Source organism: Globicephala melas, chromosome 8, assembly GCF_963455315.2.
Source record: "Globicephala melas chromosome 8, mGloMel1.2, whole genome shotgun sequence".
NCBI lineage: Eukaryota > Metazoa > Chordata > Mammalia > Artiodactyla > Delphinidae > Globicephala > Globicephala melas.
The window spans coordinates 62606021-62678109 of NC_083321.1; the positions used below are offsets into that span (position 1 = coordinate 62606021).

General features: G+C 37.0%; 2 protein-coding genes across 4 annotated transcripts in view; both read left to right on the top strand.

The window, feature by feature from the left end:
• The first annotated feature begins 15150 nt into the window (after positions 1-15150).
• HIKESHI (heat shock protein nuclear import factor hikeshi) lies at positions 15151-43174 on the top strand. Of its 3 annotated transcripts, none has more exons than XM_060303868.1 (5): positions 15151-15397; positions 17563-17800; positions 35937-36088; positions 41839-41897; positions 42833-43174. In XM_060303868.1, exons 1-5 carry the CDS (start codon positions 15368-15370, stop codon positions 42885-42887), a joined length of 534 nt encoding a protein of 177 aa, XP_060159851.1. In that variant the 5' UTR covers positions 15151-15367; the 3' UTR covers positions 42888-43174. The 3 variants fall into 3 exon arrangements, with proteins under 3 accessions (XP_060159851.1, XP_030691733.1, XP_060159852.1); XM_030835873.3 differs by having other exon boundaries at positions 41779-41897; positions 42833-43173; XM_060303869.1 differs by lacking the exon at positions 15151-15397 and adding an exon at positions 26513-26648 and having other exon boundaries at positions 17613-17800; positions 41779-41897.
• Positions 43175-69379: 26205 nt separating this feature from the next.
• CCDC81 (coiled-coil domain containing 81) overlaps positions 69380-72089 on the top strand; it is a 38028-nt gene continuing 35318 nt past the window's right edge. The window contains exons 1-2 of the mRNA XM_060304343.1: positions 69380-69473; positions 70325-70510. Of these exons, the coding sequence (XP_060160326.1) occupies positions 70477-70510 (34 nt within the window). The 5' untranslated portion in view covers positions 69380-69473; positions 70325-70476. The remainder of the gene's footprint in view (positions 69474-70324; positions 70511-72089) is intronic.

Below are 72089 nucleotides of genomic sequence, written 5' to 3' on the forward strand. Positions count from 1 at the left end.
ACACACTGGCTCACAGTAGGCACTCAGTGGGATGTTGAATGAATGAAAAATGAGCTAAGAAATCTTTTCTTAAATGAATTTCTGATGGGTTTCGGGCATATGGACTACAAACACACACACACAGTGAATAGAGAGATGAACACCACTAAGCCTTACGTAAAGCTGTCCTGGGAAAAGGGAAGATTTGTGCCTTATTGGCCTTGATATTCTTAACCCCTAGCACATACAGTTCCTGGCTTCTTATAATATTTTCTTTAGTAGTGTTTTCCAAATTCTAACATGCATCAGAATCATCTGGAAGGTTTGTTAAATCACGCCTCGCTGTGCCCCATCCCAGAGTATCTGATTCAGTAGGTTTGGGGTGGGGCACAGAGAATCTGCATTTTTAACAAGTTCATGGGTCTGATGACACTGGCCCAAGGACCATACTTTGAAGACCACTGAATTTTCAATAGTAGTAGCTATACTAGTAGTTGAGTACTGACCATTTTATTCCCTACCAAGGAACTATGCTAAGTTCCTTATATGAGTGATTTTATTTACCATTCAACAACTCATGAAGTATAAATTATTGTCCCAATTTTACAGAGGAGGAATCTGAGGACTAAAGCTGTTAAATACCTTGCCCAGTGTCGTAAGTGGCAGGGCTGAGATTTGAACTAATTTCTAACTGCAGGGTCCCTGTTTATAGCCATGGTGATAGTCGAAATAGTTTATGTGTCTTAAGTAAATACCTGACAATGTGCAGGGCAGTAACTTCTCAGATGGATGACCAGTCATATCTACCCCCAGACAGCCACTAAACATAAGCTCTGAGAGCAAGGGGCCTGATCATCCTTATTTCTTGTTTTATCTCTAGAGCCTAGAAACAAGCTCTCACATAGTAAGTGCACAATAAATGGATAATTGTCAAAAAAAATAGTGCATATTTAAAGTATCTAGTTTCGGCAAAAAACCCTTTTGTGAATGAAGGAGGAACATGTTCACATGTACAGACTGAGTGTTCAGATTCTTGAGTTGAGCTGGCGGGTATTCTTTCCAGCTTAAGACCTCTGCAGAGCTCCAGTATGTAAGAGATTATACAGGTCAGTGTTTCTCAAAGTGGTTCCTGGACCAGCAGCATCAGCATCTCTTGGCAACTTGCCTAAGGGCTGTCAGACTTAAAGTACAGGATACCAAATTAAATTTGAATTTCAGATAATAATGCAATACTTGGGACATACTTAAAACTAAAAATTATTCACCATTTAACTGAAATTCACATTTAAGATATACGGGGCATCGTGTATTTTATTTGGCAACCCTAACTTCTTAGAAATTAAAATTCTCAGCCCTACTCCAGACCTACTGAAAAACTCAGGTGAGGCCCAGCCATAAGTGTTTTAACGTACCCTACAGGTGATTCTGACAAAGTTTGAAAACCACTGCCTTAGGTAGTGCCTGTTTACCTAAAGCAGGGCTCAGCCAAATCTGGCCAGCTGTCTGTTCTTGTGGGTTTTTTTTTTTTTTTTTTTTGGCTGCGTTGGGTCTTAGTTGTGGCACGTGGGATCTTCACTGCAGGATCTTTCGTTGCAGCACGCGGGCTCTTTGTTGCAGTGCGCGGGCTTCTCTAGTTGTGGCGCACGGGCTCCAGAGCACATGGGCTCAGTAGTTGCAGTGCACGGGGTCAGTGGTTGTGGTGTGTGGGCTCTCTAGCTGCGGCACATGGGCTCAGTAGTTGTGACACACGGGCTCTCTAGTTGTGGCTCATGGGCTCTAGAGCACGTGGGCTCAGTAATTGTGGCACGTGGGCTTAGTTGCCCAGCAGCATGTGGGATCTTAGTTTCCTGACCAGGGATTGAACCCATGTCCCCTGTATTGGAAGGTGGATTCTTAACCACTGGACTACCAGGGAAGTCCCCGTCTGTTCTTGTTAATAAAGTTTTTAGGACAGAGCCACAGCCATTCCTTTTACTTATTTTACTTATTCTTTTATGTATGTACTTATTAAGTTTCCTGCCCTCTTGGAATTTTTATTCTAGTTGTGGGTGGTTAATTATATCTTCAGCTATAATTAACAATGAAGCCAGCTAAAACTGGCTTAAACAATAAAGGAATATATTATCTTGCATAACCAGAAGTACAGAAGTAGGGCAGTCTCCCAGGGTGGTTGGTTCCACAATTCTTGGTGTTATAAAGGCATGTCAGCACAGAGACCTTACGGCTTAGGAAGCCCAAAACATGTACTATCTGGCCTTTTACAGAAAACATTTGCTTGACCCTGACCTAAAGAGAACTTTCTCTGTTTATAGAACATGTTCTCAGCTTTCTCTAACAGGTGCTGGAAGCTGGGACAGGACAGACACAGAGGTTCTGAATGTGGAAAAGCCCCTTCTCCTGGGCTTCCCCATAGGCATTGCTGTGGTCTTTAGCTCCTTGTGGGGAAGGTGGAGGGGAAGGTGGCAGAGGAGAGACTGATGAGCTGATAAAGGAGAGTGCCTAGCGCCCAGAACACCTAGTTGTGTGCACCCCCTGCTGGAAAGTTGGCAGAATTCAGTATCATAGAACATTTATTCAACAAACGTGTAGAGAGGATCTACTGTATGCCAGGTACTTGGGAGCAAACAGAGTCCCGTTCTTGAAGGGCTCACAATCAAGAAGAGTCAGGCTCCATAATTAGATGTTTATACTATCTAGTCAAGTGTCAACCGCAGATGTATTTAATGATTATTGATATACTTTCATTCATTCAGTAAATAACTATGAAATGCTTACTAGCGGGTAGATGCTGGGCTTGGCACTGGAGATGCAGTAGCAAACAAAACAGACATGGTCCCTGCCCTCTCGGAGCTTATATTCTAGTAAGAGTTGTGTTAATTATAACATCAGCCATAAGTAACAACAAAGTCAATTAAAATTGGCTTAAGCAATAGAAAAAAATATGTTATTTTGCATGACCGTAAGTACAGAGGTAGGACATTGGCTCCAGGGCTGGTTGGTTTAACAGCATAAGACATTAATAAAGACTCAGGTTATTTTCATCTCTTTGCTCTTCCTGAGTGTGCTTTTTTTCTTAGGTTGTTCTCAGGTTGTTTCAAGATGATTGCTACAACTCTAGGTGTCACTTTCAGATATATCAATGTAGAGGGAGAAAGTGACCATCTTTTCGTGTGACTTTCTTAAGACCAAGAAACCTTTCTCAGAAGCCCCCAGCAGACTTCCTCCCAAGTGCCACTGACCAGAATTGGGTTATGGGACTGATCCTAAACCAATCACTACCAAGGGAATGGAAATTTGTTGATTAGATTAAGCAGGGTCTTCTTCTGGGGCTCCTGAGTCTCATGGAGGAGGGGTGCCTTCCTGAACAAAATTGGGGTTAACAAGGAAGAAGGGGGGAAATGGATATTAAATAGATAACTACAGGTATTTGTTACAGGGAAGGAAAATTAATAAATAAAATGTAATCACAGACAGTGAAAGAACTACACAGAAGTTAGCTTTTGCTGCATAACAAAACATCTCAAATTTATTTATCTCATGATTCTATTTGGGCTGAGCTCAGCTGAGTGGTTCTTCTGGTCTTGACTGGGTTCATTCATGTGTCTGGTAGTCAGGTAGCTCCGCTCCGGGGGTTTGACTGGTTGTTGGCTGAGGCAATGGGGCCAGGTGTCTCTCATTATCCAGCAAGCTATCCTTGGCTTGTTCCTGTGGTAGATTGGCAAAGTTCCAAGGACTAGAGAAGCCACTTGCAAATATTTTTGAGCCCTGGGCATGGAAATGGCACAACATCACTTCTGTTGCATTCTTTTGGTCAAATCAAGTAAGAAGGCCAAGAGGGTAAAGAAACAGAGTCCGTCTGGAAAGTCACACTGCAAGGTCATGGACACAGGGAGAGGAAGGATTTGTGCTATTTCTGCAATCTACCACAGATGATAAGATGAGTGACAGGAGAAAGCCATTCAGATCTCCCTTCAGGACAGAACTATCATTTGGAAAGTTTCAAATCACCAATATGTCTTTTTCTGAGCTGAAATTCTTGTACCGTATGATTGTTATTGATGACTTTCTGACAGCATTGGTTAGAAGAGGATTTTAGCTATCTACACTTCCTTTTTTCCCATCTTCCTCTTTTTAAATTTATTTTATTGAAGTATAGTTGATTTACAATGTTGTGTTAATTTCTGCTGTACAGCAAAGTGATTAAGTTATACATACATGCATACATATATATGTATATTCTTTTTCATACTCTTTTCCATTGTTCTTCCATCTTCTTAATGTAGTTAAATAATTTCTAGTTAACCCACATTTGGAGTTTTTATTAAGATAGTGTTGGGAGGCTAAATAATGCCCTCCCCAAATAGTCAGGACCTGTGAATGTTACTTCATATGGCAAAAGAGATTTTACCAATATGATTAAGCTAAGGATCTTGAGATATGGAGATTATTTTTAATTATTTCATTAGACTTTAAATGCAATTACAGATATCCTTATAAAAGGGAAGGAGAGTGATATCTGACAGAGAAGAAGGCAAAGAGAGGACTGAAGCAAGATGCTACACTGCTGACTTTGAAGATGGAATAAGCCAAGAACTCAGCTCTAGAATCTGGAAGAGGCAAGAAAACAGATTCTCCCCTAGAGCATCTGGAAGAAGTGCAGCCCTCATGGCAACTTGTTTGCAGCCAGGTGAAACTGATTTCAGACTTCTGAATGTGTGCTCTTTTAAACCACCAAATTTGTGGCATTTTGTTACAGCAGCCATACGGAACAAATACATTCATGTAAATATTGTTCTGTACTAAGTCATTTTATTGGCACTGGCCTAAATAATGGCCCCTTTTTCGGCTTTAGTTTGAATATCTGACTTAGGCTAAGTCTTCATCCATCCACCAGCTCCATGAAACACCTCTCTGTATAACTTTGCATGTTGTCATACGTGTCAAATAATCTATTCATTTTTTTTGAGGATTCCTGAATTGGGTGCTCTTTGCATTATTTCCTGGGACTTCTTTTTGCCATTACCTTTGAAATTCTATCACTCTCCTTAGTGGAATCTCTTGTGTTCTGAATCTTGTCTCATGTCGCCTCTTTATTGGTTTATTCCCTTGTTTGGAAGGAGCACATCCAGTAACTTACTGAGAAAGGACATATGGAAGGTAATTTTTTTTTCTTAGACTTTGCAGGTCTGAAAATATCTTTAGTTTGCCCTTTACTTGATTGTAATTTTGGCTGGATATTGAATTCGATATAGGAAATAATTTACACTCAGAATTTTGAAGGCACCTTTCCTTTGTCTTTCAGTGTTCAGTGTTGCTACACAGAGGTCAATTCACTTTGGCCTGCAATCATTGTACATAATTTTTTCTTTTAGCTTCATGGAATCTCTATTTAGTTCCATATTCTGAAATTGCATGAGGATGAGCCTTGGTGTGGGTTTTTTATTCATATTGCTGGGTAGTCCGTGAGCCTCTTCTTTCTGGAGACTCATGTTCTACAGTTCTGGGATTTTTTTTTTAAAGAAAATAGTATTTATTTGACAATTTATTGTCCAGTGTTTTCTTTCTTCTCTCAGGAATTCCCACTAGGTCATATATTGAACCTCTTGTATTGATCTTCTAATTTTATCCTTTTTCTCTTCATTTCCCTCTCTTTCTTTCCCTCACTTCTCTGGGAGAGTTCCTTGACCTTATCTTACAACACTTCTAAACTCTAAAAACTGTCTTTTCAGCCCTCATATTTTCAAGTTCCATGGGTTCTTTCTTGTTCTCTGATTTTCCTTTTATAGCATTCAATTTTTGTTTCAATGACACACTCTATTTCTCTCTCTGGATAATACCTACAGCGTTTTATTTTTTTTGCTCCTTGTACTGTTTTGTTTCTGCTGAATTCATTCCCCTGCCCCTGCTGCCCCGACTATTTATTTGCCTTGGTCTTTCTCTTTCATGATAGTGACTTTCCTCAAATGTGTGTTGATCCTTAGTAGCATGTTCCATTTACAAGCAAAAAATGTGGGGAATTCCATGATGGTCCAGTGGTTAGGACTCTGCACCCCCATTGCAGGGGACGTGGGTTCGATCCCTGGGCGGGGATCTAAGATCCCATAAGCTGCACAGCACGGCCAAAAAAAAAGAGCAAAAAACTGTGAGGAGGCTGTTACTTGTGAATAGCATGTTTCACTATTATTAGGCAGCCTGTCAGTTTTGTCACTGGAGATTTCAAGATATCTGTAGCTCTGGGGTGTTCACTTTTTCCTGAGAAGGATGCTTCAGTCTCCTACCTGGCAAATATGAGCCTTGATGTCATTGTTGTGGAGGAGGCGGAAGACTTTCATGTAATCCCCCTGTTCCCACTCCAGCACTACCCACTTGCTCATAGGTACTTTTGCATGAGTTTTTTTTTTTTTTTGATACTATTGTAAATGGTACTGATTTTAATTAATTAATTAATTAATTTCTTTTAAAGTGAAAGAAGGTTTATTCAGGGAGATACATACTCCACAGACAGAGTGTGGGCCATCTCAGAAGGTGAGAGGCCAAATGGTACTGATTTTAAAAATAGTTTTCTTGAAATATAATTCACATACCATACAATTCATTCAAGATGTATAATTCAATGGTTTTTAGTATATTCACAGATATGTGCAAACATCACTAGTGTCAATTTCAGATCATTTTCATCACCTCAAAAAGTCTAGGGGAGGGGGAATAGGGCAATTGTTCAACAGGCATAGAGTTTCAGTTTTACAAGATGAGAAAATCCTAGAGATCTGCTGCACAACAAGGTGATATAGTTAATACTACTGTACTGTACACTTAAAAAATAGTTAAGATGGTTAAAAAAAAACCATACTCTTTAGCTATCTATCACCCCCATCTCCACATCCTCACCTACCCCAGCCCTAAGCAATCACTAATCTACTTTCCATCTCTATAGATTTCTCTATTCTAAATATTTCATATGGGTGGAATCATATATAATAACATATGAATAATTTTCCATTGTACGATATACCACATTTTGTTTATCCATTCATCCATTGATGGACATTTGTCTCCACCTTTCGGTATTATGAATAATGTTGCTATAATCATTCATATACAAGTTTTTGTGTGAACATCTGTTTTCATTTCTCTTGAGTATATACCTAGGAGTAGAATCACAGGGTCATATGGTGGCTTTATGTTTATTTTATTTATTTTTTTATAATCTTTATTGGAGTATAATTGCTTCACAATGCTGTGTTAGTTTCTGTTGTTCTGGATACAAGTCCCTTATCAGATCTATGGTTTGCAAATATTTTCTCCCATTCTGTGGTTGTCTCTTCGCTTTTTTGACGGTTTCCTTGGAAGCACTAGAGTTTTTAATTTTTATGAAGTTCAGATGATCTATTTTTTTCTCTTTTTTGCTTATGTTTTTGGTGTCATATCTAAGAATCCTTTGCCAAATCCAAAGTCATGAAGATTTATCCCTATGTTTTCTTCAAAGAGTTTTATAGTTTTAGTTTTTACATTTAGACCTTTGATCAATTTTGAGTTAATTTTTATATATGGCATGAGGCTTTTCTTTTGCACGTGGCTATCCAGTTGTCTCGGAATCTTTGTTGAAAAGACTCTTCTTTCCCCCATTGAATGGTCTTGGCACCCGTGTTGAAAAATCAGCGGACCGTAGATGATATAATTTATTTCTGGACTCTCAATTCTATTCCATTGATTTACATATTTATTTCTGTCTCAATACTACACTGTCTTCATTATCATTGCTTTGCAATAACTTTTGAAATTGAGAAGTGTTAATCATCTTAGTTTGTTCTTTTCTTTTTTTTCCCAAGATTGTTTTGGCTATTCTGGGTCTCCCTTCTTATACATTTTAGAATCAAGTTGTCAATTTCTACAAAAAGTCAGCTGAGATTCTGATAGTGCATTGAATTGATAGACCAATTTAGGGAATACTGCCATCTTAACAATGTTAAGTCTGCAGACCCATGAACATGGGATGTTTTTCCATTTACTCAGATCTTTAATTTCTTATTTTTATAGTTTCCAGAGTATGAGTTTTATGCTTTCCTTCTTAAATGTATTCCTAAGTATTTATTTTTTGGTGCTATTATTAATGGAATTGTCTTCATATTTTTATTTTTGGATTGTTCATTCTAAGTGTTTAGAAATACAACTGAATTTTGTATATTGATCTGGTATCTTACAACCTTGCTGAATTGTTTATTACTTCTAATAGTTTTTAGTGGATTCCCTAGGATTTTCTATATGCAAGCTCATATCACAAATAGAGATAGTTTTATTTCTTAATTTCCAATCTGGATGCCTTTTCTTTTTCTTGCCTCATTGCTTTGGCTGGAACCGCCAGTACAATGTTGAATAGAAGTGCCTGGAGAAGACATCTTTGTTTTGTTACTGATCTTAGGAGGAAAGCATACAACTTTCACCATTAAGTATGATGTTAGCTGTGGGATTTTTATAGATGCTCTTTATCAGGTTGAGGAAGTTCCCTTCTATTCTTGGTTAATTGAATTTTTTTTTTAATCATGAAAGGGTTTTGTATTATTACATGAGTTTTTAAAAAGTGACCCTCATCCCTTATGGATGACTTAATAAGAGATATCCCTCTCTGCATGGATGATATAGAAAAAGGCACCCCCATCCTCCAAGTGGATGTTTTAGAAAAGCCACCCCCACTTTGGGTGGCACAGTACTACGTTAGTGTGTTTGAGTAGGTGAGCAAAATACTCCTCTCTCACCTGGGCACTCTTATTCAGGACCTAATCTGTACATGGTGGCCTTGCCCCACGACCATTTTTTTTTCAGTATCTGGTTTCCTAGTGCCTGGGGCCTCTCTGATTCACTTTTTTTCCAGAGATTTCATACCAATGGCTGAGGTGTTGATGAGAGTCAGACACAAAATCTTACATCAGTTTTAAGCAATCTACATGTTTCAGTCTACTGCCTTACCCCTGCCTTCTGTGGCTCCTGGTGTCTCCAATTCCTGAACTTCTCTGGTACTTATTATCTTTCTCTATAGGTACTTGAGTTTGACCTTCCTCTGCTCTGCTAAGTCACTTGTCTTTCTTCTATCCACTTTCCACTGATATCTTTGTGATTTGGAGTTATAGATATCACTTAGGTCAAAGAAGATAGAGTTTGTGCTCTTATTTCTTTCTTCTTTTTCTTAATTGTATTTTTAAATTTTTTAAAATTTAATTTTATACAGCAGGTTCTTGTTAGTTATCATTTTATACACATCAGTGTATACATGTCAACCCCAATTGCCCAATTCATCACACCCCCACTCCCCCCCACCATGGCTTTCCCCGCTTGGTGTCCATATGTTTGTACTCTACATCTGTGTCTCAATTTCCACCCTGCAAACTGGTTCATCTGTACGATTTTTCTAGGTTCCACATATATGCGTTAATATATGATATTTGTTTTTCTCTTTCTGACTTACTTCACTCTTCATGACAGTCTCTAGATCCATCCACGTCTCAACAAATGACCCAATTTCGTTCCTTTTTATGGCTGAATAATATTCCATTGTATATATGTACCACATTTTCCTTATCCATTTGTCTGTCGATGGGCATTTAGGTTGCTTCCATGACCTGGTTATGGTAAATAGTGCTGCAATGAACATTGGGGTGCATGTGTCTTTTTGAATTATGGTTTTCTCTGGGTATATGCCCAGTAGTGGGATTGCTGGATCATATGGTAATTCTATTTTTAGTTTTTTAAGGAACCTCCACACTGTTCTCCATAGTGACTATATCAATTTAAATTCCCACCAACAGTGCAAGAGGGTTCCCTTTTCTTCACACCCTCTCCAGCATTTGTTGTTTTTCTGATGATGCCCATTCTAACTGGTGTGAGGTGATACCTCATTGTAGTTTTGATTTGCATTTCTCTAATAATTAGTGATGTTGAGTAGTCTTTCATGTACTTCTTGGCCATCTGTATGTCTTTTTTTTTTTTTTTTTTTGTGGTACGTGGGCCTCTCACTGTTGTGGCCTCTCCCATTGTGGAGCACAGGCTCCAGATGTGCAGGCTCAGCGGCCATGGCTCACAGGCCCAGCCACTCCACGGCATGTGGGATCTTCCCAGACAGGGGCATGAACCCATGTCCCCTTCATCAGCAGGCGGACTCTCAACCACTGTGCCACTGAAGCCCCTGTATGTCTTCTTTGTAGAAATGTCTATTTAGGTCTTCTGCCCATTTTTGGATTGGGTTGTTTGTTTTTTTAATATTGAGCTGCATGAGCTGTTTTTATATTTTGGAGATTAATTCTTTGTTTGTTGATTTGTTTGCAAATATCCTCTTCCGTTCTGAGGGCTGTCTTTTCATTTTGTTTATGGTTTCCTTTGCTGTGCAAAAGCTTTTAAGTTTCATTAGGTCCCATTTGTTTATTTTTGTTTTTATTTCCATTACTCTAGGAGGTGGATCAAAAAAGATCTTGCTGTGATTTATGTCAAAGAATATTCTTCCTATGTTTTCCTCTAAAAGTTCTGTAGTGTCTGGTCTTACATTTAGGTCCCTAATCCATTTTGAGTTTATTTTTGTGTATGATGTTAGGGAGTGTTCTAATTTCATTCTTTTACATGTAGCTGTCCATTTTTCCCAGCACCACTTATTGAAGAGACTGTCTTTTCTCCATTGTATATCCTTGCCTCCTTTGTCATAGATTAGTTGACCATAGGTGCGTGGGTTTATCTCTGGGCTTTCTATCTTGTTCCATTGATCTGTGTTTCTGTTTTTGTGCCAGTACCTTATTGTCTTGATTACTGTGGCTTTGTAGTATAGTCTGAAGTCAGGGAATCTGATTCCTCCAGCTCCGTTTTTCTCCCTCAAGACTGCTTTGGCTATTTGGGGTCTTTTGTGTATCCATACAAATTGTAAGATTTTTTTGTTCTAGTTCTGCAAAAAATGCCATTGGTAATTTGACGGGGATTGCATTGAATCTGTAGATTGCTTTGGGTAGTATAGTCATTTTCACAATATTTATTCTTCCAATCCAAGAACATGGTATATCTCTCCATCTGTTGGTATCATCTTTTACTTCTTTCATCAGTGTCTTATAGTTTTCTGCATACAGGTCTTTTGTCTCCCTAGGTAGATTTATTCCTAGGTATTTTATTCTTTTGGTTGCAATGGTAAATGGGAGTGTTTCCTTAATTTCTCTTTCAGATTTTTCATCATTAGTGTATAGGAATGCAAGAGATTCCTGTGCATTAATTTTGTATCCTGCTACTTTACCAAATTCATTGATTAGCTCTAGTAGTTTTCTGGTGGCATCTTTAGGATTCTCTATATATAGTATCATGTCATCTGCAAACAGTGCCAGTTTTACTTCTTCTTTTCCAATTTGTATTCCTTTTATTTCTTTTTCTTCTCTGATTGCCATGGCTAGGACTTCCAAAACTATGTTGAATAATAGTGGTGAGAGTGGACATCCTTGTCTTGTTCCTGATCTTAGAGGAAATGCTTTCAGTTTTTCACCATTGAGCATGATGTTTGCTGTGCGTTTGTCATACATGGCCTTTATTATGTTGAGGTAGGTTCCCTCTATGCCCACTTTCCGGAGAGTTTTTATCGTAAATGGTGTTGAATTTTGTCAAAAGCTTTTTCTGCATCTATTGAGATGCTCATATGGTTTTTATTCTTCAATTTGTTAATATGGTGTATCACATTGATTGATTTGCGTATATTGAAGAATCCTTGCATCCCTGGGATAAACCCCACTTGATCATAGGGTATGATCCTTTTAATGTGTTGTTGGATTCTGTTTGCTAGTATTTTGTTGAGGATTTTTGCATGTGTATTCATGAGTGATATTGGTCTGTAATTTTCTTTTTTTATAGTATCTTTGTCTGGTTTTGGTATCTTTTTAATTGAATTTGTCTCACCTTTTAAAAAATTATTTATTTATTTGTTTATTTATTTATTGGCTGTGTTGGGTCTTTGTTGCTGTACGTGGACTTTTCTCTAGTTTGGAGAGTGGGGGCTACTCTTTGTCGCAGTGCACAGGCTTCTCATTGCAGTGGCTTCTCTTGTTGCTGAACATGGGCTCTGGGTGCGCGGGCTTCAGTAGTTGTGGCGCGCAGGCTCTAGACTACAGGCTCAGTCGTTGTGGCTCACGGGCTTAGTTACTCTGAGGCATGTGGGATCTTCCTGGACCAGGGATAGGAACTTTGTCCCCTGCATTGGCAGGTGGATTCTTAACCACTGCACCACCAGGGATGTCCCTGTGCTTTTATTTCTTGTTCTCCTTGTTTTGGAGAGGAAACTTTCCTTAGGTGAAGAGAAAAAATATTTTTGCTCTTGAAATCAGAATTCAATGCCCTCATTCTAGAAGTGTGAAAACCTAATGCCTAAAAGGATAAAACAAATTACTTCATCCCTAGGCTAGTTAATGGAAGAGTTAAAACCAGTATTCAGTTCGTGATTCCCTGGCCAAAACTGAACTATGATTTGTTCTTTCTCCACAGAAGCAAATGTAGTCTGAGAGCTGGTAGGTACCTTTGAGGTCCTAGGTAAATTTTCCCAAGTTTTCCATGAATCTCCTTAACAATATAAGTGGATTTCAGCTTTGGTTAAAATATCAGTGTGAATGGGAGAATTCACTATTCTATATCTACCTATTCTTATTTCAGAGAGCTCTGATTATTGGAGACATATTTTCCTCTGAAACGCTTTTCTTCACTTCCATACATTGTATCTATTTCTGCTCTCTTTAGTTACAAAGAACTTTTGTATTTAAAAATAATATAGTTTGGTGAATAGAAGTCTGGCTTTCATAGTCTGGAGAAAGGATACTAAACTCACTGCCTCCAATTCTTTGTCCAACCTGAAGAAAATATTTGAGCCAGTTGGGAGGATGTAAAAAGTTTCCCGGTGAATATTACAGGCAGATAAAACAAGTTGCATAAGCACAGAAAGGTGGAAAAATACAAGTTGCTCAGAGAATACAAATACATAGAATACATAGTTACAGTATGTAAAGGAAAAATCCCTGTCTTCTTCCCATGTTTCTCCTTTACTCTCACACTACTACTGTACTCACAATACTTCTAAAACCAGATGTGTGTGGGTTTTCCCTACACTGAGCAATTCTGTGACACCAGCTTGGTGTCCTACAATTGAACTCAATCCTGACACTGTCAACCTGGAGACAGCACCTGGAGATAGCATCAGATCCCACAGGTTAAGGGCTCAGTCCCACAAGACTGCCCCTACTTCAGATGCCAACTGCAAGTAGTTAAGTGCCCAGGTTACCTACAACTTCTGTCCAACACAGCTATAATTGGAGGTTCCCATGACCTCCCCCCCTTAGATTTGATTATTGGCTAGAACAACTCACAGAACTCAGGGAAACATGTTTACCAATTTATTAAAGGATATGATAAAGGATACAGATGAACAATCAGATGAACAGATACATAGGCAAGGTCTGGGAGTGCAGGAGCTTCTCTCCTGGTGGAGGTGGGGTGTATCACCCTTCTGGTACGTGGATGTGTTCATCAAGCTGGAAGCTCTCCAGACCTCATACTCTTGGGATTTTATGGATGCTTCCTCATGTAGTCGTGATCAATTAACTCCATCTCTAGCCCCTCTCTCCTCTCTATAGAATGTGGGGAGGGGCGGAAAATCCCAAGCTTCTAATCAGGCTTTATCTTTCTGGTGACCAGCCCCCATCTAGGAGCCACCCAGAAGCCCACCAGCGTCCCCTCATTAGAACAAAAGATGCTCTTAGAGCTCTTATCACTTGGGAATGTACAGGGGTTTCAGGAGCCCTGTGTCAGGTACATGAGGCAGAGACCAATATATTTATTTACTATTTCATAGTAAGGTGGGTATGAAGACATGAAAAGTTAGTCAGGAAAAGTAATAATGCTAAATGCTAACAGTTTATTAAGCTATATTCTGGCTACTACTTAGTACTTTACATGTAATAACCTTCATTACAACCTTATTATTATCCTGTTTTACAGAGGGGGAAAAGGAGGCATGGTAGTGTTAGGGTAACTGGCCTAATATTATACAGCTAATAAATGACGGAGATGGGCTCTGAATCCAGGCAGTTTGTCTGCCCCTCATGAAATGGTCTCATAATGAGTGGCCTTTTTATTTTGAAGATTCTGGGACTTCGTAGGGAGAAAGTTGGAGACATTGGTAGGAAGATCCTCTTCTATCTATTCATCTTTGGCTTTCTCAAAGAAGTATCTGAGACAAGATAGGTGGTCCGAGTTTATGGAGCCAGAGTGGAGACCAGAGGACTGTTCCAACATTCTGATCTTCCACATATAACCTGGGGTTAGGAGGACAGACTTGCTGGTGGCTGGTGGACTAAGCTCAGATATTTCAAGTTGGGCAGAGACCTTCAGGGAGGAGATATCTTACCTTCCTATCAAGAGGAAAGGGAACTGAAGCTGTGAAAGGGAGAATGAGTACTGTTGGCAGTCAGTATTTGATGCCAGTTCTTCTTTTCTGCAAATGCATAGAGGAAAAAAAGACATTTTACAATTAAAAAGCCATTAGTTAAGTACTGCCAGGTTCTAAGTGGTTGTTTATAAATTCATCTGAGCCTCACAGCAACCCTAGGGGACAGGCACAATTATTATTCTTATTTTACAAATGGCGCAATTAAAGCACGAAGATATTATATAACTTGCTTAGTGTTGTTTGTTTTCGGCAAATAAATGGAGGTGTGAGGCTGGAAAGAACTACAATAAAGTTGTCATTAAGTACAAAACAGCTGATTAAAAAATCAGTACATTTCAGCTACTGTGTAGCAGAAAGAACCCTGGATTTGAATCAGGATTTGGATTCAAGCCCCATCCCTGAGTGCTGTGTAAAGATTTGGGGCTGGGCAATTTTCTCGCCTACAAAATGCAGATAATAATACCTACCTCCTAGAGTTTTTGTAAGGATCTAGCGAAATGACTGTAAAAGTGCACTGTAATCTCTAAAATGTTAGACAAACGTGAGAAACTTTTCCTCCCGGCTCTGGATTCGTAAATTTGGGGATACGGACTACCAATCCCAACAGGCAAATCCTCCGCGTTCCCTTCCCGGAAACCGGCGCAGGCCCTTCTGGGACTTGTAGTTTTATCGGGATCTGGCCCGCCTTTCCCGTTTAGTAAGGGCGGTGCGGTGTGAGCCCCGGAAGTACTCGTCGCCTGAGAGGCGTTCTGGTTAGGAAGGCGAGGTTAGAGGTCGCGGGTGCAGAAAGCGTTCCTGCCGCTGGCCTATTCGCTATGTAGCGGAGGGGTAGGCACCCTCCGCCACGTTCTGGAAGGTTCTTGGGCTCGACTAGGGCAGTAGACCCAGGATTTCTAGTCCCCGGCTTCGGGTCCTTGCCGGCTGAGCGGAGCCGCCGCCGCCATGTTTGGCTGCTTGGTGGCGGGGAGGCTGGTGAGGATGGGGCCGGGTGGTCTCAGGGAGGGGGCAGGACGCCGAGGGCGAGGCCCCGGGAAGGGGAGGGTGCGTCGGTGCGCGGGATGCGGGGAAGCCCCCTCAACGTCTAGTTGACTGCTGAGAGTGTGAGGGTGGGCAGTGGGACGCTGGGATGTTCGCTCTCCTTTCCCCACAGCTCTTTTCAGAGTAGCAGTCACACCATTAGCTGCCATTTATCGAGTGTGCATTATCCTAGGCAATGCGCGCCTTTTGTCTGTTCCTAGTCATCTCAGCCATCCATGTAGCGCTTATTTGGCACTGCAAACTTAACCGTCACTCGTGAGATGGTGGTTCTCATTCTCATTTTGCAGTTGAGGAACTAAAGCTCAGTTGGCAGTATAAATACTCGCCTGAGCTCATAAAGTGAATTCGAGGTAAATGTGGTGTTTGAATCTAGTCTGTAGCGTCCTGTTTGTCGAAGATGAAGGTACTCGGGCAAAGTATAACTGCTGGGTCCTTTTGGAAGGGCCCTAATAAAAATATGCTTAACGTAATTGGAAATGGGCTGATAGAAACGCCTGGAACTTAAAGCGTGAGCGATATCTGTGATGACCCCAGAAGGAGCGTGAGCAGTGAATTTCCTTATTGGTAAAAAGAGGTAACCTTCCGAATTGTTAGGTAAATGAATTAAGTACCTGGGATTGTTCCGGAAGAATCTGGAGGGTGAATCTTGCTTGCCTCCGTAGAAGCCACTCAGAAATCCATTTCAGACCTGATTCCTTTCACCTAGAATTCTTTCTCTTTATTTTTTTCCTCCCTGCTTTATTAAATGTTGCAGCCCCTTTGTTGATTTTTTTCATCAATTTTTGATAATGTAGTGTGTACACAGTTCTAAGGAACCACAGAGATAAATTGGAGATGGCTATCCTCAGAAGATTTATTGTCTGTCCCTTGAATGACTGGGAGGCCCCTTTTGGTGATGGTGGTGATTGATAATATTGGTGGGATAACTTTGTATTGCTTCTGCTCCGGATAGGAAGAATGAAAGGACCAGCCTGGGATTGAGTGTGGGACGAATTTCGTTAACGAATAACATTTAAAATGTGTGTGTTTTTCTAAAGAATAGAAAGGCCCTATGGAATCCGTGTTGTCTACTAATTTGGAAGGAATTTAGTTATAGCAGTGCCTGTGTCTATTTACCTAACACCTAACCTACATAATGGATATACAGTAGGGGTTCCTTCATGACAAGATTTTCTTTGACGGTGTTTGACTTTTTAATTCTGGAGTATTTGAACATGTTAATCAAAATGAAGGGCAAATAGACCTAGTGATGCCTCAACGTTTAACTACATTATTCTTTGACTAGAAAAATTCACCAAATCTAAAGTTATGGACTCAGTAAAAGATGTACCCTTTTTCCTAAGGTCGAGGATTAGAGTGTCATAATACAGATTAACAGAATGTCTGGTGCCTTTGACAGAGTTGACATTTAAGAAATATTTATTTTACCTGATGGTTATTTCAAGACTTGTAGATACCATGATTTTATGTGCCTTTTAAGATTATGCATGCCAAAAACTGGTAAAATTGAATTTAATACTAATAGGCATTTTGGTTTATATTTATGTTCTTTCTTCCTTTGTTTTATTCTCTGTATTTAAACTGGAGGGTTTAATAATTTGGGGGTTACAAATATTTTTCAGTGAGTAGGCAAAATGACAAATAATGAATCTGCAAATAATGAGGATTGACTGTAATAACTTCTGAATTGCTTACCCATTTTAATTACCCGAGGTTCTTTACCTTCAAACTAGAAGATAAAGCTTTGGTGCATGGTGTTTTGAACAACCTTTCATTTTTATAACATTCTGAAGCTGTAGTGATTTATTTATGTAAGTAAAATCCTTTCAGGGCACTTCTGAAATAATTTAGTTATGTTTTTGAAAGATTACATTCATTAAGTCATTTTAAGGCTAAATGTATATTTTTAGATTTTTCTATTAAAATAAGCACTCTTTTTGGTGTATTTGGTAATTCCATAGATTATCAGATTGATCCAATGTTATACTTGATATAATGACTATAATTGACTATATTTGGTAACAGAGCTTACAGCAATACTAAAAGGGCTATAGAAACTTATCAAACTATTTCACTAAGGCGAGTTTCTTATATTCTAGGTGCAAACAGCTGCACAGCAAGTGGCAGAGGATAAGTTTGTTTTTGACTTGCCTGATTATGAAAATATCAACCATGTTGTGGTTTTTATGCTGGGAACAGTCCCATTTCCTGAGGGAATGGGAGGATCTGTCTACTTTTCCTATCCTGATTCAAATGGAATGCCAGTATGGCAACTCCTAGGATTTGTCACAAATGGGAAACCAAGTGCCATCTTCAAAATTTCAGGTCTTAAATCTGGTAAGAATAATATATTAAAACAGTTTCATAATTAAACTTTTTTCTTAAATAGCATAACACAGAATGTGGCTTTTTTTACTTTTTATTATATTTTTCTGATTGCTGAAGTAATATGTAACATTATTTAAAAAAAAAAAAAAATCAGGGACTTCCCTGGCAGTCCAGTAGTTAAGACTCCATGCTTCCACTGCAGAGGGCACAGGTTCCATCCCTGGTCAGGGAACTAAGATCCTGCATGCTGTGAGTATGGCACGGCCGGAAAAAAAAAAATCAGATGGTACTGACACATTTGAAAAATGGTAAGTGAAGAGACCTTACACTTACACTCCCATCCATCCTCTGCCTCTGGAGAGAACCACTCACTGTGGTTTTCTTTGTATGCTATATACCTTTGTAAAGGGATTTTTCTGAATTAGTGGGTGTTTTAATAAAAATGAGAGGAATCTTCTCATAATTTGTAATATGCACATCAGTGTTTAAATAAACAGATAAACCAAGGAGACTTGTATAGGAAATACAATGAGAGTCCTTTTTTTCTACGAAGATCTTTTGAGCTCTTAGATTTGATTACCCCTTCAGTGTTCTTCTGTTGGTTGTATTGACATTGCAGGTGTTAGATCTTACAGGAACAATCCTTGCTTTGATGCTTGAAAGTATTTTGTTTAGAAATTGAGAATGATACTAGGTAGCATTTACTCCCATTGAATATCTGGTTCCTTTGAAAGTCTAGATAAAAACAGACATGAAAAGTCTTAGATTATAAATATGTGTTCTCCTGGAAATAGTCTGTAACGTCCAAGGCAAAGTTATATTTAGGTAACATGTTTATATATTTAACAAACATTTTGATATCTACTATAATGATTAAGTTCTTGCCTGAGATCACTCATATTCTTACAAAGGAAGATAGTTCTATGGACCAATATTTAGAAGGGTGAAAAGTAATTGCAGATGTTTGTACAAAGTGCTGAGAGAGAATAGGTAAGGGACAATTAACTCTTAAGTAGGTTGGGGAAAATTTCTGGGAGGAGATGATATTGGACCTTTTGAGAAGATAAGTAGGAGTCTGTCAGGCCTGTGAGAGGCCTATTGGGCATTCTTTTCTAGGTAGAGGTAATATGGGTATAATGATGAAAGTTTGAAATCGTGGTATGCTCAGAACGGCACAAGTTATGGTGTATAGGATAGGCAGGCACGGATCATGAAAAGCTGAAAAGCTTATGTATCCCACTGACTCATTTGAATTTAATAGGCTAGCAATTTTTAACATGCTTAGATCACAGACCTATTTGATAGTGTCATAAAAAGTATGTGTAATATAATATAAATATAATGTAAATACTAAAAAGTTTGCATGTACTCTGAAGCCCATCCATGTGTCCCTCCCCATAAAGAACTGTCCCTGTATGTGTAGAGGAGGCAGTGAACAATTTCAAGTAAGGGAATGATATGATCAAATTTAATTTTTATCCTGAGGACTGTGAAGAATGAACTGGAGCAGTTCTGGCCAGATGATGAACTGTTAGCTGCTGTTATTTATGTAGTTGGAATTCTACAAGAAGAAATGGGAAAGAATAATATTTAAAGCTAAAAATTGTTGAGATTGATGATAAATACTAATCTCTAGATTTAAGAACCAGGACAGATTCTTACAGTCCTTCTCAGTGGGGGTTCACTGAGAGAATTATCCCTAATCCCTAAGGCAGTGGTTCTTAAAGCATGAATCCCTGACCAGCAGCATCAGCATTAACTGGAAACTTGTTAGAAATGCAAATTTGTGGTAGGACCCCAGACCTACTGAATCAGAAAACTTGGATGGAATCCAAGTATTTAAATAGGTTCCCTAGGTGTTTTTGTTGCCTTCTGAAGTTTGAGAATCATTGTCCTAGGGCATCCACCGTATGTAATGAATTAATACTTGTACATATAGCATGGTATTCTGAATAGTCTTTGGGAGAATTAAGAAAATAGTCATTATCAAATCACTTTTTCTCTTTTCTGTAGCTGTGCCTAAATAGAAAAAATAAGTAGAAAAAAAATGTGGACAACTCAATACACTTTAGTGAAGTTAAATATATAGAGAAAGTAATAAAGACACCAGAGAGAGAAAACAAGTCATTAATAACTGAACAGCAATGAGTCAGTTTAGCATATTTATCAACAGCATGAATAGAGGTCAAAAGTCAATAGATGAGTATCTTCAAAGTGCCAAGGAAAAATAAAATAACCCTCAAAGCTATCATTGTAAAGTGAAGGAGAAATAAATGTGTTTTCATGTGGAGATGTAGAGTTTACTACTAATAGACCATTACTGAAAGAACTACTGAAGGTGGTTGTACTTTAATAGGAAGGAACTGAATCCCTGAATGTAGAAGGGTATGCCAGACTCAAAGTTAGCAAAGAAATTGGTAAACATATAGACAAATCAGGACAACTTGATTACATAAAACAATACAATAAATAAATGCACAGGAATTAAATACTGTACTGGAAAACAGTGCATATGACAGGAGGGGTAGTGATCTGAGTAAGCTTTCTGAGGTCCTGTGGTTTAGAAAGAGTAATAAAATTGATTCTACTTTCAAGTAATCCTGTTAAAATTTTAAGGAAAACTTAAAAAAAAAAGAAAGAAAAAGACAGAAAAATACATGGTATGTGAAAAACAAAATGAGATGGTAGAAATAATTTCACATATATCAGTTATCAAAATAAATCTAAACCTACTAAACTTACCAGAGAAAGCATGGAGACTCCAGGATGGGATTTTTTTTTTAAGGCAGCAAACTAATAATTATAGTGATGTTTATCAGTAACATGTCTAACACAAGGAACCTCCCAAAAAGCTGTCATAGGTGTGTTTTAGAAAAATGGGACTAAGGCAAAAGCATTATCAAGGATTAAGAGGTTCATTCCCTAGGAATGAAATAATTCACTAGGAAGACTTAAATATTTCTCGGAAAAAGTGAATGTCATGAATTTGTGTGTATATAAAACATAACTTCAAATATATAAAAAAATTGACTTTACAATGATAAGTGGACAACCTTACAATCAATTTTTTTTTTTTTTGCGATACGCGGGCCTCTCACTGTTGTGGCCTCTCCCGTTGCGGAGCACAGGCTCCGGACGCGCAGGCTCAGCGGCCATGGCTCACGGGCCCAGCCACTCCATAGCATGTGGGATCTTCCCGGACCGGGGCACGAACCCGTGTCCCCTGCATCGGCAGGTGGACTCTCAACCACTGCGCCACCAGGGAAGCCCTCTATGTATTCTTGATACAAGTTATTTATAAGATATGTGATTTGACATGTTTTTCTAGTTTTTGGATTGTCTTTTCTCTTTATGGTGTCTTTTATAGAGCATATGTTTTTGTGTGTTTTTTTGTTTTGTTTTTCTGCAGACATCTTGTTTATTGATTTGTTCCCTTGCATCTTTTTAAAAATTATTTTATTGAAGTATAGTTGATTTACTTAGAGCATGTTTTTAATTTCAGTGAAGTTCAGTTTTTCAGTTTGTTCTTCTCTGGATTGTGCTTTTAGTGTTGTGTCTAAGAAATCTTTGCCTAACCCAAGGTTACAAAAGTGTTCTCCTAGATGGTTTTAGTTTTAGATTTTACATTTGTATCTGGGATCCAATTTGAATGAATTTTCGTATTTAGTGCGAGGTATGGATTGAACTTCGAATTTTTTTTTTTCGCAAGTGGATATCAAACTGTTCCAACACCATTTGTTGAAAAGAGAAAGTAATGTATAGATGTTTATATGAATATATATTGATTTAAAAATGAAAGAGAAATGGAAATAGATACTGTTATACAGTTTTTTAATCAAATTACTAGTTGGAAAGCATGCTAGAAAATTAAATGGATACTGGTAGATATTAATAGTCATAAGCGATATAGGCAGAGGAGCAACTAACTTGGGACGAGAGAGAGATTTTTGGTTTGGGTGTGAGGAACCTTTGGAACATGATAGCGATGCCTTAAACATAAAGTGGTGAGTTTTGTTTGTACAGCAGTAGGCTAGTAGCCAGCCAACTATTAACCTTTGCATAGTGGGACAGTGCAGGCTTATTTTGTACCCAGACTCATAGGCATTGATTAAGGTTAATATTGGCCACCATCTAGTATACCAGGACCCACTGGTTGTTTTTGGAGACATACTAATTAAATTGTCAATTTAATTGTCCTTACCTTACCTTACCTTCTCTTCTCTTTGCTCTAGCTTTGCCAACATTTTGAGTAGGGAAAGGGGTGCAACATCTCTTTTTCATTTATGATCATCACTATATTCCGTGAAGGAGATGCCTTGGAAATAGTGAAAAGTGCTTTCTTCTGTCATTTTTGCACTGCCTTCGGCTGTCTTTTCCCTTTTCTCTGTGACACCCAAAACGTTGGGGGCAGTGGGCATAACATTCTGAGATCATAAAAACCCAGACATTTCCTTATTGTGTTATCTCATCCAATCTGGAGAAAATTCAGCAATCAAAAATGAGTTAATACAGTTGCTCTAACCAAAACTTTAACAATAATAATTACTCAGTGACATATTTTCTGTGGAGTTAGCTAAAACAGTCCAAAATCCAGTCCCAGAGTAATACTTAATCCATTATGGGAAAATGGATTTATTTCCATTATGATAAAAGTAATTCTTTTATTCTCCTGCCTTTTAAAAAATAAATTATTTCTCATCATTTCCATTATAACATGGTTTTTGATAGCTTTTATCTATGAAAACAAAATGAAATTTCAAGGCAGTATTTTTAATGAGTAAAGCACAATGCTTTATTAAAGGAAAAACAGCTTAAAATATTTAGAGACTTATTGATTATCAACATTAAACAAATGATAAAATGCTGTTAAAATGTTTTGGGTGGTCCTTTCCTAGTGTGTTTGGAAAATGCGCTTTTCGGATGTTTAAAGTATTAGAATTCTTAATTTATACAGAGAAGATTAGACTTTTTATTCATATTAGGGAATTTTGTATTATTGAAATATAAGAATAGGTGGACTTGTAATGGATTTATATTTCTGAACCTTTGAGATGCCCTTTATAAGTTTTATTACATTGAGCAAACCTAGCTAACTAGCATATCAGGGTGGAAGAGAGACTTGCTGAAGTAACTTTAGGCAGTTGTGATTGAACTGAGAATTTATTAAGTAAGAAATCTAGAAGAATTTTATGGGAGTAGGGAGGGTAGACGCTTAGTTGAAGTGAAGCAAATTTCATGTTAAACTTTGGCAGTGTTTGGTTCTCTGCTGGTTGATGAACAGATTTCTTAATTTTGCACAGAAAGGTTTTGGTCAGAGAGAGAGAATTGCTCTCTTGAGAGAATTGCAGTTAGTAGGACATCTTAAAACAAGTTACTGTGAGTTTTATTTTGTTTGAGAGAAGATTCTTTGTGGCTCTTGGGTTCTGAAAAGGAGTTATACAATGAATATACTTTTCGGCTGATGATGGAACAATCTGGGGTGATGGTTGAGAATTAGGATGGGACTAAACTTGAAAATATAGAAGGGAGGGTTTGATGTTAAGAAACAAGAAGAAACTTCCCTTCTTCCTTCCTCCCTCCATGGGATCTAGAAATCCTAAAAAAAAGTAAATAAATAAAAGGCACAAGCTTAGATACAGTTTGGTGGTTAGAGACTTGGGGAAGTTTAAATGAGTCTCTTGCAATTTTTATCTTTAGATGCTGTGCTTGGTGTTTAGTGCGGAAGAGACATTTAATCAAAAACTTAGTAAAAATCATGAAATACTGGGAGTATTATATAAAGAGATTTTTTGCTTTACAGAAATTGTATGCAAACTCAAATTAGCACATAAAAGGGAATATTAACAAAATTAAAATTTGTTTGTATGGAACTTGTATTTTAAAAAGTGGGTAATTATATGTCTTTTGCTATATCATGATTTTTAAGTTGTCTGTTTACATTGTGAATGCTTGGGAAATATACTAGAAATTACTCTAGACATTTCCATTAAACAAGTTACAGAAGAAAAAAATACTTGCTTATGTAAAGACTTTGTTGTATATCAACTTCATTCTTAGCACATACATTTCAAATTGATGACTGCTTTCATTTAGGGTCTCCGTATCTGTGGATGAATATTAAGATCACTCCAAGACAGTATTCAAAGGAAGCAGGTTACTGAGCTAATTGAAAGTGGCTCTATAGAAGATTAGACTAGAGCATGCACCTGAAGTATGAATAGGTTTGGATGGGATGGAAGTGGGAGGATGGGAATTGCATTTGGAAATCATCAGTCATGAAAGTAGTAGTATACACTGCACCTTCAAGTGACAGTGAGGAGGAGACTTTTAAAGGTAGCTTGATAGACTTCTATTTGGGACGTGTGGGGCGAGGGGTAAGGTTTAAAGGTAAAGTGGAGCTGTTGTGTGCTGGTTATGCTGTGGGGGGTTTACTTTTTTTTCTGGTAGGCAAGTGTTTGAGCAAGAGAATGATACTTTAAAAAAATGATGTTTTAGTAAAATCATTGTCTAGGATGGGTTGGAGAATCTTGTTGAGATTAGAGCCAGAGCAGCCAATTAGGAAGATTTTATAATGTTTGAAGGATGAAGGAAAGGGTAACATTGAATATCTGCTCATGCAATGCATTGTACTAGGCTTTCATGTGTATTATATATTTAATCTTTATTATTAGCTTCTGGTTTTCAAGAGACTGGATGTCAGAGAAATTAAATATTTTGCTAGCATTTGGTGTTGTCATACAATTGATTTTTGTATATTGACTTTGTATCCTGGAGGATGAAGGAAGGGGTAACACATTGAATATCTTGCTAAACTCCCTTATTAATAGTTCTAGTTGCATCCTAGAATTTTCTATATAGATGATCGTAACATCTATGAAAAAGACTTTCATAGATTTGAAAGACTTTCTTTCCAATTTTTTGCCAAATTTTATGTCTTTTATTTCTTTTTATTGCTTTATTGCATTGCCCAGCCCTTTGAGCATCATGTTGAATAGAAGTAGTAAGGGTGCAGTGAGGCAAGAAAAAGAAAAGAAACATAACAGTTGTTCTCTCTTCCTCTGTTTTATGAGTGTCTATGATTGAAAATGAATTGCCCCTTTCATCAATATGAAATACCGAAAAGAAACATAACAGTTGTTCTCTCTTCCTCTGTTTTATGAGTGTCTAAGATTGAAAATGAATTGCCCCTTTCATCAATATGAAATACCATTTATTATGGTAATGCTTCTGTCTTGAAGTCTACTTTGTCTAAAATTTATGTAGCTTCTCCAGTGTTCTTTCTCTCCAGTGACATGCTGTATTTTTCCTGTATTTTTACTTTGAGATAAATCTATGTATCTCTTATAAACAGTATATAGTTAGGTGCTGCCTTTTTTTTTGACCTCTGTCTCTGCCTTTTAAATTAGGTGGTTAGACCATTAATATTCAATGTTACTGATATGGTTAGGTTTAAGTTTTTATCTTGGGTTTTTTTTTTCCACCTTCTTTTGGATCGAGTATTTTTAAAATCCATATTTCTTCTATTGGGTTTTTACTTTTACCTTTGCATTTTTTTAGTGGTTCCTCTATGGATTATTATATGAATCGTTAACTTTTTACACTGTACCATGAATTAATATTAACAAAATAAACATCTGTATTTGACAACTATGAACCTGGATTTGGTCATTTTTATTGCGTGTCATCTCCACTTTTCCTTGCTATGTCAGCCCACTTAGTGAAATTCTGAATATAAATGAAAACTTTAGGGCAAAAATCACATTTTGGTAATTTATTTTGAATTAAAAATATTTATCTCCATTCTCATCATCTTCATACTGAAGTTAAACATTGCATCTCTTAGTAGCATGTGGGAGAATCAGATATGTGTAATAGGAAGCCAAAAGATCTCTTATAAATACTCTACGTTTTTTCCCCAAAGTTCAGAATTTTCACATCCTTCAGAGTTGAATAGCAGAGGCAAAAGGATTATTTGCTCACCTTTGCTTTGTCTTAATCTCATCCAGAGAAACATTTCATGGTTTGTACTGGGAATTTTCTCAGTGGACTGCATCTTTCATTTTCTTAATGAAGTCTTTTGGGAGATAGGCTGCTTTTTTGATGTATGTCCATTTTTGATGTATGTCCATCTCATTAACACAAAAGGTATCTGTAATTAGAATTAGAAACTCATTTTCCACATAATTTTAGTATTTCTTTCTAGTTCTATGATATTAAGTATTATCAGGTCTCACAGTACTTTTTGAATTTTTTTCACAGTAATTTTGGAAAGTTTTTCTTAAAATTTCTTACCTGAGTTCTGAAGTTGATATCTAGCCTTAGTAGCATTATTAAACTGTAAGATGCACAAAAAAACTCAGCATTCATATAGTAGGTCAGCTGAATGCTGGTGTTCACTTATAACAACTTAAGCATCTGTTAAAACCTGTTATATATGAATAATGAGATGCCAGGTAATGTTAACATGAGCACACTATCTTTTAAATTAAGGTTTAAATTTTTAATTCTGAACTCGGAAGGTGGAAGCAGTTTCTTTTACCAAAAATATGTAACTGAAAGAATTTATATTATTCATATTTATACATGTTTATATGCATATGTCTGTCAAAAGTAATTATTTGTAGAGTTCATATCCTATTTGAAGAGTTTGTTTAAGCCACATCCACATATTCTTTCATACACATACTTAAGTTCAACTTAAAACCTTCCTTTTCTCTGTAGGTTAACTATTTTAAAGTGTTTCAAGATACAATGAGGAAATGGCTCAGTGCCTCAGTCAGGGAGAATTCCAGTGACATCTACAGTGGAGAATTATGTGGAGAATGGGCAACGGAAGAGGCCAAGATTGGAATAGCAGGTGGGGGAGTAGGACATTAGGTCAGATATAATGAAAACACTTATGTGGAACTTAAATACTTTTTTGTGTGTCTTTAGCACTTTAGTATGTGATTGTACTTAATAGAAGAATAAGAAATAGTTGATTAAATTACCTGTGCTATAAAGAGGGATTATATATTTATATGAATAAAATAGAGTAATGAATGCGGTAGAGCTTTGTAGAATACTCTTGTTATGAGAAAAGGCTGATACTTTGTGTTTTAGGCACCTGAACTATGCACCTTATATTGGGGTTTTACCTTTTTTTTGTTTTTTATTTTTTTGGCCAGGGCCCTACTGTGAGGTAGTGTTAGTTTGGAATGAAATTCTAAAAGTATCACTTTTGATACTTAAAAAAATTTTTGCATTAGGGAATTAGAGCAACTTTATTTTGAAATAATTTTAAAATTAGAGAAAAATTACGACAATAGTGTAAAGAATTTTTTATATTCTCCCATATTCATTAATTTCGTTACTCTTTATCATTCTCTGGATATTTTTTTTTCCTGAAACTTTTGAGAGTAAGTTGTAGATATCATACCCCCTTACTCCTAAATAAATCAGCATACATTTCCTAGAACAAGGATATTCTTTTATAATCACAGTATAATGATCAAATTCAACAAATTTAACATTAATACAATACCTTGTCTGATATACATTCTACATTAAAGTTTTGCCAGTTTTCCCAATAATGCCTTTTATAGCAGTTTCCTGCTCCCTCCATCTAGGGTCCAGTCAGTATTGTACATTGCATTTAATTGTCACACTTCTTTAGTCTTTAATCTGACACATTGCTCAGCCTTTCTTTGTCTTTCATGGCAGTGACATTAAAAATATCTATGAAAAGAAGGCTTAGCACCAAAAAGGAATTTTTAAGAAATGTTAAAATTAGAGTTTGTCATAAATCATCACTTAACTTTCTTCTTTATAGTTCTGCTCTTTTCTTTTTGGGTTTGCTGCCATATTTTAATGTCATTGCTTTGGCTTCTACACATGACATATACAGTCTCTCATTTTATCTAGCTCAGTTGCCAAGAAGAAACTTTTAAACTTATTCTAGTTTTCATTTTAAGATTGGGTTGAGCTTGTCAAGGGGATTAGAAAGGACAAAACAACACCTCAAGATACTACTATTAGTCTGTTTGCATGCGGTGGAACTAGAGCCAGAATGGGAACCTTTTACTTCCTGATGTTTCTTGATTTCCTTTCTTGAATGGCTTATTGTGAAGTAAGTAATGAATAAAAAGCAGTTAAGAGTTCATACTACAGAATTTGTTGTAAACAGGTAGGATAATGGACGGGAATGAGCATCAACCTTGGAGTTTGCTAGACCCGTTTGAATCCCAGTGATACTCATGACTAGCTGGGTAGTCTTGACCAAGTTCTTTAAGCCTTAGAAGAGAATCCAGGTAAAACGGGGATAATAATACCTACAGTGCATGTGTTTTGCGGAGCATTAGAGATAATGCAAAATGCATAATAGTGCCTGGCACGTAGTTGGTGCTCAAGGAATGGTTATTACGTTTTTATAAAATCATAGAAAGACAGCTCTAGGAGGGAATCTTAAAAATCACCCGGATAATGAAATCTATTCAGAAAGGTTAAGTAATTGTTACTGACTTATTAGAGTGTAAGCTCCTTGAGAGTAGGGACTGTTTGTGTATCTTTTACCTTGTGTTCTTTAGCGTGTATAGAGCACAGTGATGGACTTTAGATACTTGGTAAATATTGATAGTTTAAATACATTTCAGACAAACAAATTCTAGACATATTACAATGTCAGGTAAGTTATTTTTGTCTGGTTTAAAGTACTTATTATTGATAGACCTTTGGAAGTCACATAGCTCTTAGAATACGCATGAGTAAAAAATGTAATTTCAGGCTTGTCAGGCTATCAATAGAAATAAAGCAGAGGTTTTAAGGATATATATATATATATATATACACACACACACACATATATGATTTCTAAATATTTATATTCAATACTAAGAGGATTTTCAGCAGGCATAATTAAGTTGTTTTTCTGTAGCTTTTTAGCATATGTCATGTTCAAATGCCACTTCATAGTGAATTGCTTATTTTTGGCATAACAGTTTTCTTTAGTCTTCATCCCAGCTGCTATGCACACCAAAAGTATCTTAACCAGTGGACTCACTTTTAGTTTTTTGGTTTCTTTTTGGGGGCACTTATAACTCTTAGAAAGATTGATATTTCATGAGTTTTATTCTTCTGTAGAGGTCTTCCAGAGAAAACATTTACTTATATATTTTTTAAACTCATTCTATCTTGCAGTTACCATATGGGTCCACTGGACCATTTTATAAATTTAATGTGCATTTGAGGATATTAGTGATCTTATTTTGTCTATATCTTGAAACATTTTGCTGTTTCATCCAAGGAATTATTTCATCATTTCTCATTAATTCTCAACTATGGAAGAAAAGAAAGGCTGAAACAATAAGAAAAAGGAAAAATGATGGAATTACTTGAAGCAGAGGTTGGCAAACATTTTTGTAAAGCTTAAGATAGTAAATATTCTAGGCTTTGTGTACTACATATGGCCTCTGTGACATATTCTTCTTTAAACAACCTTAAAAATGTGAAAACTATTGTATGACCTATCCTAGGTCATACAAAAACAGGTTATGGGCCAGATTTAGCATGTGCACCTTAGTTTGCTATTGCCTTATCCTATGGTTTTCATATTGCATTGTCCAAAGGATTATGTCATGTTTCAAGAAGTATAAAAGGAGACTGGAGACACCATCTTCATTGTCTGCTTTTTGCTTTTATTGGACAGAATTAGGAATTAATAATTTTTCATATTTTGTTCATGATGGCAAAGAGAAGAAAATTGACAGGGGAACAAGTTTCACAATTTTGTGTGAATCAGAAAATGAATACAGGGACTTCCCTGGTGGCACAGTGGTTAAGAATCTGCCTGCCAATTCAGGGGACACGGGTTGGAGCCCTGGTCTGGGAAGATCCCACATGCTGCGGAGCAACTAAGCCCGTGAGCCACAACTACTGAGCCTGTGCTCTAGAGCCCGCGAGCCACAACTACTGAGCCCGTGTGCCACAAGTACTGAAGCCTGCGTGCCTAGAGCCCATGCTCTGCAACAAGAGAAGCCACTGCAGTGAGAAACCTGCACACCACAACGAAGAGTAGTACCCACTTGCCGCAACTAGAGAAAGCCCGTGCGCAGCAACGAAGACCCAACACAGCCAAAAATAAATAAATAAATTTATTAAAGAAAATGAATACAATGAGGCAGATAGCAGCATTCTAGACTCATGATGGTGGTGAAGTTGATCATATAAGCAAAATCTCAAGATTGAATCTTCAGATGATGGTCTCTTAGGTGAATTTTCTCAAATAAAAAAATGGATGATTGAACAGTATATTTCTAAGGGCCAAAAGAAAATATGGTATTCTTATCCATTTAGTCATTCAGCAAGGAGGAATTAATCACGTAGTATTTTGTGACAAAATCTTGGACATGTGGTAAAAGGATGTGTGCTGGTATTCTTTCATCTCTTACGTTTGGTCTCCAAATTTGACTGGATACAGTTTGTAAGTGGGCATTGCTGAAAGTGGGTGTGTATACAAAGGTGATGAGAAGATAATGTAGAAATGAATGAAACTAATTGGATTGATTATTCTAAATAATGTTTATAAGTCTGAAAATGACAATGTTTTGCAAATTACAGATCAAAGAGGGTAGCCATTCTTTCTTCAATAAATTATGAGCCATTAAAATTTTCAAAATTTCAAGGTTTCAAGTATTGCACTTTGACAATGCAACTGCCAGAAGAAAGACCAGAAGTGATGATAAGCTCAAATCTATTAGAGATCCACATTTATTAGTGACATTTGAGGAACAGTTGTATTCAGAGAACGTGGCCCATTTTGGCTATTTATAACTTAAAAACCAGGCAAATGTGGGAAATCTGGAATGGATGTTTGAGTTTGCTGTACTTTAGTACTTACGAAAATTCTAATAAAGTTTTTTAATATCTCTTCATTCTTTTGAACATTTTTTTGTGAAATGAAGTGTATATAGTTTTAAAAAGAGTCACACCCAGATAGTAAATGATGATGACTGCTTTTCCTTGTATACTGACAGTAAAGCACTAGTTTCCTATAGGATTTTCTCCTCTGAGTTGTGTTAGGCTAGTGAAGAGGGATACTTTGAGAAACAACCTTAAAAGATTTGCTGCTGCTTTTACTATTGGAATGTTACTGAGAACTTTTTGTAATGTATGTTTTTTTTTAAAGACCAGGTCAGATGTTTTACTTTCCCTGCTGTTTTTGTTTTTTAATTTTTTGGTTATAAGACTCAGTGTAACTGATCATGTTTATCTTTTTACTTTGGCTGTCAAGAATTCATATCCAAAATTAAACACTCACTGTAAGTTTGTACATTATGTTCCAATGTTTCTTTCCAATATTATATGGTTTGCAAACAAGAACCTATGTACTTGGAGGGTACCAATTACTCTGTCAAGCCCGTTTTGAGAATAAGATTGACTAAAGGAATGGTTTAACTGCACAGTGGATTTCTTTGAAAATATAGATTAAAGATTACTGAAGACTGAGGGTTTTTTTGTTTTTCCCATCTTAAGTTGTCTTAGTCCCAGAGAGCTTTAAAATGAAAGAGAATATTTCCTTAGCCCCAGTTTTTGCAACAGATCTTAGAGAGTTTTCCTTAGGGCTTCACTTATTTGCCAAGAGCTTGTGTGTGATAAAGGATGGAGGTTAGAGATGACAGGGCTTTCTGCTTGGGCCGATCACTCTCTGGGTAGTTACAACTAAGGCAGTAGTAGGTTGTATTGAACTACTTTCCTTGATTGAGATCATTGGAGCCTGTTATACAGGCAAATAGCAGTACATTTTCTGGACTTAGCATAATTCTAGGTTTAAAACAATTAAAAGGATGGCGTAAGGAACTCCAGAAGTTCATCCCTCCATAAAAGCAACAACAGCAAAAACTGGCAAAAACTCTCAGAATCAACTTTTTCAGGACTCTGGAAACTAACCAAAGGCTTGTCGCAACCAGAGGGACATTTAATCAAGAAAAAACACTGAATCTCTGTAAGAATGGTGAGCTTTGTGGTAGTTAATCTACCCTGCTCCCAACTCTTGTTCCTCAGCTCAGTGGTAGCCTTGAAAATAACAGACCATGTTCTTGGTACTGGTACTGATACCAGAGGGAGCAGAATGGACCTTATTCACAATTAATTGTAATTAACTTGTTTTGTTCTGTGGTTCCCTGGAAGACTGATTTAAGAGGCTCACCTTTATCTCTTTTAACTTGGAACTCTTCCACTGCTAAAATGACTTTCTGCATATGTTTGTCAAAAATGTTTACAGGTAAATGTATTAGTCACTGCTGCCTGAGGCAGTGACAACAGTTGGGGCAAATAACAGACTAACCAAAAAGCTTGGAAGGAAAGGCTGGGAATAAGATACTTTGGGGAACAAGGGTTTTGAAATTCTCCTGGGGATTCCTGGGAATCTAAAAGACCACATGGGTGTCCAGGGCTGTACACATGCTTGGGAAAGACCTAAGAAGGTTCTAAGCTCTTCCTGCTGGCTGACCTTGAAGGCATGAGTATTTTTTAAAATAAATTTTATTTATTTATTTATTTATTTATTTATTTATGACTGCATTGGGTCTTTGTTGCTGTGCAGGGGCTTTCTCTAGTTGTGGTGAGCGGGGGCTACTCCTTGTAGTGGTGTGCGGGCTTCTCATTGCAGTGGCTTCTCTTGTTGCAGAGCACAGGCTCTAGGCGTGCAGCCTTCAGTAGTTGTGGCATGTGGGCTTCAGTAGTTGTGGCACACGGGCTTAGTTGCTCCGCGGCATGCGGGATCTTCCTGGACCAGGGCTCGAACCCGTGTCCCCTGCACTGGCAGGCGGATTCTTAACCACTGTACAACAAGGGAAGCCCAAAGGCGTGAGCATTGAAGGCATGTCTCAACACATAAAGCCTACCTGCAAACACTGGGAGAATTTTTTGGTTCCAGGCTTCTAAGGAAATCTCTTTCCATTCACTAGCTAACCACTAACCTAATAGAACAGAGACTTCAGTGGTCACAAATGACAAAAAATACAGACTTTATAGTATTAGTTCAGAAAAATCATTAAACAAGGAAACAGCCACAATAAACAGTATCAATAAACCCTAAGGAGAGGTGAAATATCTGATTGCTGGAGTTGCCACATTATTCAATATCCAGTTTTCAACAAAATGCTATGAAGCATGCAAGAAACAAGGCCCTTTCACAGAATAAATGAATAGAACTGTTCCTAAGAAGTATAGACATTGGACTTAATAGTCAAAGACTTTAAGGAAGCTGTCTCAAATATTCTTGAAGAGCTAAAGGAAATCAGGAGAATGATGTATCATCAAATAGAAGATACCAATAGAAAAAAATTTTTAAGGAAATAAGTTATGGAGTGGAAAAGTACAGTAACTGAAATGAAAATTTGACTAGAGGGTTTCAGAAGCAGATTTGAGTAGGTGCAAAAAAGAATCAGTGAATTTGAAGATAGGTAAAATACCTAATTTGAAGAGCAGAAAGGAAAAAGAATGAAAAATGAACAGAGCCTTAGAGACCTGTGAGACACCATCAGGCATGCCAACATATGCATAATGGGAGTCCCAGAAGAAGAGGAGAGAAGAGGTAGAAAGAATATTTGAAAAAATAATTGCCCTAAAACTCTAAATTTGATGAAAAACATTAATCTACACACTTAAGTAGCTCAAACTCAAGTAGGATAAACTTCACTCCAAGACATGATAAACTGCCAAAGACAGAGCATCTTGAAAGTGGCAGGAGAAGCAGCTCATCACATACAAGGGTCCTTACTAGATTATGGCTGATTTCTCATCAGAAACATTTAGACCAGAGGCAGTGGGATGACATATTTAAAGTACTGAAAGAAAAAAGGTCAATCAAGAATTATCTAGCCATCAGAAATGGAGAAATGAAGACATTCCCAGATAAACAGAAATTGGAATAGTGGCTAGAGGACTTACCCTATTGGAAATGCTAAAGGGAGTCCTTCAGGCTGAAATGAGAGGACCTGGGATAGTAATTCGAATTCATGTTAAGTAAAAAAGAACACAGCTAAAGGTGACTATACAGGTAATTATGAAAGCCTTAATACATACTTTGTAACTTTGCTTCTTTTCCTATCTGATATAAAAGACAATGGCATAAAACAAAAACTCTTAAGTCTGCTTATGGGCATACTAGGTATAAAGATGTAATTAGTGACAACAATATAAGGGAGAGAAGCAGTTACATAGGAGCAAAAGTTTTTGTATACTATTGAAATTAAATTGGTATTAATCCAAACTAGAGTTGTTCTATTTTAAGATGTTAATTGTAATCACCAGTGCAACCATTTAAAGATTATAATAAAAAATATATATAATAAAGGAAATGATAAGGGAATTAAAATGGTACACTGGCAAGTATCTATTTAACATGAAATTCAGCCCTTCAATTAAAAGGTAGAGATTTTCAGAATAGATTAAAAAACATGGTACAGCTATTGATTCAAAGATACAAATTGGTTGAAAGTAAAGGATGAAAAAAATTATGCAAACCGAAACCAAAGGGTCAGTCTATCAAAAAGATACAATTACAAACTTTTGTGTACCTAATAGAGCCTCATGAAGCAGAAGTAGAGTTGAAAGGAGAAATAATCAGTTCAACAGTAATAGTTGGAAACTTCAATACCTTACTTTCAGTATGGACAGAACAACTAGACAGAGGATCATCAAGGAAACAGAAGACTTGAAAAACACTATAAACCAACTAGACCTAATAGACTTATGTAGAACATTCTATGCAACAAAAGCAGAATATACATTCTTCTCAAGTGCCTATGGAACATTTCCTTGAATAGCTGTATGTTAGGCCACAAAACAAGTCTTAGTATATTTTAAAAGATTGAAATCATGCAAAGTATCTTCTCCGACCACATTGATAGAAATTAGAAGTAACAGAAGTAAACCTGGAAAATTCACAAATATGTGGAAATTAAGTAAAACAAATAATTTCAAAATACCAAAAATATCTTAAACCAGTCATGTTTAGTGAAGTGTGTGTATTTTTAAAGCACAGAAAAATACAGTTATGTTTGTATTCATATGCTTGAAAATTTAATGAGTCTTGATACTTGCAGTAAGTGTTCTAGTTATTAGGGATGTGTGTTGTCCTAGAGTTCTGTAGTATTTGTTTAGACATAGTCATATAAAAAGCAGATAAATCAAAAATCTATTCATTGTATGATTTTTTTTTCTTAGACTAACTTTTCTGATTATGTCTTATGTGGATTAATAAAACTGGTCTATTTTTTCATGTATAAGTTAGCTAACACTTAGAGGCTCAGATATATCAAATACACATTTGATATATTTTATATATTTATGATGTATTATATATTTTACTTGTAAATATATTGTAAAGGCGAAAATTACTATTTTCCGAATAAGCTGCAAATTCCTTTATTGCTTATTTGATAACAGATCATCAGGTGTTGAGTGGGGTGATTTATGACATTTAGTAAAATATGCCATGTCGTTATCAGTATTAATGGCAATGAAATCTCTTTCTTTAGTGGAATAATCAGAAAATATTAAAACTAATTCTAAAAATTTTTTTAAATATCCTTCCCTCAGAGTTAGCATTGAGAATCTGTTATCTAGTTAATGCTCATTTATTTTTCTCTTATTCTCTTAATTTCCATTTCTAGCTGCAATAATTTTGTAAGTTTTAGAAAAGTAACAGCTATTTTTCTGGTGAGGAAAATTTTGGTTTTCTTAATTATTTGTTAATACGGTAAAAGCTAGGCATCCTTTTACATTTATCTGAGAAGAGACAAACTTTCATGTAACAGAACTTTTTAGTGCATATAGATCAGAGGCTCTTCACATATTTATATTTTATTATTATTATTATTATTTTTAAATTTATTTTTTGCGGTACACGGGCCTCTCACTGTTGTGGCCTCTCCCGTTGCGGAGCACAGGCTCCGGACGCACAGGCTCAGCGGCCATGGCTCACGGGCGCAGCTGCTCCGCGCCATGTGGGATCTTCCCGGACCGGAGCACGAATCCGTGTCCCCTGCATCGGCAGGCGGACTCTCAACCACTGCGCCACCAGGGAAGCCCCACATATTTATAAAGGAATTTGTGTGTATACAAGTTAAATTTAAAATATGTGGCACATGTTAATTTTTTTCAGGAGAAGGAAGCCAGCACCCTTTTGGAGCCATGAATATTGTCCGAACTCCATCTGTTGCTCAGATTGGAATTTCAGTGGAATTATTGGACAGTCTGGCTCAGCAGACTCCTGTAGGTAATGCTGCTGTGTCTTCAGTTGACTCATTTACTCAGGTAATGGAATGTACATTTCATTATTTTCTAAAATAATTTAAAAATCACATTCTGTACTCTAGAAATTAGCTTGGTGGTAGATAGAATTCATGTAAAAATGAAGGTAAACACATATGATACAAGTTATTGGCTTCCATGAATATTTTCAGTTTGTCTTCCTCTCTATAGGTATTTTAAAATTTATAAATGCTTTGGTGAGACTTAAGTTTTTATAGTGATAAAATAGCTCAAAGTGATTTTTTAAAATGGGTTTAAATATTAACTTTTCTTCTTTTCCTCCCACAGTTAGTATGCTAGGCTGTGAGTATACAGTTGTAAACCTGATGAGCAAGATCCTTGTCCTCGTGGAGCTTAAAGTGACACAATTCCATAAGGGTTGACTTTTAACCTGTCTGGCAGAGGCCTGAAGGGGAGAATGATCTAGGCAGAGTTATAGCTATTACAAAGGCCCTGTTATGTTTGAAGAATAAAGTGAAACTTTGTGTCTGGGGTAGAGTGAACGAGGGTGAGAGATGGGAGATGAGGTTGGAGATTATGGGGGAGGTGGCTGCAGGATAAATCATATGCGACCTCATTGGCTTTTGTAAAGACTTTGGCTTATATTCTGTTTGGAAGAGAAAACATAAGAGAGTTTTGAGCAGGAGAGTAATATGATCTAACTTACATTTTTAAAGGATCACTTTTGCATCTTTGGAGAGAAACTGTAGTGAGGCAGAGAGGGAAGGAGGAAGATCAGTTAGGAGGCTCTTGTGAAAATCTAGGTGAGAGATTTTAATGACTTGAACCAGGAAGTATGGGGAAGTAGAAATGGAGGTGATGAAAAGTAGTTGATTTCTGGAGATAATTTGAAGATGGGGCCAATGGTGTTTCATGGTGTGGATCACATGTGAGGTCTGAGATAGAGACATCAACTATGGCTCCAAGGGTGTTGGATCCAGGAACAAGAACACAGGAATATTGTGAAAAGAACAAGTATGGGCTGGGAGTGGAATCAGGAGTTGAATTTTGATTGCACTATGTTTGGGATGCCTGTTAGATACCCAGCTGGAGAAGACAAGCTTAGAGTTCAAGAGAAGTAAAAATTTGGGAGTCATCAGTGTAGAGGTGGTATTTAAAGTTGGGAAGGGGATGTGATCACTGAGAAGTAACTGTAAATAGAAAAATTGGCCAGTGACAGAGCTTGGGGCCATTTCAAAGTTGAGACGCTTAAGGGATAAGGAGAAATGAAAGGAGCAGCCTGAAGTAGGAGGAGACCCCAAAAGTGCTGTTTTGGAAGCCAAGTGAAGACTGGATTTTAAGAAGGAAGAAGTGATCAGTAGTATTCACTGCTGATGGGTCAAGTAAGATGAAGGCTAAGAATTAACCATTGGATTCAGCAAGGTAAAAGTTATTAAAGATTTTGACAAGAGTTCATAGAGGTGGAAAGGGTGTTTGCAGCGAGGTTGAGTGAATTGGAGAGGAGGAAATGGAAACAGTGAATATAGATGACTCTTGACAAGTGTTGTCATAAAGGACAGCAGGTGAATGGTCTGGTTGCTTGAGGGGGCTATGGGGACAAGTAATTTTTTTTTCTTTCTGTTTTTAATCGGTGATATTATATCATGTTTGACAGGAATGAAGCATTAGTGAGAGAAAAATTGATGATGCAGGCGAGTGGGGAGGCTTGTGAAAGTGGTGTCCTTGAGTAGGAAATAAGACCGTATTGGGAGGTTTTCGATAGGATAATGGACAGTGTTTATAGTAATGGATATATGGGCACAGACAGACACAGGAGGTTGGTAAATGTGCTGATGAGAAGTTGTGCAAGTTCTCTCTCGATTCCTTCTCTTTGCTCAGTGAAATAGGAAGCAAGGTCATCAGCTAAGATTGAGGGGAAAAGAAGTATTGGAAATCTAAACCAAAAGGATTATTAAACAAGTCCTCTAGGAGAGGAGGAGGGTGAATGGACTAGAGAAACCTTCTGGGCTTGCTAGGAAGCACATTTTTGAGGATTGTGGCCATGAATTTAAGCGCCGACTTGTCATATGATCTCTTGAGAATGGGCCAAATTAAAGAATGGCAGAATCTGGGTGTTAAAAATTTTGTCAGTAATTAAAAAAAATAAACTATACTGAAAAAAGCAAGTTGTAAAACAATACTTATAGTGTCCCATATAGATTGTATTTGAAAAATGTCTGGAAAATACATGACAAAGTGATGTTATCCCTGGAGAGGGGCAAGAAGACTTTTTACTCTATAATTATAAGTTATTTGAGCTTTTTAATGAAGCATATGTATTTTATTAAATGTTTTATTATGAAATATTTTAATATATAGAAAAGTGCATTCCACAAATATTTATTGTATACCTATTGTGTGCGAGGCATTTTTTAAGAACAAACAGATAAAAATAGGTAGACAAAATAATACCCATCCTTACAGAGCTCTCTTTATAGTGGGGTATATTTGAAGACTTCCACCTAGATTTAACTGTTACATTTTGCTATATTTGCTACTAATTAAAAAATTATATAAAGTGTTACAGATACAGCCCACTGCTCTCTGCTTCTCTTCTTCCCTTTCCTCTCCAGGTAGCTACTCTTCTAACTTTATATATCTTTCCTATCTGTATTTTAGTACTTAAAAAATTTTTCATATTTGTTCACAAAACATGTATAGTACTATTTGTATATGTGTTTTTAAACGTGTTTCTAATTTATGCTCTTAGTTATTCTTACTTCACTTTAGTTTTTATCAGTAGTACATGGTTTAGAAAATCAAATAGTTTTACATGTAAAACAGCTGTCCTCTATTATACCTTTTATATTCTGCTTTATTCTGCCTCTCAGCAGCAGTCACTTTCAACCTCCCCCTCATTTTTTTTCCCTCCTTCTTGTATTTATTTCCATGTGTCAGAAGAAACTTGATTAATCTTTCTTTATTAATTTATTTATTATAGGTATTTTCCATTGACTTACCGATACATAACATGATTTAGCTCTCTTAATCTGCTGTTCTCCAAAATACACAGATATCTTTTCTCCCCACCTTTCCAATATAGATTTTCATTAAGTTAGTATTCAAAGTTTTCAGTATTATGACCTGGTAAATGTTTTTCAAAACTGAGCCATGTGTAGTGCTATGATTATATTTCTTGTTCTGTATAACTTTTCATTTATCCTGGTTAATAAATTTCTCATTTTTTTCCTTTGCATGGATTTCTGTATTTCCATTTCTAATAATTTATGCCCAAACTCTGCCAATTGTAAATTCCCATTCAATATATTTAAATATAGCAATTTAAAATTTGTCTTGGAAACATTTCTCTTGGAACTCTCTTTTTTGTTCCACTGTGGACTGATTATTCTCTTGGTCTGTTGCATAGCTGTTGTTAAGGTATTGTTTTCTTTCACCGTTACTCCAGAAATTCCTTTTATTTCTCTTCTGTGTTGAATCCCTTTTTTTCTGGTTCTTCTATTTTTACTTCTTGTTATTTACCCTTTCGTATGTTTTTAAAATGGATATAAATGTTTGTATCATACTGCACAAACTTCTACAACTTACTGTTGTTCACTCAGCATTATTTTTAAAGATTTATCTGTGTTGATACATGGAATCGATTTAGTTTGTTTTAATTGTCATATGTCATATGTACGAATGAGCCGCAGTTTGTTTTTCCATTTCCAATGGTAGATGTTTTTATACGTTCTTAGTAATATTTATAAGACCTTAAATTTTTGCCAAACTTGATAGGTGAAATTAGAATATTACTATTGTTTTGGGGGTTTTTTTTGGACTGTTGGTGAAGTTGAGCATCTTTTCAGATTTTTGGCCTGCATATGTATTTTCTTTTATAGGAATTGACTGTTTATATAATTTTCCCCAATTTTCTGTTGTATTATTTTTGGCACTTTTTAATTTTAGCTTTTTGGGAAAAGGCCTTTATGTGTTATGGATAATAATCCTTTGTTGTATATGTTGTAAATTTTTTCTCCTACCTTGTCTTTGAGTATTGTTTATGGTGTCTTTTGCATACAGACATATTTTTCTGTAGACAAATTTTATCAGTTGTTTCCTTTATGATTTGTGGGTTTTTTGTATTTGAGAAATTCTTCCCTATGCTGATATGTAAAGATGTTATGTTCTCTTATAGTTCTTAAGGCTTTTAATGTTTTACTTTTTGAATTGTGTTTGTGTGTGGTATGGGAAGGGATCTAAACTCATTTTCCCCCCTATGGAAAACTAGTTCTAGTCCCATTAAATGAATAGTTAGTCCACATTTTTTTTTATTCTGAATAATAGCATCTTTGTCATATATCATGTGTCACATATGCTTAGGTTTGTTCCTGGGCTCTCTCCTTTATTCCAGTTAGTTTATTTGCCTGTCCCTTTGCCAGGAAAAATCTTAATATCTGGAAGGCCAAGTCCCTCCTCCTAGTCATCAAAATAGGCTTAGGTATTTTTCATAATAATTTTAGTATCAGCTTGTCAAGTGCCATGAAAAATCTTGTTGGAATTTAGTTGAAAATTACATTGGATTTATAGGTTTAATGTGCCTTTATCACATTAAGTATTCCCATCCGTGAACATATTGTATCTTTCCACTCAACATGGTATATAAGTCCTTTCATTTGTTTTCTTTCTTATCTCTCAAGACAGTCTTAAAATATTTTCCACAAAAGTCTTACTATTAGCTTGTCTTAGCATTTCCCCTAGGTATCTTACAGACTTTGTTTCTGTCATGAATTGGATCTTCTTAAAGTTACATTTAAAAATTTTTCTTGCTTGTATGGAGGGTTGCTGTTGATTTTTTTTCTCCTGGTACTGATCTTTTAGTTAGTGATCTTATTGGTTCAACTCTGATATTGGTTCAAGTACCTTGACAGTAGAGTCTCTTGGACTAAACTACCTCGATATTATTAAATAAACAAAAACCCTAATAAGATGTTTCTTCCATGTAGAAAAGAGACAGCAAGAACCTTCATGGCTAGTTTTATGTTTTGGAGAAAGTGATGTTGGGAAGATTATTTTTGAGTGAATAAAAGGTAGTATTATCGTTAGTAGTTCATTAATTTTGGGGTTTAGTGCTTAAACCCATTTGATTCTCAAGAAATGTGAATCAGTTTACTTCTTGCTTCGACAAAGGAGTCTTGGAGGATGTTAGTGGATTTGCCCATTTGAGGGGCAGTGAGAATGAACAGACCAGGAAATAGAAATGAAATAGTGTTACCTTTCTCTTCTTTGTAATTGATGGTGAGTAACCAGTTGTTCCTTTTTTATACTTAAGTTTTTATCTTTCTGGTAAGAAAAAGACTTCTTGGATATGGTTACTATTTTATATGAGAAAATAGGTTGATTTGATGAGGGTGGTATTTGAGGAGAGGGGCATCTCCAAAGGTGGAGATAAAAGAAGATATTTTGAATGAAAAAACATTTTTTCTTTTTTTTTCCCAAAATGAATATGTTATAAACTTTAAAATATTTGATAATCATAGAAATTCTTTGAGATATAAAGAAAGTACTAAAGGCAGATTGTTACGATTTTGTGGCATAATGTCATTTTATGACTTGCCTTAATGTTCAGCATTAGATTGTCTCAGAACTCACAGTCCTTAAACCAAGTTAATATGACAACATTTTTAATTAAAAATATTAAGGCCTAAATGGAGTATTTAGTATAATCCATTAATCTATTTATTATTAACTTTTAGTTCACACAAAAGATGTTAGACAACTTCTACAATTTTGCTTCATCATTTGCTGTCTCTCAGGCCCAGATGACACCAAGTCCATCTGAAATGTTCATTCCGGCAAATGTGGTTCTGAAATGGTATGAGGCATTTTGTAGCTCTCATATTAAGGCTTCTAGTAACCTACAAAAAATGTGTGTTTTTTGCTTGTGAATGTATTTCTTCTTTGACATTTAAACATATTCTTTTATTGTGGACATCAGAATACATTAACATTTGCATGCAATTAAAAAGTATGTATTTTAGAGTTCACATTAGGAATAATTTTTACCCCAAATAATATTTTGTTATATAGTAGCCATTTTGGCTTTATAAAGACAGGAAAATAAAATTGCTTATGTTTTAGGGACCACAGTTAAGGTCTGTACATTTTTTTATATTTTGAATTGTAAGTACTGTATATGAGGCTTGAAATATCAATGAACTTTTTTTTTCATAAGTAGAAAGTCTTGATCTAAAATAAACATGTATGAAACATTGGAGTGGTTTATACTGCACCCTGTACATGAATCTATTTCTTCAGCTTTTCTGTGTTTCTGTTTTATAGATATTTCTTTTCACTTTGAATATCCCAGTGTTGGGGAGATACATAAGGAGAGTTTGCTGAGAAGTGGTAGCATGGTATAGCATGGATTGTACTAGAATGTATTAGGTTTGAGCTTTGTAATAATGTAGCTATGTGACCTTGAGCAAATTATTCTCATCTATGAAATGAGGGAGAAGGAGTTAGATTTCATTTTTTCTTAGGTCCCTTCTAGCTCTCAGATTTGCAAAAGATAAAAAAATTAATAAAATTTATTATGATTTGTGCTTTCTGATACAGCCAGTTAAATCACTATGCTTGCTCTCTTTTATAAATTAATAATTAAACTCCCAGATTAACTTTTAACTTTCTAAGTTTTTAATCTCAGCATTTTAGAAATGACATGTAAAGTTATTTGCTTTTTGATGAGTCATTTGTCACATTATGAAAGATTCTAATTAAATTTCTTATAAATATGTTTTTCTTTTGTAGGTATGAAAACTTTCAAAGACGACTAGCACAGAACCCTCTCTTTTGGAAAACATAATTTGAATAAAATAATTTTTAATGGATTCTGAAATTTGTCATGTTTTGAAGATAATCATTCTATTTGAAAGCATGAAGTCAAAAGGATCATGAAACCTAAGTTTAAAAACTGCTTAGTGACTATGAAGTTTAATTAAAATCTTTATAAAAAATTAAAAACATTGAAATATGAGAATATGTTCATCATTAATGACTTTTTTCCCTTAAGCTGGAAATATTCAGAGGCAAAACATTTTGTTTTGGCTATGATTCATTTTTTACTTAAAAATAAAGCATAGTCACAATATTGTGCCAAATGCATTGCATTTATAATCTTTCATTTATATTTACAGTGGTTTGCTGGAATAGTTAACTTAAAATCAACTATATCAGAATTCGGGGACTTTTGGAAAAACATATCAAATATACATTTTTACATATGGAGAAATTATTTTCAGTTAGTATTTCTTTAGATTAAAAGTTTTTTCAGAGGAATTCCCTGGCAGGCCAGTGGTTAGGACTAGGCGCTTTCACTGCCGTAGCCTGGGCTCTATCCCTGGTTGGGGAACTAAGATCCCACAGGCTGCGTGGTGCGGTCAAAAAAAGAAAAAGTTTTTTCAATTAACAGATTTGTTGTCACTTTTTATATCTGCAAATTCATATGTTTTTTATTAACAAAATTGCCATAATACTGATCAGGTTTTGTTTAATATTGGTAATGTTACACATTTGTGTATAGACTATAGGATTCATTACTTCTTTGTATGAAGGTAAAGCCTTTGTGTCTCATTCAAAGGGAGCCCTTTGACTTTTACTGGTGATGCCCATTGACCAGAAACCACCAGGATCTCACCTGTCCAATGATCTTTATAGAGATACAACAGGAAGTATTAACTAAAAACAGAGTGTCCCTTGGCTTGCCAAGAGGATATAAAGACAGTGTGATTGTTCATGACAGTCCTGGGTAGTGGTTTTTTTTAAAAATTAATTAATTAATTATGGCTGCGTTGGGTCTTTGTTGCTGCGCACGGACTTTCTCTAGTTGCGGTGCACGGGCTTCTCATTGTGGTGGCTTCTCTTGTTGTAGAGCACGGGCTCTAGGCGTGCAGGCTTCAGTAGTTGTGGCTTGTGGGCTCTAGAGCACAGGCTCAGTAGTCGTGGCGCGCGGGCTTAGTTGCTCCACGGCATGCAAGATCTTCCCGGACCAGGGCTCGAACCCATGTCCCCTGCATTGGCAGGCGGATTTTTAACCACTGCACCACCAGGGAAGTCCCCTGGGTAGTATATTTAAACTGGTTTGTTGGGCTTTCACAGCAGAGGATGAGGCAAAATTTGGACCACTTTTCTAATTGTATTCTTGCTGCTGGAGTAGTAGCCTTGCACAGTATGCATAAAGAGGTTCAGTTATCACTTCTGAGAGCTCTCCCGAGCAGCCAATACCTACTTCATTTTGGAAGTCTCTTGTTACCCTTCTAAAGGATACATGCTACACTGGAGAGAAAAGGGCTTTAAATATCAGAAAGCCTCTTAATTATCCTATACACCCAAGATAGGTTTGGGTGTAGGAGGTGGGCAAAAGCCTGGTATTGATGTTGTAATTCCTGGTGAGTTACAGATAATATCAGGAATATAGATTTTTATCTATATTTTATCACAACAGGAGTAAGCCAATAATTGTTTCCTTGTGGTGGGCACATTCTCAGTGGAGCTTAGTTCCTTCACAGACGTCTGGAAAATCTTGGAGAAAATAACCAGTACAGTGAGAATAACTCCAGCATTTGTTCCTCCCTTGGTGATGTTGGTTCTGCTGACAGTGCTATAATGATTATAGCAGAAGTATTTTGACCTGGAGTAAAGTTCCAGTTTTTACAATAATGAAGACTGGGGCTAATGGTATGAGGAAAGCTCAAATATCAGAAGGAGCCTTTGGGAGGAAATTTGTCTCAGGAGTTTAAAGGAACAACTATTAAATCTTCTGCAGTGGAATTTAGCAGGTTCAGAGTCAGATTTCACCGTAAAAGATTTAATATCTATTCTTTTAAACTCCTAGGAGACCAATTTTCTCCTAAAGGTCTGTCCCTTCTGCCATGTGAGGATATATGGAGACCTCTGTGACCTGGAAGAGGGCCCTCAGCTGACCATGCTGACACCATGATCTTGGGCTTCCAGCCTCCAGAACTGTAAGAAACAAATTTCGGTTGATTATGTGAGTCTGTGGTATTTCGTTATAGCAGCTTGAAGGGACAAAGGCACATTGAAGCATTTTATTAACAAATTTTACTTGCACACAGTTTAACCTAGGAAGGCTGAACTCTGGATTTGTCAATCTCTTTTTCTTTTAAGTTTGATTTTTAAAAAGGGCTTTTAGAATAGTTTTGAATTTATTAAAATTTGGAGAATGCCAAACTTAATTTTTCCTATTATCATTTTTTCCATAAAGTGAAGGAAACTCAAGAGAGTTTAGGCAAAAAAGACATCTTAACAGTTTTATTATGCCTCAGTATGGGAAAGGCAAAATCATAGTGGTCAGAGGAGACAAGATATGAACATGAGTGAAAAATATCCAAAGGCAGGAAATAGTCTCAGCCGATATCTGTATTTAGTATACTGGGAAAAATAGTAACACCATTTACCATCTGTGCCCAATGGATCCACTTCTAAAAATGCTTCTGAGTCACTTTTTGAATAATTTACTGAACAAAAAAAAAGGATAGTAAGGGACTTTATTAGAATGTTAAATAATGAGAAAATAGCAAGCTCAAACATGTGTTTCATATTTTCATAGTTTCGTGATATTTGTACCTGTTAAGGGCATTGTCTTCTGAATTTAACTAACTATACTTGAGTTGTCATGTATGAACCGGGAACACATCCATCTTGTAAATGCTGATTCTAGATTTCAAGTACATGTCTAATAGGTTCTACCTTATTACGTTTTGGTTCTTGTATTGTCAAAATGCAATACATGAAGAATTAATTGAAAACTGACAGCCAATAATTTTGTTGAAGAGAGGATAGCTGTTTTAGGTCAATAGTTGTAAGCCATTTTCATATTTTAGATTTATGGATTTATTAGAATGATTAAATAATTTTTTATTTCCACATCTTCTATTTCCATAACTTTTCTATATATACCTGCTTTCAGCATTTGCCTGCTTACAAATCTTATTAAGATATAATTCACATAACATCAAATTCACTCAAAGTGTACAATTCAGTGTTTTTTAGTATAGTCACAGGATTGTGCAACCATCATGATCTAATTTTAGAACATTTTTATCCCCTCAAAAGAAACTCCATACCCATTAGTATTTAATCCCCAGCCTCCAGAACCCCCATCAGCTCTAAGCAACTATGAATATACTTTCTGTCTCCATGGATTTGTCTTTTCTGAGTATTTTTTATAAATGGAATCATATAGTATAGTGGTATAGTGGTCTACTATAAGGCCATTATAGTATAGTGATCTACTACCTAAGACCACTGTAGTATAGTGGTCTTTAGTGACTCACTTCCTTTACTTAGCATAATTTTTCAGGATTCATCCATGTTATAGCATGTATCAGAGCTTCATTCCTTCTTATTGCTGATAATATTACATTGTATGATTATACCACATTTTATCCATATATCAGTTGGTGGGCATTTGGGTTATTTCCAGTTTTTGGCTATTATGAGTCATGCCCATATGAATATTCATGTATCAGTTCTTATGTGGGTATATGCTTTCATCTCTCTTGGGTAATATACCTAAAAGTGGAATTACTGGGTTACATGGTAACTATGTTTAACTTTTTGAAGAATTGCTAAACTATTTTTCAAAGCTTTTACTTTCCCATGAGTGGTGTATGAGGGTTTCAATAGCTCCACATCCTTGTCAACACTAGTTTTTTTCTTTTGATTGTAGCCATTCCAGTGGGTGTAAAGTGGTAATCTCCTAGTTTTGATTTGCAGTTGTCTAATAAGGATATTGAGTATCTTTCTGTGTGCTTATTGGCCATCTGTTTATGTTCTTTGGAAAAATGTCTATTCAAATCCTTTGCCCATTGTTTGGTTATTTGTCTTTTTATTGTTGGGTTCTAACAGTTCATTATATATTCTGGATACAAGTCCCTTGTCAGATATATGATTTTGCAAATATTTTTCCCATTCTGTGAATTGTCTTCATTTTCTTGATGAGAGTAATAGTCGCAGCATAAAAGTTTTTAATTTTGGTGTAGTCTAATTTATCTTTTTTCTTTTGTCACTGATGCTTTTGGTGTCATATCTAAGAAAAGATTTTTTCTGTCAATCTGTAAAGGTTTATTCCTATGTTTTCTTTTAAGAGTTGTATAGTTTTAGCTCTTACATTTAGGTATTTGATTTATTTTGAGTTAATTTTTGTGAATGGTGTGAGGTAGGGCTCCACTTCATTCTTTTGCATGTGGATATCCAGCTGTCCCAATACCATTTGTTGAAACATAGTCTACTTTTGTTAATTTTGTTGCATAAGCATAAAAGATGAAAGAGTATGTGACTGAGATTATTAGGAACTTTAATATTTTCAAAAGTGGGGAACTTTTTTCAAAAATGATTTGAGTATATCAAAATGTTCAGAGTGGTATTCTTTAATAATGAGAGAAGACAACTCTCAGCTGAGCACAGAGATAGCTTTGCTGTTTTACCAGAAGAAAAAAAAGTCTAAATTATAGTTTTACTCTTTCTGCTTATCTTCTATGTAACAACATCTAGTAATGGTTTCATGAGCCTATCTTTGTGAATACATTCATCATACTTAACCAACTTTGTCAACAGTTTTAACATATTTATTAATCATTTCCAACCTATTATTTGTAGCTCATTATGAACCCAAAGTTCACCCTTCAAACCTTCTACATTTTCTGTATACTCTTAAATTTGTCTTTACAAAAAGTACTCTTGTATTCTAGCACAACCAGACACTTTTTGTTTTAAGACAAAAAAAAATTTTTTTTAATCTAGGTAGAAAAAGTGTTTATTACTCTGCATGGACATCCTCTTACCTACACAAATTCTTTTATATTCTTTCAAAATGTATATGCATACCAACATAATATAAGGGCATCTGAATATCTTTTTGAACCTGGTAGCTAAGAGCTGCTCCAGTTATTAAATAAGAGCACATGTATAGTAAAATTATATTGTCTCTTTATCCAAGATTATGTTTCAATTAAATTGATGTTCATTAATACTCTTAAAGATAACTAAGGCTCTGGAAATTACAAATTAGGCTGACACAGGAAGTCCTTATGGCAGTCTTATGGAAGCATAAGAATTCCACAAATTTAAAACCTCTCAAAAGACACTTACGGGGCTTCCCTGGTAGCACAGTGGTTGAGAGTCCGCCTGCCGATGCAGGGGACACGGGTTCGTGCCCCAGACCGGGAGGATCCCGCATGCCGCGGAGTGGCTGGGCCCGTGAGCCATGGCCGCTGAGCCTGTGCGTCCGGAACCTGTGCTCTGCAACGGGAGAGGCCACAGCAGTGACAGGCCTGCATACCGCAGAAAAGAAAAAAAAAAAAACCTAAAAACATTGTTTCTTGAAAGTATATTGTGATATCATTTTGCATTATATTGTAGCCTGTAGAGTTAGATGTTCTCAGGCATTTTTTACTTCCACTGATTTTTTAGCATATATTCCAGACTGATATTCAGTCCCCTTGTCCCATTCCTTTTCTATCACCTGGACCAGAAAAACCTGAGTTCTGAATAAGTTCAACCACATGTACTTTTTTTTGGTAAAAGGCCACTGAGTATTGCATTAAAAAAATCCTGTAACCACAATCTCTAACTTCACCTTGGTTGTCAGTGCTGCTCAGCAATCTTATGTTTTTTGATAAACTCTTCCATCTCATTCACCACAACTGTTGTTTTTCCCCTCTGGGTGCCTTTAAGATTTTCCCTTTGTCTTTTATTTTCAGCAGTTTGAAAATGATTTGCCTTAAGTGGTTTTTGTTTTTTAACCTTACTTGGTGTTTTCTGAGCTGCTTGGATCTGTGATTTGACATCATTAATTTTGGAAAATTCTTGGTGGTTATTTTCTTCCAGTTTTTTTCTGTTTCATTCCTTCTGTCTTATCTTTCTTTAATTCTAATTACATGTATGCTTGACCACTGATATTGTGCCACAGCTCTTTTATTTTATTTTTTTTCTTCTTCACATTTTTCCCTCTTTGTGTTTCAGTTTGATTATTCTCAACAGACCTATATTCAAGTTCACTAAATTTTTCTTTGGTTGCGTCAAGTCTACTGATAAGTTGGTGAAAACATTCTTCATCTCTCTTACTGAGTTTTAAAATTTCTAGTATTTTCATTTGATGTTTTTCTTATAGTTTCCATCTCTCTGCTGAAATTACCTATCTGATCTTACATGTTGTCCATCTTTTCCATTAGTGCCTTTAACATATTAATCATGGTTATTTAAAATCCTCTATCATGGGCTTCCTTGGTGGCTCAGTGGTTAAGAATCTGCCTGACAATGCAGGAGACATGGGTTCGAGCCCTGGTCTGGGAAGATCCCACATGCCACGGAGCAACTAAGCCCGTGCGCCACAACAACTGAGCCTGTTCTCTAGAGCCCGCGAGCCACAACCACTGAGCCTGTACGCCACAACTACTTAAGCCCACGTGCCTAGAGTCTCTGCTCTGCAACAAGAGAAGCCACCGCAATGAGAAGCCCACGCACCGCAACGAAGAGTAGCCCCCACTCACTGCAACTAGAGAAAAGCCCGTGCGCAGCAACGAAGACCCAACACAGTCAAAAAAAAAAAATCCTCTATCAGTTCCAACATATATATGTCATATCTGAGTCTAGTTCTGATGATTGCTTTGTCTCTTAGGAATATGTTGGTTTTTTTCTTGCCTTTTCCCATTCTTTGTCATTTTATTATTGAAAGCCAGACATCTTCTTTAGGTCTAGAGTCTGAGGTAAATAGTTTTTGTGCTAGGCCTTTATTCCAGGGTTAGTAGTTGGCCTGGGTTTGAGGCTTTGAGATTACTGTCACTGCACCACAGGCTTAAAATTTCCCTAGCTATACCTGTGTTTTAGGTGGGGGTAGTTTGCAGAGGTTTTCTTTTTAATGTTTCTCCACCCTCACCTTTAGATTTTCCCTTTGTGTTGCACCTTAGAGAGGGTCTCTCTTGCAAGTTGCTTATTGCTTGATGCTAGTTAACTGGCAGTAGGGATTGGGGGTTGAGGGGTGGAGATGTTCTCTGTTTTAATGAAGCCTCAGTCTTAAGCAGTCATCACGTTCCTGGGTCTTGGGGATGTGGTCTTAGTGCTCCTGCCTCTGCCAACATAGTTCTGAGCCCAACACATATTTCTGCCTCTGCCCGTGGGAGCAGATTTTTATTCTCTCAGCCACAGTGAGTTTTTACCAGTTCCCTAAGAGTGACAGCTTTTGTCTGCCACAGATTAAGGCTTTTTTTTCCCTAGGCAGGTAGGAGGAAGAGTCCCAGCAAAGTATTTTCTACCTCCAGCAAAGACTGTTGTTTCTGTCCCTGAGTTTTGCACAATGAGGACTTTTCCAGTACTCTCAAAATCTTTTATGTGAGCATTCAGTGGGATTCATGAGGAAAAAGCCTGCACCAGGGTGGAGACTCTCCTTTTTTCAGTAGCGGAGACTTCACCCTTTTTGCCAGTCACCCTAGCTGAACTGTTGTTTTCTTTGTACACCTCTGCCTTGTCTATGTAAGCCACTGTCACACCTGTTTTCTTGGTTGGTTGCCCTACAACCTCAACACTTGGATGGATTCAAGAAAGTTGTGAACTTGCTCTTTGCGCATTGTAAGTTTGGCAGCATCTGTTTATCCAGCTTTCTTCATCCCTAAAAAGAGACCAAACGTCTCACAACAGTTTAAAAAATCCCCTTGTTCTCTTTTTATAAAATTCCTGCACACTACATCCCTCTCATCAGCTGGCAGTTGGTCACTTTCTGAGAAAGTAGACACTATCAGACGGGAATGCTTTCCACTTCCTGCAGCCCAACGTCTATACCTATCCTCTTCTCCATTCTTCCGCCTGTCACTGTGGATGAGGTATTTGTTCCACCTATCCAAGGCTCATCTCTGTTCTAAAGGCCATACTGAGTTAATTTCTCAGGGATCTCCCTTTATCAGTATTCCCTTTCTCTTGTATAGCTTATCCCTCTCTTGGCACCTTTCCAACAACATTTAAACAGATTCAAGTCTCTCCTCTCAAACAAAAAGCCCTCTATGACACATCTGTACCCTTTCTTGGTCCACTCTTCTTCGTAGACAGATTTTTCAGTGGAGTTGCTATCTCTACTTCCTTACAGCTCAGTGACTCCTCAACCTCTTGCAATCTGACTTTAGTCCGCACACTTAAATTAATCCACAAAGTCATTATTGGCCTCTTTGGACACTTCCATCCTAATTTTACTTAACATTACATGTTTAATCATATCCTTCTTAAAATGATTGAGCTTTGTTTTGACTGTCTACTTATGGCATCCCTTGGAAACCCATGGAATTCTATCCTAGTCCCTCTATGTTTCACACTGTATACTTCTAAAGCAGTGCTTTCCAATATAAATATAATGTGAGCCATGTATATAATTTAAAACTTTCTAGCAGCCACATTAAAAAATAAGTGAAGTTAATTTTAATAATATATTTTTAATCCAATATATGCAAAAAATTACCATTTCAACATGTAATCAATTTAAAAATTAATGAAATAGTTCACTTTTTTTGTACTAACTTCAAAATCTTGTGTGAATTTTGTATTTACAGCTCATCTCAGTTTCGATTCCAAATTTTCAAAGGCTAAAGTGAAATGTAGTATTACCAAAACAATGAAGTTGTATTTATGGGAAAACATTTTACTCTGCTTTAACTTTTAAATTTAAATTCATTAAAACCAAAATTTAAAAATTTAGTTCCTCAGTCACACTAATCCCATTTCATGTGCTCAATGTGCTAGAGGCTACCGTATTGGAAAGTACAGTTCTAGAGTGATCTAATCTATTCCAACACATTTTGATGATTCCAGATCTATTTTCTGAACTCCTGAAGAGCCTCATGTCCTATAAGAACTTCAAAATCAATATATACAAAACAGAACTCATCTCCTTCTTCTGCCTCTTTCCATATCCCTTATCTTAAGAAATGACATTAAGGAATTCCCCGGTGGTTCAGTGGTTAGGACTCCGTGATTTCACCACGGAGGGCCTGGGTTCAATCCCTGGTCAGGGAACTAAGATCCCACAAGCCGGGTGGTGCAGCCAAAAAAAAAAAACGGAAATGGCATTAATTTCTATCAAGCTAGTTGCCCACAGCTTAAATATCACTATTGATTTCTCCTTCCTTCCCACCTTATCCATTCAATGATTATGCTAAGTACAATCGCATCTCCCTCCAAATAGTTCTTAAATTCGTTCACTAGTCTACTTCTGCATCTACTAGGCAGTTTAGGCCAGTGTTTCTCAAACTCTACTGTACCAACTAATCATTTGGGGAGCTTGTAAGTGTAGATTCTGATTCAGTAGGTCTGGGGTGGGTCTGCACTTTCAGCAAGGTTCCAGGTGGTACTGCCATTGCTCCTGCTTCTCCATTAACCATATTTTGAATGGGAAAGGTTTAGGCTGTCCTTGAAAGAGTCTCTTCAAGAATCTCTTTGCTACTTTTTTTTTTTTTGCAGTACGCGGGCCTCTCACACTGTTGTGGCCTCTCCTGTTGCGGAGCACAGTCTCCGGATGCGCAGGCTTAGTAGTTGTGGTTCACGGGCCCAGTTGCTCCACGGCATGTGGGATCCTCCCAGACCAGTGCTCGAACCCGTGTCCCCTGCATTAGCAGGCAGATTCTCAACCACTGCGCCACCAGGGAAGCCCCTATAAACATTCTTATACAAGTTTTTACAGACATTTGCACTCAATTTGTTATTTTGGGGAGGATATACTTAGGAGTGAAACTGCTGCATCATAAGGTAGATGTATGTTTAGCTTCCTTTTTTAAGAAGGTCATGTTCAAGTATTTTGCCAAATTTAAAAGCTTTCTTATTGATCTGTAGAGTTCTTTATATAAATATGGATATAATCCTTCATCAGATGTAGCAGATATATGTATTACAAATATATTCTCTCAGTTTGTGATTTGCCTATTCAACCTTCTGCTGATGTGTTGTGATGATAGAAGCTCTCAGTTTTAATGAAGTCAAATTTATCAATTTTGTCTTTAAAGGTTTGTGCTTTTTTTGTCATGTTTAAGAAATCTTTACCTACCCCAAAATTGTCAAGTTGCTCTCCTGCATTTTCTTCTAGAGCTTTATTTTTTTAGCTTTCATGTTTAAATCTATGATCTACCTTGAATTAATTTTGGGGTTTGATGTGAGGTAGGGTTTATTGGTTTTCCTATATGAATATGAAATTGTTGAAACACCTTTTAATGAAGAAGACTGTCATTTCCCTGCTGAATTGCAGTGATACTTTTGTCATAAACCAAGTGACTCTATAGGTATAGGTGTATTTCTGAACTCTGTTTTGTTACAGTGGTCTATTTGTCTATCCTTGCACTAATACCCCACTGTCTTAATTACTGCGGCTTTATAATAAGTTTTGAAACTCTGATAGTATAAATTCTCCAACTTTATTCATCTTTAAGATTATCTTGGCTATTTTAGGTTCTTTGTATTTCCATATAAATTTAAGATTCAGCCTGTCAATATACACCAACTATTCATGCTGGGCTTTTGATTGCATTTACATTGAATCCACACATCAAATTGGGGGAAACTGAAATCAGTATTCAGCCTTTTGATTCATAAACATGATGTAGCTCTCCATTTATTTAGGTCATTTTTAATTTCTTTCTATAGTACAAACTTGCAATATTTTGTAGTTTTCAATATTAGCTTTATGGGACTTTTCTTAAACTTGTTTCTAGATATTTGATTTTTTTCATTCTACTATAAGTGTTTTTTTGTGGTTTTTTTTGCGGTATGCAGGCCTCTCACTGTTGTGGCCTCTCCCATTGCGGAGCACAGGCTCCGGACGTGCAGGCTCAGCGGCCATGGCTCACGGGCCCAGCCGCTCTGCAGCATGTGTGATCTTCCCGGACTGGGACATGAACCTGAGTCCCCTGCATTGGCAGGCGGACTCTCAACCACTGCACCACCAGGAAAGCCCGAAGTGGTATTTTTAAAACTTTCATTTTCTGATAGTTTCTTGCTAGTATATAGAAATATTTTTTTTTAATATGTTAATCTTATATCTAGAGAGCTTGTTGCTAAATTTACTATTGATTTTAACAGTTGATATATTTTCAGTTTTTCTTTTTTTACAATCATGTAATATGTAAATGAAAATTGTACTTTTTGTTTCCAGTAGTGTACCTTTTATTTCTTTCTAGTCTTATAGCACTGTCTAGGGCCTCTAGCACAATAGTGAATAAAAGCTGTGGTAGTGGACATACTCATTTTGTTGGGGAGAAAGCTTTGACCATTGCACCACTGAGAATGATTTAGCTGTAGTGTTTTATTACTAGATAACCTTTGTAAAATAAAAGATTTTTCCTGCATTTCTACTTTTTGAGGATTTTTTTCCCCCTGAAATCGTGAATGCATGTTTAGTTTTATCAAATGTGCTTTCTTCATCTATTGAAATGATTGTGCTTTCCCCCTATTTTTAAAATTCTGTTACTGTTATGAATTACACAGATGGAATTTTCTTTTTTAATTTTTTTTACTTTTTTTTTTTTTTTTGCGGTATGTGGGCCTCTCACTGTTGTGGCCTCTCCTGTTGCGGAGCACAGGCTCCGGACGCTCAGGCTCAGCCGCCATGGCTCACGGGCCCAGCCGCTCCGCGGCATGTGGGATCTTCCCGGACCAGGGCATGAACCCGCGTCCCCTGCATCGGCAGGCGGACTCTCAACCACTGCGCCACCAGGGAAGCCCTACACTGATGGAATTTTAAAATGTTAAACTGTCCTTTTATTCCTGGAATAAACCCCTCTTGGTTATGATGCATTATGTATTTTTTTATATCCCTGGAATCCTATTTATTAATATTTTGTTAGGATTTTTACATCTACATTCAAAGGAGACACTGGCCTGTAATTTTTCTTTTTTGTAATGTCCTTTTTAGGTTTGATATTAATGTTTTACTGGTCTTAAAAAAGTGAGATCAAAAGTATTCCCTCTTTTTCTATTCTTTGGAAGAGTTTTTGTAAATTTGGTATTATTTTGCCCTTAAATATTTGGAAGAATTCACCATTAAAGCCATATGGGTCTGCTATTTTTTCTTGTGGAAAAGCTTTTTAAAAATCTGGAAGTAATTTGTTTTGGGTCAACGCATCAGATTTTAGTCATGGGTCATTTCCTTTTTCAAGATAAATGTTATATCTTAAGTGATGAATTAAAAGTTTATATAAAAATAATAAGCTATAGATATGTCTTTATATTAAGAAAATAAAAAACTGGTAATTCTCAACTTAGTTTTTGCTTCATGTATTTTGAAGGTCTGTTATTAAGAGCATAAAAGTAATAGGATAATTAGGATATAAAAATTAGGATTTTTATGTCTTGTTCATAAATTGACCCCTTTATCATTATGAAATGACACTGTTTATCTCTGGTAACATCCTTTGCTCTGGAATCTAACTTGTCTGATGTTAATATAACCACTCCAGTTTTCTGTTGATTAATGTTAGAGTGGTATACTTTTTGCCAACCGTTTAGTTTGTTCCTATTTGTTTATATTCCAAATGTGTTTCTGGTAAGCAACCTATAGTGGGGTCTTGCTTTTTAACTAACCTGACAATCTCTGCCTTTTTATTAGGGGTGTTTAGATGACTTAGATTATGTTTAACATGATTATCGATATGGTTGGGTTTAAATCTACCATCCTGCTGTTTTCTATTTGTCTTACCTGGTTTTTGTTTCCTTTGTTCTCTTCTTCTGCCTTCTTTTGGATTAACTTGTTTTTAAATTCCATTTTAGGGGCCTTACTTGTGATAATCCTTTGTTGTATTATTTTAGTGGTTAAGTACAGGATTTATAGTATACATATTTAACCTGTCACAATCTATCTTCAAATGATAACATACCACTTCACGTATAGTATAAGAACCTTACAAGTGTATAATTCCATTTCCCCCTTCCAGCCTTTGTGCTATTGTTGACATACATTTTACTTTCATATATTTTATAAATCCTGAAATACATTGTTATAATTTTTGCTATAGACAGTCAATTTCCTTTCTAAAAGAAGTATCAGTCTGTTAAATTATGTAGAAAACTAAAAGTGAAATCTCAAACTGTTGTTACAATAGTACTATGTTGTATAATTACCCATGTATTTACCTTTACTGAGATCTTTATTTCTTCATATGTCTTTGAGTTACTTCAAATGTCCTTTCATTTCAATTTGCAAGATGCATTTTAGCATTTCTTGCAGGGCAGGCCTAAAGGTAATAAACTTCCTCAGCTTTTGTTTATCTGGGAATATCTTGATTTCACCCTCATTTTTTTTTTTCCTGCACTGCACAGCTTGTGGGATCTCAGTTCTACAACCAGTGATTGAACCCGGGCCCTTGACAGTGAAAGCACGAGTCCTAACCACTAGACCACTGGGGAATTTCCTCTCCCTCACTTTTGAAGGACTATTTTGTCAGTTAAAGGATTCTTGGTTGATTGTTTTTTTGTTTGTTTTTTCTTTCTTTTAGCAGTTTGAATATACTGACCCACTGCCTTTTGGCCTCCAAAGTTTCTGTTGAAAACTCTTAATTTTATTGAGAATCCCCTGTATGTGATGTGTCACTTCTCTCTTGTTGCTTTCAAGATTCTATCTTTGTCTTTGTTTTTCAAAAGTTTGATTACATTGTGTCTCAGCGTGGGTCTCTTCCAGTTCATCCAACTTGGAGTTTGTTGAGTTTCTTGGATGTTTATATTCATGTCTTTCATCAAATTTGGGACGTTCTCAGCCATTATTTCTTTAAATATTCTCTCTGCCCCTTTCTCTCTCTCTTCTCCTCCTGGGACTTCCAAAATGCATATGATGATCTGCTTGAAGATGTCCCACAAGTCTGTTAGGTTCTGTTTACTTTTCTTCAATCTTATTTTCTTTCTGTTACTCAGACTCAATAATTTCCATTGTCCTATCTTCAACTTCACCGATTCTTTCTTCTGCCTGTTTAAATCTACATTTGAATCACCATAGTGAATTTTTCATTTTAGTTATTTTACTTTTCAGCTCCAGAATTTTTTTGGTTTCTTTATAGCTTTTCTATCTCTTTATTGATATTTCCATTTTGTTCATACACTGTTTTCTAGACTTCCTCTATGTCTTTATTTAGTTCTTTGGGCATCTTTAAGACAGTTAATTTAAAGTCTTTGTCTAGTATATCTGCCATAACATCTTTTCAGGGACAGTTTCTGTTGATTTATTTTTCCCTTTCAATGGGCCATACTTTCCTGTGTCTTTGTATGCCTTGTGATTTTGTTGTTGTTGGAAATTGGATACTGAATCTAATAAAGTGGTAACTCTGGAAATCAGATTCTCCTCTTTTATCAGAGTTTGCTGTTTTTTGTTTTTGTGAATTGTTTTTGTTTTTTTTCTTGTAGGCTGTTTCTGTGCCAAGAATCAGTCTGAAGAGAAAACTTAAGATTTTCTATGGTCTTTTCTGAGTGTTTGCTTTTCCCTGAGCATGTGTAGTGACTTACTGATTTCCCCCATATATGCAGTTGCCTTTGAATGTCCTAGTCTTTAATGCATGGCTCCCAAAAGGGGAAGAAGTGAAAAATGAAGCAGGGGAACAGGGTGCTGGCCCTTAAATCTTGTGGAAGTCACTTCACCTGGAGGGAGAGGGGCTTGTAACAGTGGGGTGGAGGAGGTGTAACAATGATTAGTTGCCTCTTTGTCATCACCTTTGTGATCAGAAGCAGCAATCAGTGGTCAGAGAACAGAGCACTGATTTTTGGAGGACAGGTTCCTTTTTGCCCACCCTGACTGCTGCAGGAACACAGGTGCCTTCTATGGGATGGGGGTGGGGTATAGATAGCAGCTACTGTGCTAAGAGCTGAAATTGACCAAAATTAACTGCATTTTACCCTCCAAACCTTCACCTGGTAGATGCAAGCACTTAATAGACTCCAGATTTCCAAAACAGAGATAGATTCTGAGATAGATTCTGCATTGTCTAAGTGAGGAGACAGATTTCTGGTGCTTCCTACTCCACCATCTTCCCAGAATTCTCTCCAGCTGATTGCCTTTTAAAGAGATTTAAATAATAAGAAAAAAGTCTTTATGTTTACCCATGTAGTTACCATTTCTGTGCTCTTCATTCCTTTGTACAAATTCAGGTTTCTATCTGGTATTATTTTCCGTCTATTTGAAGGACTTCTTTTAATATTTCTTGTGGTGCAGGTTTTCTAGTGAGGATTCTTTTAACTTATCTATCTCTGAAAAAAGTCTTTATAGTTACTTAATTTTTGAAAGTTATTTTTGATGGGTAAAATATTTTAGGTTGACAGATTTTGGTTTTAGCATTTTAAAGACATTGCTTTAACTTCCATTGTCTTCTAACTTACATTGTTTCCAACAAGAAATTTACTGTCATACTTATCATTATTTGTTGTGAGTAAGTAGTCTTTTCTCTTTGGCGGCTTTTAAGTTTTCTCTTTGTCATTGGTTTTAAGTAATTTGAATATGATATACCCCAGTGTAAATTTCTTTGTTTCTTGTGCTTGATGTTCACTGAGCTTCTTGGATCTGTGGGTATATCATCTTCATTAAATTTGGAAAAAAACTGCTAATTATTTCTTAAAGTATTTTTTTATGTCCCTACCTTTCTTCTCATTCATGGACTCCCATTATATTTTTCTGTTTGAGGTTGTCCTACAGCTCACTGGTACTCTGTTCACTTTTTTTTCCAGCTTTTTTCTCTCTGTACTTCATTATGGATTTTTTTTTTTTTTGGCTATGTTTTCAAATTCACCAATCTTTCTTCTGCCACTAATCCCATCCAATATATTTTTCATCTCAGGCATTGTAATTTTTATCTCTAGAAGTTTACATTGAGTCTTGTTTTTAATCACCAATGTCACTACTTAACATGTTCTATCTTCTGAACATATAAAATATTAAAAAAAAAAACTGTTTCAATGTCCTTGTCTACTAATTCTACTATTTTTGTCACTGCTGGGTCAGTTTCAGTATGTGATTTTTGGCCTCATTATGGATAATATCAATATTTTCCTGCTTCCTTGCATGCCTGATAATTTTTTACTGGATGTTAAGCATTGTAAATTTTACCTTGTTTGGTGCTTGAGACTTTTGTATTCCTACAAATACTGAGTTTTGTTCTGGGAGGCAGTTAAGTTATTTTGAAAACAGGTTGACTCTTTGGGTCTTCCTTTTGAGCTTTTTTTGGGCAGAACCAGAGCAGCATTTAGTCCAGGTTAATTTTCCCCAGTATTGAGGCAAGACTCTTACTACTCTACCCAGTGCCCCAGGAATGATGAAGTTTTCTACTGTGACGTGTTGGAACAGGTACTTTTCCTGGGCCTGTGTGATCTGTGGACACTGTTCCCCTCTGATCCTTTTGGTTGGTTCTTTTCCCTGGCCTCGGGGAGTTTTCTCACATGCATTCGCTAATCACTACTCAACTGAATACTTCAGGGGATCCTCTAAAGATCTCTGTATCTCTCATCTTTTGTGGTTCTCGTCTTCCCCTTTCTGCACTGTGGCTTGAAAACTTCCTGCAGGAGGTTAGCTGGGACTATAGTTGAATTTACCTGATCTATTTCCCATCTCTCAGGGATTCCTTTCTTGCCTGATGCCTTATTTTGATTTTCTTATCATATATTTTATTTCTACATGCTATAAAACTCAGGATGATATAGCTATTAATTGTTTCCCTTAACAGTCAATAATCTTCTATTTTTTCCATTAATTTATCCTCCCTAGGGCTGTTCATTCCTTCTTGAACTTTCATGGGATAATTTTCCTTTAATCAGAAGTACATCCTCATTTTTTTCTCTTAGATTTTATCTGAGAAACTTTTGAAATTTTGTTTTTGATTTTGAAGGATATTTCCTAGGTATAGTATTCTAGTTTGGAAGTTTTTTCTTTCAGCACTTTAAAGCTACCACTCCATTGTTTTGTGCTTTGATGTTTTTGTTGTGAAATCAGTGGTGTTTCTTGCTATTGTCTTTTTTGACTGATGCTTTTAAGGTTGTCTTTTTAGCTTTAGTTTCATCAGGTGTGGTGTCTGTGTATTTATCCTTAACCTTGGAGCTGTGGTTAATGTCTTTCATCAGTCTGGTTATTTCTCAGCCATTGTTTCTTTTTTTAAAAAAAATTTTCTTTTATTTATTTATTTGGCTGTGTTGGGTGTTCATTCCTGCATGTGGGCTTTCTCTAGTTGCACAGACCAGGGGCACTCCTCAGTGCAGTGCATGGGCTTCTCATTGCGGTGGCTTCTCTTGTTGTGGAGCACAGGATCTAGGTGCACAGGTTTCAGTAGTTGTGGCACATGGGCTCAATAGTTGTGGCTCACAGGCTCCAGAGCGCAGGCTCAAGAGTTACGGTGCATGGGCTTAGTTGCTCTGCGGCATGTGGGATCTTCCTGGACCAGGGCTCGAACCTATGTCCCCTGCATTGGCAGGCAGATTCTTAACAACTGTGCCACTAGGGAAGTCCCCATTGTTTCTTAAATAACTACATCTTTCTCATTCTCTCTTCCTAGAACTTATTTGCCTAACATTTCTCATACTATGTGAGGTTCTTTTTACCCATTTTCCTTTTTGAGGTTCAATTTGGATAATTTCTTCAAGTTCATTAATCCTGACATATGCTGTTTTGTTTTCTGTCTGCTGTTAAGATCCCCCAATGAGTTCTTTATTTTGAGTTTACTTATGAATTATTTATATAAGCTTACTTATCCCAGAACTCTGGGCTACTTCTTATTAAAAAACCCTCATTGAGATATATTTTATGTACAACAAACTATACCTATTTAAAGAGTACATTTTGATGAGTTTTGACAGTTGTATACTACTGTGAAAGTATTACTGTACTCAAGATACTGAATATCTTCATTACCACCAACCCAGAAGATTTCTCACGCCCATTTGCAATTCACCTCTGCTTCTGATCCTGGCCCCAGCCAGTTACTGAATTGCTTGATCCCTCTAAATTAGTTTGCATTTTCTAGAATTTTATACAAATGGAGTCACACAGTAAGTACTCTTTGTATCTGGTTTCTGTCAATCAATGTAATGATTTTGAGGTTCATCAATGTTGTTGCCTATACCAGTAGTTCATTCCTTTCTGTTACTGAATAGTGTTACATTGTATGGATATACTACCTGTTGTTTATTTATTTACCATTTAATGAACATATGGGTCATTTCACAGTTTTAGCTATTGTGAATAAAGCTGCTGTGTATATTTATGTATAACAGTTTGTGTGAACATATGTTTTTATTTTTTCCTGTTGAATGCTTAGAACCAGAGTGGATAAGTCATATGGTAGATGTATATTTAACTTTGTAAGAAAGGGCCAGTTTTTCAAAGTACATTGAACCACATGACATTCTTACCTGCAGAATATAAGTTCTAATTACTCCATATCTTCATCAGCACTTGTGTTATCAGCCTTTTTAATTGTAGCCATTCTAATATTTCAGTGGTATCTCATTGTGGTGTTAATATGTGTTTCCCTAATAACCAGTTATGTTGAGAATCTTTTCATCTGCTTATTCGCCATTTGTATATCTACTTTTGTAAAATATATGTTCAAACATTTTGCCCATTTAAAAAATTGAGCTGTTGGGCTTCCCTGGTGGCGCACTGGTTGAGAGTCTGCCTGCCGATGCAGGGGACACGGGTTCGTGTCCCGGTCTGGGAGGATCCCACATGCCACGGAGCGGCTGGGCACGTGAGCCATGGCCGCTGAGCCTGTGCTCCGCAATGGGAGAGGCTGCAACAGTGAGAGGCCCACGTATCGCAAAAAAAAAAATTGAGCTGTCTTCTTATTATTGAGTTTTAGGAATATTTTAAAAATATATACTTTGTATACCAGTTGTCAGATATTTGCATTGTGAATATTTTTTTCCTGTTATGTCTTTCCTTTTCATTTCATAATGGTGTCTTTTGAAGAGCAAAAGTTTTTAATTTTAATAGAGTCCCATTTATGAAATTTTAAACTTTTATTATTAATGCTTTTTGTGTTCTAAGAAATATTTGCTAAACCCCAAGATTGCAAGATTTTCTCTTACATTTTATTCTAGAAGTTTTATAGTTTTTACTTTTAGATTTAGGTCTATGATCCATTTTCAGTTAATCTTTGTGTATTGTGTGAAGTGAGTTGGCTGACCAATTTATCACACAATGCCAAAATCAACTACATTTTGGTTCTTTTCAGAGTATGTTCATTTATCAGTAGTCTCCATTTAAAAAACAGTCAAGAAGTATTCTTTTGTCTATAGAAATTACATTTTGTTTTGGTATGCAGAATGGTACAATATAATGGTAAAATTGGGTGAGTAACTGCAAGTTTAGTATTTTTGGAAGCCAAAATGTTTTTCTCATTTAACTTTTCCCATTGTTTCTTTAAGCATACTGGAATTTCCTCTATTAGCATTTATCATCATTATTCCTATTTTATGAATGAAAAACTGAAGCTCTGAAGTATTAACATTTTTTTCAGTCATACAATTATTTATGCTAACATCAGGTATAAACTCAGGTCTTCAATTGCAAAATTTTTTATTTTAGCTTATGTGAAATGGAAAAAATGGTGCAAAGTGTTTATAAGAATGACAGGTCAGATGAGTATAGCATAAATATTAACTTAGTATTCATAAATAGATAATATATACATGGGTATCATTATCATATTTATTATTCATTGAGGTCACATCTATTAAACATGGGAGAGTCCTATTGTATGACTTTTATCCTGCAGATAGGCCAGGTAGAATGGTGACAGTGTGCTATCTATTACTTGAAGTATTTTCTTTTTTTTTTTTAATTTGTGGTACACGGGCCTCTCACTGCTGTGGCCTCTCCTGTTGCAGAGCACAGGCTCCGGACGCGCAGGCCCAGCAGCCATGGCTCACGGGCCCAGCCGCTCTGCGGCATGTGGGATTCTCCCGGACCGGGGCACGAACCCACATCCCCTGCATCGGCAGGCGGACTCTCAACCACTGCGCCACCAGGGAAGCCCGAAATATTTTCTTTTTAAATAGTCTGACTTGATGAATTTTCCTACATTTCTCCCTTGGGATATCATTCTATAGCTTAGTCTTAAAGTATTCTCATTTGTCATATTATCTAATTTATCTTTGGTCAGTTTTGTTACATCTTTGCCATTTTGTCTGTCAAAAGTTTATAAATAGCAGTCACTCCCAATGACATTAATCATTCTGGGGCCAGTCTTCCCAAGACTAGCACTTATCCTTTTAGTTGTTTGGTAGCTTCCCCTCATCTCTCTCAGAAATTTCTCTGATTGCAGTTGACCCTTGAACAATGGGGAGAGGGTGAGGTGTGGAGTGCCAACATTCCCTGCAGTGGAAAATCCCCCTATAACTTTACAGTTGGCTCTCAGCCCCCACCTCCCCCACCCCCGCCCCCATATCTGCTGTTCTGCATCTGTGGATTCAACTATCCCAGGATCTGTACTACTATAGGATACGTTTAGTGAAAAAAATCTGCATGCAAGTGGACCCGGGCGGTTCAAACTCGTGCTGTTTGAGGATCAACTGTTTAGTTGCCTTCTGACATATGGATTCTTTATGCCATGTAATGAAATACCAACTCCATTTTAATACAGTACTGAAGAATATAATAGTCTGTGTGAGTGATCAAGTCATCCTCTTATTCCAGAGCCTTCAGGAACCATCTACACCTTCCAAGTAAATCCCAAACCTCTTTACTAAGCATTCAGACCAATCATCTCAGAAGTAACCTCCCTCCCCTTGTACTCCTATTACATTGTCTTTATACCTCTAACATGAGAGTTAAACATAGCTTTACAATAGAGTTGCAGTGCATAAGCGCTTAATTTATGTGAATTCAAGTCTATGTAAAGCTGAAAGAGAATAATTTGATTTAAATATTTCAGTTTTAGCCACCAGTCCTTTATCAGTTAGGGTTAAATCAAAGAAACAGAACCTCTATAACTGATAGAAAATATGGGATTTATCATGGGCATTAGCTCTTACAATTATGTAAGAGCTGGTTAAGCAGACTGTGTCTGGTGTTGGGCCTAAAGTCAGCAGGGCAGTAGTCAGGAAGGAAAGTGGTCATAAAATGGGATAGAGTAAGGAAAGATTGGAACTGGTGAGGACAAGCTGGAACCACAAGGACAAAGTGGAACCTGCATGTGTCTCTCATTGCATCTAACTTCAGTGATATGAATGACCTGTAGGATAACCTGGTACCTTTGGCCACACTGTTGAACATGCACCTAGTTGAGGATTCAGAAAAGCTGAAGGAGAGACCTGGTGGGAGCTGGATCACTGCAGGACAGGCTGCTTGCCCATGCCAACATGGTGAGCCACCATGATTAGTGCCTGGCCCTAAAGTGATTTTCAGAGCAAAAAAAGTCTTCTTCTTTACTTCTGCCTTCCAAATCTCACGCAAATTTATCTTTTAACTAACCCTAACCTAGAGTCATACAGGGAAGGGGATTCTGAGAAATGCAGTTCCATCTTAGCTAACTTGACATACTACGAAGTCACCATAAACCCTTGAGTTAGCAAGGGGTTGAAGATATACAACTGGTAATTTTCTTTCTTTCTTTCTTTTGTTTTTTTAATGTATAAGGACATTCATTCTATTTTTTTAATGTAAATTTATTTATTTATTTTTATTTTTGGCTGTGTTGGGTCTTCATTGCTGCATGCGGGCTTTCTCTAGTTGCGGTGAGTGGGGGCTACTCTTCATTGTAGTGTGCGGGCTTCTCATTGTGGTGGCTTCTTTTGTTGCAGAGCATGGTCTCTAGGCATGCGGGCTTCAGTAGCTGTGGCATGTGGACTCAGTAGTTGTGGTTTGCGGGCTCTAGAGTGCAGGCTCAGTAGTTATGGTTCACGGGCTTCATTGCTCCACGGCATGTGGGATCTTCCCAGACCAGGGCTCAAACCTGTGTCCTCTGCATTGGCAGACAGATTCTTAACCACTGTGCCACCAGTGAAGTCCCACATCTGGTAATTTCCAATCTGTCTCAGTTCCCAAGTACCTCTCATAGTATAAGCATCTCACCATGCTGAGTTCAATTCTACTACTTGGTTGAATTTTTCAAACAAGACTGCTTTTCTAATCCCCAGCCAACTGCTTCATTACATGCTCACCTGAAGAAAGTGATCTGATCCAATGCTGAAGAGAAAGACTGGCTGTATTGGGTTTATGAACCAAGAGGTGGTATATGGGTCTCCAACATGGTACTTTCCTAAAAAGGTATTTGTAGAGTAATTTTGCCCATATTCAATTTTCAATTTATGCTTTGTCTTTGGAACCAAATCCTGGTTTTAGAACCATCTTCAATAAATATTTATTAAATATGAATGAATTGTATATAAATTGTTAATGAATTGCAGTAGGGATTTTCTACTGCTGTATTTCTCTTAGCAAATAGCAAAGTGCTTGATACAAATTAGATATTCAATAGATATGGATTAATTATTTATTGAAGATTTTTATTCTGGTGCTGTGTAATATCAAAACAAGAGTATGTATTTTTTTTTCAGTGAAAATAGTGTCTGTATTTACATTTTAAAAAATTGGGGTAAGACTTGCACTCAGTGAAATGCACATGTTTTAAGTGTACAATTCTGTAAGTTTTGGCAAAAATATACACCTGGAACCGACACCGCAGTCAAGATATGGAACATTTCCATCACTCCAGAAAGTTCTCTTATGTCACATTGCAGTGACTCCTTACCATTCATAACCAACTACTGCTCTGATTTCTATTACTGTAGAGTAGTTTGATCTGTCTTGAACTTCAAAAAAATGAAATGATATAGAATGTACTTTTTTGTGTCTGGCATCTTTCATTCAACATGTTTTTGAGATTCATCCATGTTACTGTATGTGTCAGTGGATTTGTATTCCATTGCACAAATGGTTTTCCATTCTTCTGTTGATGAACATTTGGGGTTGTACTTAGCTTTTGGCTATTATGAATAAAGATGCTATGTACATTTGTGGACAAGTTTTGTGTGGACATAAATTTCTCTTGGGTAAATGTCTAAAAGTGGAGTTGCTGGGTCATGTGGTAAGTGTATGTTTAAATTCCTAAGAAACTGCTAATTTTCAGAGGTTGTTTCCTTTTTAACCTCCACAAGCAATGTATGTTGTTTTACATCCTTGCCAGCATTTGGTGTTGTCAGTTTTTTAAATTGTATTGTAAACGTTTTCTTTTTCAATAGGTTTCTAAGTTGCCCTGAATATGAGCCACTGAATATTGTGTACGCTTTGGGACCTGGGTAAAAGCGACTGCTCATTCAGTGTGGGTTTTGCAAGGCAAGTTGGAGCTTGCAGAAAAGTATATGTACATTGAAGTACTTTGGAAAACTTTGGCCCAGTTTGTCTATTTCAGTGTTTACATGAATCTCTGCACTCTGCCTCTACCTTTCTCTCTCTGTCTCTCTTTCTTTGGTAAATTATCTCTAAAATATTATTAAAGTAATCCATGTTCTTGGTAAACAGTAAATAAAGGAGAAAAGTGAAAGGTTTTCTGAACTCTTGTACTTCTACACACAATTTCATGGTATCCAAAAATAACCATTGTTAATATTTTTTGTGTATCTTTTCTCAAATATTCTATGCATTTACTAATATATATATATAAATGCATGTATAATTACATATATATGTGTTTTTGGAACAAATAGGATCATATTATAAATACTATTCTGCAACAGGTTTTTACTTAATAATCTTGAAACTTTTAAAATATCAGCACATAAATGTAATCTTTCTTTTAAGCAAAGTTTTTTTTAAAAATTTTTTTTTTATGTTTATTTATTTATTTTTGGCTGCTTTGGGTCTTCATTGCTGTGCACGCGGGCTTTCTCTAGTTGCGGAGAGCGGGGCTACCCCTCGCTGCGCTATGCGGGCCTCTCACTGCGGTGGCCTCTCCCGCTGTGGAGCATGGGCTCCAGGCATGCAGGCTCCAGCAACTGTGGCACGTGAGCTCAGTAGTTGTGGCTTGCAGGCTCTAGAGCGCAGGCTCAATAGTTGCAGCACATGGGCTCAGTCGCTCCACGGCATGTGGGATGCCCCTGGACCAGGGATCGAACCCGTGTCCCTTGCATTGGCAGGTGGATTCTCAACCACTGCGCCACGAGGGTAGTCCCTTAAGCAAACTCTTAAAACTGTATTTCAAAGTACAGATTTATAATTTTACTAGTTGCCTATGCTGGTTATCTTAGGTTAATTCTAAGATTTAGCATTACAAACAATGTTGCATACACATTTTTTTTAATGTATCATGCAGGTATATCCAAAGAGTGAATTATTAGCAATGGAATTGCACAGTTTGCTTAAGCTTATTTTCAGCTGAAGTGTATGTAGTTTCAGGATATGAACAGCTCATTGGAAGTTGCTAATAAACACAGGGTCGTGTGTGTTTCCACAGCCTCTTTTGTCAGGAGACCTTTGACAAAAGGAAAAGATGACCTTGAAAGAAAGGTCTTTGTCTTTATCCTTTGTAGATCCTCCTTTGGCCATCTACAATTCACTAATAATTAGCAGTCATTCATAACCGTCTTCTGAAACTGAAGACAGCTTTTCTAGAGACTAAAATTGTCATCACCATAATTCACTCAAAATCTAATCTATTATTCTAGGAAACTAATATATTTTTACAATTCCATTATTATCTTAAGATAGAACAATAATGCTGATATTGCCACTAAAAATAGCCGGCTTGGCAACTGTTCAGACAAACGTCACAAAAGAGTTTGCCCTTTGCTTGCTGCTGATCCATTTAGCAATCTTCTCTGCTTATTTCCCCAAAAGATTTGAGACATCTATGCTGCAAGGGCAAGTGCTTCAAGACACACCACCATCAGCAGACTAAAGGACAAAAGGCAGACGGTAAAAAGGAGGGTGAGGGGAACTTATTTTTCTAAGAAATTAGCTTAAGAAAGGCCCAGAACTTAGTTCTGAGCTTCTTAGTGAACTAGGTAGAGAGAGAAAGAGGCTGAGTTATAGAGCTTGCCATTTTCTAGCACAGAGGTTCTCAGTTTTATGAGATAGAACAATTCTTCTTTTTATTAATTAAAAAAATTTTTTTAATTAATTTATTTAATTAATTTATTTTTGGCTGCATTGGGTTTTCGTTGCTGCGTGCAGGCTTTCTCTAGTTGGGGCTACCCTTCGCTGTGTTGGCCTGGCTTCTCATTGTTGTGGCTTCTCTTATTATGGAGCACGGGCTCTAGGTGCGCTGGCTCAGTACTTGTGGCTCATGGGCTCTAGAGCGCAGCTCAGTAGTTGTGGCGCACGGGCTTAGTTGCTCCGAGGCATGTGGGATCTTCCTGGACCAAGGCTCGTACCCATGTCCCTTGCATTGGCAGGCGGATTCTTAACCACCGTGCCACCAGGGAAGCTCGCTTTTTTTTTTATAACAAATGCCTTCTTATTATCCTGAAATGAGGTTTATGGATAATATACCATATAATACAGCATACCATTTAAAATGAATATAAAGTCATAACTCTAGTATATCAGAGAAATTAAAGGTAAGTACTGTATAGTAAAAATAATGCATATTTTAACACGTATATGTCCAGGCATGACTATGCTGGAAGGCAAACAAAGTTACCACATGCTTTATCTATAGGAAGAATCACTTTGAATGCAACAGCTACAAATGCAGCTTAGTTCAGGTGTGTTGGCTACTCAGCTACCACCAGCCTAATTGATGATGATGATATAATTTTCCTAACTGGTGAAGAATTCTTTTTAAATCCTGAAAAAGAGCGTAGTCTCCCCCCAATTTACTTGGATTTTAAATTCTTAGGAAATTAAGTTATATTGAAATTGAACAAAAATTTCTTTGTATTTACATGTAAAGTGGATTTTTTTCTAGGCTCATAAGCAGACTTTTTATTTTTTTCCTTCTTACATGGAAGTCTGATGAGATATGAAAAATGGTGCAGAATGTGGAACAATTTTCACTGTGCAGGACTGCCCTGTGCATTGTAGGCTGCAGAGCATCTATGGTCTCTGCCAACACTACGTGCCGGAAGTTCTTCCCTCCCACCATTGGGACAACCACTTTAGAAATCCGTGTGGCATTATTTGTTAAAATCTGCATTTCTCATAACCCAGTCATCTACTCCTAGTTATATACATATCAGAAATGAGTACATATGTGCATCAAAAATTGTGTTCAAGAATGTCTGCAGCAACATTATTCCTAATGGCTCCAAATGGAAACAACTCACATCCCCTCAACAGAGGAATGGATAAATAGTGCCATAGTCACACAAAGGAATAACATGCAACATTGAAAATGAACAAATTGCTACTGCAGAAACCACGGAGAAATCTCACAACGTTTAGTGACAGAGCCACACACAGAAGAATACATACTGTATGATTCCAAAAGTTCAAACACAGGTAAAACTAATTTATAGTATTTGTTGGAATAATGCCTGGTGGGGGAATGAAGTGCGTCTCTGTGGTACTGATGGAGTTCTATTTCTTGATCTGGATGGGGTTTACATGGGTGTGTTTGCTTTGTGATACTTCATTATCAGCAGAGGAGAGAGTATGAAAACAATGCTACAGGATGAGATTGGTTAAGTGTAAAAGGAAGGGGGAAAAAATGACTGTAATGAAAAAAAAAAGTCAACTCCCTCCCCAAACCTCCTGCCCTCCATTTCCTATGAGGGGAGCCTAGGAAAAATCAAACCCGAGAAACAAATTCCAGCTCACACTCAAACCCTCAAACAGACCCAGAGATTCAGAAGTCCATCACTTGGGGCAAAAGGTTTTCCCAGATTTTGTCCAAGGTGATTACAAAAGCGACCAAGTCTCTTCTCTGCTCAGGGTAAGAGGGTAAGGAAAAAACAAAGTTTAAAAACATTAAGTTACTTCCCAATCTCTTCCCGGGATCACCCGGGCCACCTGGGACCCGACCCGATCCACCTAAGGGGGCGGGGCCGAGGCCCTACTCTGACTCCCTGGCAACGGAGCAAGCCGTTGTCGCGTCCTAGCAACACGTTCCTCCCTCCCCTTGACTGGCCTGCCCTCCCTTGGTCCCCCTACCTACCTCACCACTCCGGCATACACTCTCACTTGGTGGTCCCGAGGGCTTGGATTTGCACTTTCTGATTCAAGCGCCAGACAGCTCTCTGAGTTCCTGTAGTGGGAGCCTTTCCGGGAGAGCCAGAGTGGGGGAGGGACGGCGAGAAAAAAAAGTTTAAGAAAGAAAGTAAAATCAAGATTTGGTCATTTTTATTTTTAAGACACATCCAAATTTCCCAGGAGAGTGGGAAAATCACGTTTGTGTAAACTCCATATAAAGAAGGAAGAAAAGAGACACTCTGAAGACCCAGCCGACTGGGGACTGGAGATTTTGGACACCATCGTCCCTTCCCTGCAGGACCTAGGCAGGCACATGATGCACACGCTGCCCTCGCTGAGCAAGGAGGGTAAGCGACATGGGGCAGGGGGCCCTGGGAATGAACCTTTACCTGCTTGGGGGTCAAGGCAGAGACCTTCTTCCCTATCCCTTGTCTCTGGCAGGCCTTGAGTGGCCGTGTGGCCTTGGCAGCCTCACGCTGGACGTCCAAATACACTTTCTTTATTGACTTCTTTAATGAGAGAAAGGGGCCAGCTGAGGGTTTTTATAAATTTATTTATTTTACTTTTGGCTGCCTTGGGTCTTCGTTGCTGACAGCGGGCTTTCTTTAGTTGTGGTGAGTGGGGCTACTCTTCCTTGCCGTGCATGGGCTTCTCATTGCAGTGGCTTCTTTTCTTGCGGAGCACAGGCTCTAGGTGCACAGGCTTCAGTAGTTGTGGCTGGCGGGCTCTAGAGCGCAGGCTCAGTAGTTGTGGTGCACGGGCTTAGTTACTCTGTGGCATGTGGGATCTTCTGGGACCAGGGCTCAAACCGGTGTCCCCTGCATTGGCAGGCAGATTCTTAACCACTGCACCACCAGGGAAGCCCCAGCTGAGGGTCTTTGATTAAACAAGATAATGTATACACAGGACTTAGCTCACGGACTAGCACAGAGTAAGTGCTCAATAAACGTTAGCTAAAACAACCACCCCAAAGGGCTCCTTCTCAGAATTCATGCAAAGACAAGGCTACTTTTGTTGCTAGTGGTATCTTGGGGTTGTGTTAAGAAAGTGAGATAAAAGAAAAAAACAAAAAAAACTGGGTGTTTGGAAGAAGACCCGACATCTTCTCATAGAAAACTTACTAGGCTTGGTTAAAAACATAGTTTCTTAAAAAAGTGACCCTAAAGTGACACTGAGATCTGTCTGCAAGCAACAGGAGCCCTTGGGAAGAAAGGTGCTCCAGAAATGCAAGCTATTATTGCTATTAAGTCATTGTAACTTAGGGATGATGCCTAGGCTTTAACCAAACGATCTTAGGAGACAAAATAAATAGGAGTACATGCCTCTTCTTTCTCTTTCCCCTTCATCACTCCTATTTTTCCTGTTAATTCTAAAAGAAGTGTTTAAAATAATGGCTTTATGGATTTTTAAATATTTTCCATATTTGTAAATTTATATATAATTTCTTCAGTTCAAGTATTTTGAGAACTTACTATGTGCTGGGCACTAGAGGACTGATGTTGAGCAAAACCTTGGAATTTACAATCTAATGGGGAAGATACACATTAACCAAGTAGTCACAGAAATAAATATAAATTTACATTTAGTCAGTGCTACTAAGGAGGTGCATGGTACAATGAGAACTTTAAATGAGGGTGAGGATGGAGGTGTGTGTCAAGATTTGCTGAAGAAGGGAAGATTTGAGCTGAGATGTGAAGAATGAGTTGGAATTGTTATGAAACCAACTTGGGTCTATTTGCCCAATGTGCAGCAAAGTCAATCTACTGACACCAGGTTGTGGTGAAGGAAAGTATAGCCTTTATTGCAGGGCCAAGCAAGGAGAATGGGAAGCTCATGCTCAAAAGAAACGAATTCCTCGTTGGCTTTCAGGGAAGGGTTTTTAAAGACAGTGTGAGGGAGAGGGTTGCAGGGTGCATGCTCAGCTCG

What these genes read in the sequence shown, in the direction of transcription:
- HIKESHI (XM_030835873.3), top strand. Translation starts at nt 15,368, where the DNA reads ATGTTTGGCTGCTTGGTGGCGGGGAGGCTG. An exon ending in CAGTTGACTCATTTACTCAG is followed by an intron (nt 36,089 to 41,778) that starts GTAATGGAATGT and finishes ATTAACTTTTAG; the next exon opens with TTCACACAAAAGATGTTAGA. An exon ending in GCAAATGTGGTTCTGAAATG is followed by an intron (nt 41,898 to 42,832) that starts GTATGAGGCATT and finishes TTTCTTTTGTAG; the next exon opens with GTATGAAAACTTTCAAAGAC.